Below are 72,089 nucleotides of genomic sequence, written 5' to 3'. Positions count from 1 at the left end.
ATTTGTTATGCAGTGTTGTAAAGGCAAAGTTTGACATACGTGTGCAGTGTCCCAGCTAAATTGGTTCATCATTGAAAATCAAGGCATTTGTCAAATATGAATAAAATGAACATTATTGAAAGCATATTTTTTATTATCGATCTCTGCACGGGCTTCCTTTAGCGTATGCGTGAATTACAAGCAGCAGTCGCAACACGTCGTTCGACCTTACGCTGCAAGTTCATATCTGCAATTGATGAGACGCCTGCAACGAGAAAGTGCAGGAAATAAATAAGCCTTTCTCCAAGAACACTGCAAGCATAATAGGGTACAACTAAAACGCGTTGCCGCTCGTCCAACTATTCATCGATAGCCGCATATCAACAGCGATGTTTATTTAATGGTTTGCATATGCAAACGTCGTAGTGGGAAGTGGAATATTACCGCTGTTGCTCTGCTGGCAGCATGTGAAGCAAAATACATTAAGACTTACAGCATTGCTTGGAATATATCTGTAGTAGAAAGAAGCCTATGCACTCTACTACGACGGAAAAAACAGCGAGTACATGAAATATGGGGATACCATGAGATGCGTGTGCTAATGATCGATACGTTAGAGTGACGGGTGGTATTTGCTATTCCTGGCAATAGAAAAAAGGTTCAGCAATTTTCAGTTCCATCGTCAAAGAATGACCGCACTTGAGAAAAAGGTACAGAGTGCAAAACTGCAAAATAGTGCCAGTACGCAATGAATATAGTCGTAGTAACCTTTCATCTCTCGTTGAATGTATCCTGCAAGCTGATTACTTTGTAAATGAAGTTTATACAGCTCTTTTCTGAATTTAAGAGCGTTTAATAAATACCATGCTTAAAAAGCAACAAAAAAGTGGTTAGAAAAGGGGGTTGAAATGCGTTAAAATCCTGGTTCCACCCGCGCGCGGATGATAAGTTTCTCGTTTTTTCTTTTTTTTTTAAATTTACCTACGTTATTTTATACAAGAGAAGAACGTTGTATGCTAGCCTCTACTCCCATTTTCTTCAGAACTAGGGCCATCCACCACATCCTACAATCTCTTTTCCCTACTACAACCGTTATCGACTAATTTATATGATTTCTTGTCCAATAATTCGGTTTGAATAGGTCCAATATATTCATTTTTCCAGTAGAAACGTTGCCTGTGGAAAAGTAGCAGTTAATCACCATAATGCCATTATGTTCGAAACCTGGTACTCATTCGCCTAATCGTAGCTCAATGGTAGTAACTTGATATCCTGGCTGTGCGTGCGAACTGACATTTTCATTTTTTTGAAGACAAATGGAGCCTACTGGCGATTCTAAAATGAAGGCAGAAAAGAAAGTTGCTGAACAAAACCGGGAATCTCGACTTCTATTAATTGTTGCCTAACATCGCGGATATTATTAAAGTCGGCGTGCAGAACCTGGGGCTCCAATGAAAAATCTAACACGCTCACTACAGGCGGAAATCGTCCCGACAATGCTGATATATTTTAAAACCTGCTTTTGCACACACACACTAGTATCGTTTTCCTCTGGCCTGATGTGAAAGGGCTGGCATAAAAATTTCAGCCTGTTAAGTTTCATTAATATATATTTTCATGCTGCCATAAAATTTATTTTAGGAAGACTCACAATAGTTCATGCAGTTTCATTGATTCCACCTGATTTGATCCCACTTACGGAATCCAAAGCGCGGACAGGGCTCAAATTTATTGAATCTTTTTTACATGTGCTACAGTTTGCTAACTAATATTGTAGTCACAAGCGACCTAGAACATGCTGAAGGTACATAGCAAAAGAAAGAGGACGAGTGAAGTAAAAGCACGACACTGATTCAAAAACAATTTTTTTTGCTCGCACAAAATGAGTGAGTAGGGCCAGATTGCAACCCATATACCTGAATATATCAAGGAATGTCGTTGTGACGAAATAAATGAAAGCATGTTGCGAAAGAGTCTATAGACCTTGCCTGCTTCATTGCTCCTATGGTCTATTTCTTTTTATCTCAGGTCAACAAATGGTTCGCTGACACAAGTGCACATTCTTGAAAGAGTAAGGAAAAATATTATATTTTAGCCATGCATTGAGCCTTCCTTTTTAGCATGGGAGTGGTGAAATTGTTGTCTAGAAAATATTTCGCGTTGTCGGTGCCGGGTTTGGCGATGTGAAGTAAAGTTACAGGCATGGCTATGGCTGCTGGCAGCTGACACGGCGCAGCTTCGATGAAGGAGCGGCCATGCAACACCTCACGAGCTCGATTTGGCTGAAGATGGCAACTTGAGCACTTTATTTAAGGTGGAAAGGTGAGAGAAATAAAATATCCTAGGACCCTTGAATGTCATATTAGATGTGCTGCCGCTTGTACAATATTCAAGCAGGAATGCGAGCGCGTTATGTCTAACGTGCATGATTTTTCGCATACCATAGTAGTGGGTTTACGTGAGTATGTAAAACATGTGTCAGATAATAGAGGGACAGGTTAAGAAATTAATGATAAAGAGAGTTCAGTTGCAAACCAAACTTACCAGGATTCTTAAGGGAAGCCGCGGACTCTGTCGCGTCTTACCTCTAATGGTGGAGTGTAAATGTTCTTGAATTTCGCCTAGAAATGTTTCGCGCTGTAAAAAGGCAGCACTTTCGCATAAAGAATGTTGACGCACATAGCTTTTGAGACGTGGGCATCTGGAACCCCTGTATTTTATCAAAGTTTTGGTGAGGAATGTCTGTGGCCTAATAAGAAGTGCCCGAAGGAGTCCTCAGTTTTGAAGATATTTTTATACTATATACATATTTGTTTCACTCGTCCAACACCGCAGCGCAGGTAATAGGTCGCGATTAACGCCTTTACAAAGGGGGGAAAATTTGTCCTCAGATGAAAATAAATGCGCTCTTTTGTACATACTGCTTTATAGAAGCTGTGAGCCACGTTGTGCACACGAAGTAATACCACGCAAATGAAGCTTTGCGAATTACGTTTAGACTGAGCTGATTTTTGTTCGAATAAACTGCGTGATACAATATATTCAAAACTGCTGGTATGATGTCGTTTGGAAAGCCATCATTTTCCATTCCATCCATCGTGCGCTTCGATCTGGCCTAAATTTGAAAGTGGTATGTAAGGAATAGGATATTTATCAAGTATTTGGTCGCACTGCCTTCTTTCACAATGTATTAGTGAGAGGAAGAGTAAAGTAAGTTCCCCACTCTGGCTTGTGATAGTAACCATGATAGTGTTTGGCGAAAACAGACAACAATGTAAATCTAATGTTGTAACTCTAGACGTGATGTGGAGCGCAGCTCAAATATGGTAGTTATTAAATATGTTGTAAGCAATGGCTTTCCAGTTGTGATGTATGGATGCGAGAGTTGGACTGTGAAGAAGGCTGACCGTCGAAAAATTGGCGCGTTTGAATTGTGGTGCTGGCGGAAACTCTTGAGAGTTCCTTGGACTGCCAGAAGATCAAATCAGTCGATATTGTCGATCATAAACCCTGACTGCTCAATGGAGGGTCAAATTCTAAAGTTAAAGCTCAGCTACTTTGGTCATCTTATAAAAAGAGAGTAGTCGCTGGAGAAAGATTTGATTTTAGGAAAGGTTGAGAGTCGCCGGTGAAGGCGTAGGCAGTGAACGCGATGGTTAGATGGCATCCTCGAGGCGCTGCAGATGAAGTTCTGTGATGTTAGGAAGATAGTGAGAGACCGGAAAACTTGGCGTGACATGGTCCATAGGGTCACGAACAGTCGGACACGACTGAACAACTGAACTGAAGCAATGGCTAGAAAATCTTGGGTGCGCGTTATCGTTTTCCTCAAATCAGAAGCATCAAATAAGAGGGAAGCTCAATAGGTACCGAAAGAAACAAATTACAAGAATTTGTAAAACTTATAACCTTCCATGTATTTAACCCTACTATAAACGTTTCGTCAGGCTATGCTATAATGAATAAAGAATATCTTATGAATGCCAAAAACACTGCCCACTTCATACAACGGACTCATATACGTGCTCTTGTCTTAATTTGGCTTTCTTGTAGGTTACCGGAGTAAACCGCCATTTTGTAAAACTAAAGCGCCACAGCTCCAGCTGTAGAATTAGCGAAATCCAGGCGTAATTGGGCGGCTGCCGACGAATGGTCGACCATCGGTAGTTGGTCTGCAGCCGACTGGGCCGACCGAGGATGCTCGATCGAAAGCCGGCTCGTGGCTGGCCCGTACAATGTTGCGCCAAGTCGGCCATCGCCCAAGCTCGGACACTCGACTGAACCATAGAGAAAGGGTTAGAGTAAAGAGCGGACATTTCCATAGGGCCCAGCGGCCCAAGTGACTGTAGCGCACCAAGCGGCTGATGCTTGACGCACATCCGGTTTCGGTTGAAGGCGCGCTGTTTGAATGCTGAAACGTGGCGCGCTTATGGCGCGCAGTTTGAATGCTTGCTACTGTCGTGCCCCGTTGGCACATTATTTCAATTCTGTACGGTGTGGTAATATTTTTCTACGTATTTTCAGCAACGAAATATAAAATTAGGTCACAATTACTCTTTACTGGCCATCAACACAGCTGCGTCAATGCTTTTGCCAAACAGCAGTATTGCAGAAAAGACGCCAAGAGTTCTGTGAAATGGACACTTATTTTGCTTGATACAAATACAAAAAAGATACAATTCTGACAGTTTGGTGCACGAAAGCAACCAGGAAGACAAACAAAACGTAGGATACATCAGCCCACGTGTATATTATAAAAAGTGAATACATAGGTAGACAAATGTAGCATTACATGCAGATATGCAAAGAAAGTATGGAAAATGATACACAGGAAAATAGACATACACTGTGCTCAAAATATATTCGCGGCATCCTCACAATACCCTGTATTTTATTTCAAAAACAGATTTCAAACAAATATACTTGAAGTAGTCGTGGGTATTATGCCACAGAGAACATTGCTTTCAGCTTAAACGCGTACCCTTCCCCATACAAGCATGTGTTTCTGGATACGACCTTGGCAGCAAAATTCCATCAGATGGTCACTTCTTTCATCCTCAGCATTACCGTTTTCAGAAGGTTTGAAGGGGTCCTATCACAAATATTCTGTAAACCCAAAATAAGCTGAAAAACACTGACTCATGCTACAAAGTGCCTTGTATTAATTTTACAATGGCAATGTACTAGCACTCGTTAAATTCATAGCCAGAATGCTCAGCAGTGTCAATATAAGAGTGGTTCGTCTATTGGGCGCGTCTTTATAGCCTGGGTCTCTTTGGGACAGTAAATAGAAAGCAATCAAGCTCAGCCTGCAATATTCTCAGATGGTCAAGTTTCTTGAAATGTGAAAATATACGCTGGTATAAATATTTGAGGAAACAATGTGGACATTTATTTTATTGCTATTAACACATTTTTCATGTTATAACTCTATTGTTTTATAAATGTTTTGTGTGCACATTAAATTCACGTGAAATGGCTAGCCGAAAGTGAAAGCTCAAATATATCGACTCGTGGAATTCGGGATATTGGTCCGGGCCTCTTGCACGTATGCTGGAATTGTCTCACCAGCGCACACAGCACAGACTGCCGAATCCTGGCATCCGCTGGAAAATTTACAGTAGAAATGTATGTCATCGTGATACACCTTTTACTGACATGTGTAAACAGATTAAACGGGAGAAATCTGTAAAGGAATAAAGTCAACGAAATGCAAGTGGTCGAATATTGGTCAATGATTTGTCAAACCTCGCGTACATATCCACGTAAAATACACAATCAAGCTACACGGCGATGATCCCTACCAATAATTTCCAAGCATTGCTCCATTTCCCGATGTTAGTCTTTGGTTTTAAAAACTTCATTGCCAGCCGACTACGCGTTTAATTCGATAAAATTAGTTGATACCCGGCGGCAACAACACAGGGGATACCACAGTGCGCGTTAGGAGCACTGAAAATAAATGCGCAGGTGGAATGCGTGTTTTCAGAAACTGAGAGGACGGAATTATCAGCGCGCCACTGCTTTAGTATCAAGCTGTTTACAAGCACCTCTGCGTTTCCTTTTCTACTGCCTTTCGTTTTAAAGTGCATTCCCCGTGGGTTTTGCGTTGCAGATGACGATCCTCGACACACAAGCTTCTGGTTCTCCAGATTTTGTGCGGTACCTTTTTTTCTTCTTTCCTCTTAACAATAACGGTCCCGGAGATACCACGCGAGAACGCTCGTAACATTAGGCTACTCTCAATGTTCAGATTTCACCCGGCCAACACATCACCTAAAAGAGATTGCGCACTGGTGAAGGCCATAAAAAACACCCCAACACGTAAAACTCAATGAGAAACCACGCAAAGGCAACCACTAGGCAAACAAAGCAAAAACGTCAGGCGTGGGTTCGCTCTTATCTAACTGCGCAGTAACCGGCGAGCCCTTGTTGCACCATTAACGACTACATACTGGCCTTCCCTTCACCACCGCGCCAGCCAGAGTGCTGAGCTAAACTGCTTGAAATGCAGCGTAGTTTGCAAACAGAAACAATTTCTCACGTTGTCTTTGCTGGAACCTGCCGGGGTGTCACGAACTGGCCGAACCATGACGTGCGCATCGGCGCCTGTTCACGATCTGCGCCAATAAAAAAACCGGCCGGTGTGGTCAGCATAAACTGCTCGAAATACAACGTTTTAAGCCTGAATACCGTTCCTCACCTTGCCGTCCGGACAAACTGCAGTAGTTCCGCTTCGAAGGCCAAGGAAGCCGAAGTCAGGCCTCACGAACACGCGCGTAGCCCGCTTAGACAGCCCTGCCCTTCCGCAGTCTGCTTCAATCTGCGCCGGCAGCACCCGCGCGCGTGGCGCGACAAATGCTGGTGGCGCCATCCAGTTCGTGGTGCGTGAAGCTAACACTAACGTTATCAGTCATGCGTCATTTCCTGGGGCCAGATTTCGCCGAGTGTCCGCTATTTACACAATCTCTTTCTCTATGACTGAACTCTGACCAAGTCGACGACTGTTGCCCTACCATTGGGTGGTCGCATGGTCGGCCACGTACTAGGCTGGGCAGAAGTTGACAGCGTCCATGGCCTGAACGTAACTCTGATAAAACCAACCTGTTTTTCTACGGTTCCTCGGGCATTTGGTGGCTCACGGTCGGCAAAGTACCATGTTGGCTAGCAGCCGGCCAGCGCCCACTGTTCCCGTATTCGTGTAGTGGATACCGACTACAGCCATCACGCAGCGCAGGAAAGCTTTATTCACGGCTTAGATCGACCATTATTTAAAAAACAATTAATTGAACTAAAACACAGAATAAATAATCAAATCATTCTGTGTTCAGTGTATTTTATTTCGATACACGCCGGCACGTCTTAAAACTGTATATTTGATATTTGGAGAAACCTGCGTAAAGAGAAATAAAGTTACTAGTATTTCGTAAAATTTGTCTCAGTATTCTAAATCAATATTTTTTTTTAAACTCACGTGGCAGGAAAAATTTGAGAGAGGTAATGAATCTCTATTGTCTATATCAATATATCAACAGAATTAAGCCGACGAATGGTTCTTTCCTCGATCCGAGAGCATTGCTGTGGTTGTTTTCAACATGAGCATGATTAAAAATGTCTAGCGGCATTTTTAGATCTTGTAGAGTCTTTGGAGAGATTATGAAAGAATATTAAAGAAAGCCATATGTGTAATACCAGTGGATGGGTGCCTATAGTGCAAGCTGCACGGGAACGTTGTGTAAAGTGAGTCGCAGATTTAAAACAAAATGCTTCTATGGTTGGCAGCTGTCAACAAGCGCTCGGAAAACGAAGATCCATCATCGCATTTTGACATCAGTGACACTCATACTGGGCCAAAAACAACAAACAAGCACATCTGTCTCGAGTGCCGTACAGCCGAGCGTCGAAGAAAACTTGAAACGCGAGCACACACAAAGCACGCAAGGAAAAGACACACAAGTCAGTGTTCGATAAACGCTCGCCGCAAATAAAGTTGTGCAGGCAGAGGCAAACGAGGCCTCGTTCAATGCAGCTAGCGAGCGTCCTGCTCATGAGGTCATCTCCAAATGAATGTATTGAAACAGTCCAGCCCGAGATCCATTGCGCGACGGAGTCGATGACTGCTCTGCAATGACCCCTTCCATCGTAGCGCCTTCGGCGCATTAAAAAAGTGGAATAAACGTGGTTTTAATCAATCAATCTCTGCAATGTCAATGAAAGGGAGTAGTCTGTTGTGCCGAAGTAGAAGCCTGACACCAACCAACATTTACATTCACCGAAACGCAGGGAGACGTATGTTAAAAATGAAATAATTATGGTTGTTTAGGCTTCACAAGAATGGAACACAATAGCAAATTTCCAAACTTTTTCTCGCTTTTCTTTTTTAGTGTTCAACAGAGTGAAATGCTCATGCACGTGGTGATACGTAGAGGACACCAAGCACCTTATGTGCTCACCTAACATGCTTTAACCAATGAGCCTTTGTTATGTGTGTAGCATGCTCATTTGGCATGCAGTAGGACTGGATAAAATCCAGCACCCATATTACTCTGCATAATCACGTGGCCTACTTCGAGAACCGTATGTCTTTATTGCAGCCTCCATAATTTGGTGGCTTCATGTTAGAAGTCTGAAATCATGGTTTTCGATGGACGCCGAATACTGCCAAAATTGTTGTGCCACGAGGTCCTCAAAGCTTTGGCTTCAATAAACAAAACATGTTGAGGCACATAACAGAAGCAAAACGTGTCTAAAATATAACACATCAAAGGTTAGCATTATTATTGCTTCATCGTTGATAGAATTCTTTAACCGATGAACTTTCAGCAGCAGGCAGCGTCGCGCGCACACGCTCGTATAACGTGTCTTCGCAGAAAACCCCTAGAACATCCATGTTACACAACGATTTTGGTGAGCTCAATTGTTACTGTGAGATAAATTCAATATTTGTTTCATAATATTTCTTTCTTATGTTTTTTATCCGGGGTATACAGATGTCCGAAAAAGATTTATGCCAAAATGAACAACGCCAGCTGTGTAATAAATGCGGTGGTCATGCCAAACAGCAGACAAAGTGGTCAGAAAAGAGCAAGATATTCCTCGTGGTGTGGAGGACGGCGTAGAAGAAGCAAGAAGCGGGCGTCTGCGGGCCTCTCTAGAGAGCGAAGAACACACGGCATCCAATAATGCGGCGACGCGTGACGGAATAAAAATTTCGAGATACAACGTGGAATCAGTGCTGCAGAAATACGAACACCGGAGCGTTAGTGCTAGACATTGTGCATCACGTTTACTCTCGTTATAATTTTAAAAATAAATGAACCGTCATTATATTTACCATTGTAATGATTGTCATTATCACAAATTGCACCGTCTGTGTCATCGCTACTATGGTCCTCACTTTTGACTAAGAGAATTATAATTTACCTTTCATGATCCCGGGAGTGAGACAGTTGCTTAAACCCTCGGCTGGGGATCCGAGGAATGGATGCTTGATTCCCAATGGAAAAAGGTTTTTATTTTTCTTATGACATCATCACGATGATTTACAAGTGACACATCAGCGCACAGATCCCGCGCAAATTTCGCGTTCAACTCTCCTGCGCGGGATTTTGTTACATGAGCCTAAAAAGGCTCTCGCCTTAAAAACATGCACCGAAGCGAGATAGAGAGAGTGGGGGGGGGGGGGGGGGGGGTAACCATTACTACGTTTCAGCGAGTCTGAATTAACACGCGTTTCCAGTGTTCGTTGTGTAGCCTTGATAGTTGTGGACTAAGGCGGTCGCAATTCAGTGTGACGCCCCGCTGCCAAGACGTTTTGGCATAGTGGCGGTATCCGCCAATCTCGGTCCCGTGCATAATTAAATGGCCTGACCGGATTCCTCGCTACCCTAAACCCATCTCCTTTTTCTTCGCTTCTCTTCAAGGAACTTACCTTCGTGCCGCCGCTAACGCGATGATTCCCCAACTAAGACTCTATTTCCCGCAAATATATCTCTCGTTCGGCGGCCTGCTCCTCTCCGCTTTCTGTGCCTCTTGTCCGTGTACAACTAATCCTGTACGCACACGATTTGCTGGCTTTGGACGTTCTGTGCAACAGCCTGGAGGAAAAATTCAAGGTGACACTGTGCTGGTCAGTTGTGAGCGCGTGTGGAGTGTCAGCGTGGAAGTGGAGGGCTCTTTACAGGGCCCAGCCAGCGATAACCCACTCCAGGGAGCCGACGGCGATGCTGAAGCTCATTTTGGATAGGATCTCGGCTGCCTTGCAAGGTTTCCCATGTCTCCAATAACTCGTACTGAATTTTGTAATTTTGTATTCTGGAATGTTTGCGTCTACTTGCTTTTTGTGTCATTTTGCCTTGTTAAGTTTGAACCTTAAACTTTTACATTATTCTGTGGCGCGTGCTGTGTTATGAATAAAGATACATGACCCTATTGTCGTTTATCTGAGTGGAGATATTCAGTTCTCAAACCACGAAACAGGTGACAGAGGGCGTCACATTATTATTAGTCTAATTGATATATAGAAGAATGACGAATCAGTCCATGGAAAATGTTCCAGGCCCCAAAAGTGGGATGTGTTGGCCATGGCGTGAAAAGCCTTTCATCAAGGTAATTTTTTCTTGCCTAATACCTGTTTCAAGTTTCCGGGAAGTAACACAATTGGCGCACAGAACAAAATTTCAAACTATGAGCTGAATATAATGCAGCGACGTATACAACATGAATATTTTTCATTTCCATTTTCTTTCACGCAAATTCATGGATGGAAGAATACAAGAATTGTTCGCATTGCTATAAGTAACTACAAAGGCCGAAAAATGTGGCATGTAATGAAATTTCTTTTTTGCTCTTTCACTGGTTGTTGTATTCAATGTTGAAAATAATTTCAGTTGATGACACGAAACATTATGAATGATGAATGTAGTGTAGTGCGAGCAACATTGCACAACACTGCATTCTTGAAATGACACTCGAAGAGCATGAAAAAAGTCCTGCTCAAAAATATTGTCGTTCCAAAGCCTCGTATTGCGCATTGTAAAATATATCTAACCTTTAGAAAATTCTCTAGAAGTTGGCAGCTTTACCACGGTTGCAGCGTCAGTCACACGCCATGTGCGTGGCATGGAACCAGGAGGAGTTGACGGAGGCTTTACACAAAACGTTAACAAATCCGGGCACTGCTGAGTGGGTTGCCGAAAAGCTCCTCTAGCGGAATGGCAGCGGAATCCAGATCGCAGCACAGAACCTGTTGTGCCAACCAGAAATCATTTCAACCAAATGATGGTCCAAATAAAGGATATTTATAAGAAGAATGACTTTCAACAAGACTGGATTGAGCAGTTGACACGTTGATAATTCTCCCCGCCAGGTTGTTATTTTTGCTTTGAAGATAGTGCAACTAAGTACTGGCCAAGCAATCTAAATATGTCTTGCTTCTATGTAAACACAGGACATAAATGCGATTTTTGACGAAAAACAAAACCGGCGCTATAGCGCTCTCACTCCTTGGCCAGCGAAGATGACCCGTTCGTTATTGAGCGAATTCGATTTCCAGTCGCGGCAATGTTTTTTTTTGTACTCACTGTTTGCGCGGACACATTCTTTCCATGGATCCTGTCAACAATTTCTTTCATCTGGCCGTCACAATCACAGTTTCTCTGCTCGAAACGATGTTTGAAGGTCAACACAAAAATGGAAAATTTAGAGTGTACAATCCTACGTTACGGCGATTTTCATCATTACAATACCGAAGAAATCCCCAGCAACAATCGCCCTGCAGCTACAGTCATTTCTTGTCTTCGCGGTATCATTTGGATGGTGTGATAAGTGGAGTGCCGAAAAAAGAAAGACTTGCTCTAGACGCCTCATAAAACTCGACCAGATTGCCATGCCTACAGAATCGTATGCAGTGAGCGTAGCGTAGCGGTTCCGATATCAAGTGCTGAAAGCTAAGTTAGCTGTTGAAAATTTGCAAAATTTTAAAATTGGAAAATGTTTAACAGTAAATGATCTCCCCCGTCGGGGTGGCGCAGTGGTTACGGCGCTCAACTACTGTACCCAAGGATGCGGGATCGAATCCGGCCTCGGCAGCAGCTTTTCAATGGAGGCGAAAAGCAAGACGCCCGTGTGCTGTGCTATGTCAGTGCACGGTAAAGAATCCCAGGTAGTCGAAATTTCCGGAGTCCTCTACTAGGCGTCTCTCATAGCCTGATTTGCTTTGGGACGTTAAACCCCACAAATCAACCAAGTGCTGAAAATGAATGTTGCATTGCGATAGGTTATTCCCTACTCATTTCGAGGCATCCATTCCCTCACACCGAGGCTACAGTACATGAGAGTTGAAATTTCGTCAACGCTGTAGTAAAGGGCCTACTCACAGAGGTGTCAATTATAAAGATTTTTGTATCATACTTAAGGATCAATATCTGCTGCACCCGGTTAACAGAGGACGTAACGTCCAAGGAGACAGCATGAGAAGGGGCACACCAGCATCAGGCGGCCCGCAAGGGCACCTTGTGTAAACTAGGTGTTGGTGCTTGGTGCCACCACGGACCCTGAGCCCCCATACCGAAGCTGTAATCCGTACCGTAGCGATAGGTTGAGAGGTGGAGGGAAGAAACCTTGAACGGTGGCGGTCGAGGCCATGGTCAAGCCTCGGCCGATGGGCTGGACAGGCGAGGGGCTCCGGGACCTTCCTCTGCGTATAAGGGTGAACCAGAGGCGACATATATTAGGACCCCTTAAACTATCCATACTGCATGAAAAAATTACCTTTAAAAAACCTGATCGACCCCCGAAAAGGAGTCACACCGAAGTCACGCAAAAAATCACGACACGAACTGAGAACTTTCCAAAATACCTTGTCTTGCGCTCTATAACCGAATCAAAACCAGTAAATGAACTGTCAGTCTTTCTGATTGCCAACTCTCTGAGGGCCATCATTGGGGCAAACTATAAAGCGAAAAAAACTAGGATCTGGTGACCTGCTAATAGAGGTATCAGACAAAAGTCAGTCTGACAACCTCCTCACAACAAAAACATTTGCTCACCTTGATGTTCAAGTATCACCTCACCGCAGTCTTAACAGCTGCCAGGGAGTGGTTTCTGAGCGAGACCTCCTAAACGAAACAGAATCAGATCTCCTTGAGGGCCTACAGATCCAAAATGTAAGAGCAGTACGAAGAATAACAATCAGGCGAAAGAATGAAGAAATAAAAACGAAACATATTGTTCTCACCTTCAATTGGAGCACACTTGCTGAATTTATCAATGTGGGATTCATCCGATGCAAAGTTAGCCCGTACATACCAAGACCGCGCAGGTGCTTAAAGTGTCAGCGGTACGGGCATGGTAGCCAGACATGTCGAGGACGCCTTACATGTGCAAAATGCAGCGCACATGACCATGCAACCGATAAATGCAGTGCAACTGACTACAAATGTGTGAACTGTGAGGACACCCACCCTGCATACTCACGATCCTGTGCAGCCTTTCAGGCCGAAAAGGAAGTAATCAATATAAAGGTAACTGAGAAGATAACAACGGAGAGGCGCGAAAAAAGCACAGAATGATTTCCTCCGCTCCCTATGCTGACGCAGCCCGCAGAGGGGCCAGGCCGCGTCTAGTAGCGGTGAGCACGCAGTGCAATGCTGCTGACGTGCTCCCACCACGGCTCCTCACTAAGCAGCTACCGGCTGCACCAATCTTTGCAGTCCCGGAGGTCACTTTCCACCAGACGTCCGGGACACCAAAGACCTCTGAGAGGGACTTGGTTCCTCTGGAAAAACCTCCTGCCTCCATGCCTTCGCCAGAGGCGATGGAGGTGAGCATGGATTCCGCAGCGTCAGCGGCGCCTAGGGAGTCCGCCAATGAGAGGCGGGCCTGCTAAACCACCTCAGATAAAAACAACACACACGAGTTAAGCCCCCTGATAAGGGTGGCGAATCTTAACCCTACTCTATATTCTTTTCACACCTACCAAAATGGCTACCAAGAGCATCATTTATTGGAACTGTCGAGGACTTCTAAAAAATCTGGATGACGTATATGAAATCCTAGCCGAAAACCAACCAAACATAGTTTGTCTGCAAGAACTGCATCTGAAACCAACAGACACAAGTTTTCTCAAGCAGTACCGCGTATTCAGGAAAGATAGGCAAGGTAGTACTCACCCCTCCGGTGGCATTGCCATTGTAACACAAAAGTCAATCGCTTGTCGAAACATCTCGCTTAACACAGACTTGGAGGCAGTGGCAATACAAGCCTTAATATTCGGTAAAATAATAACGGTATGTTCGCTGTATATTCCGCCAGATCATAGACTATGCAACAAAAATTTTGAAAAGCTGATTGACCAACTCCCAGAACCATCGCTGCTGGTCGGAGACTTTAATGCCCACCACCCATTATGGGGATGTACAAGAACGGACTTCCGAGGTGCACTAATTGAAAAGTTTTTATTGTCCTCAGGATCATGTTTACTCAACTCAAAACAGCCCACATACTACAGCTCTACTCATAATACGTACACAGCCATTGATTTAGCCACTGGCTCTCCGATGCTCTTGGCAGCTACAGAGTTGGTTGTTATTGACAATCTATATGGAAGTGACCATATTCCCATCTCTGTGAAGTACACAGGCAGTAAAAATGTAAATGCATCTAGTCCCAGAAAATTTAAAGAATATGCGGCCAACTGGGAGATGTTCAGGGAACACTCTGCTCTGCCCTGTTCATCAGTTACTGCCTTAGGCGTTGACGAATCTCAACCCTTGATCATGCTGCACATTATAGATGCTGCAGAAAAACACATCCCACAAACATCAAGTAAGCCACGAAACGAACGAAAGCCGTGGGAGAATGCAGAATTTAAGACTGCCCGTGAAACACAAAACAAGGCATGGTCAAAGTTACGCCGATACCCCACGGATGAAAACCTAATAGGATTTAAGCGTGCAAAGGCAAATGGCAAACGTGTTCGACGCATCTCCAAGCAAGAAAGCTGGTCATCATTCCTTTCTTCTGTGAACTCTTATTCTGATGCTCACAAAGTATACAACAAAATAACAGCACTCAAAGGATATAGAACAATCCCAACGCCCCTTGTCAGCACCAGTGGTGACTCTCTTGAACACCAAGCAAACACACTGGGCAACACTTCGAATATGTATTCAGCTCAGCGCACTACACAGATTCCTTTTTGCGGCACAAGGTAACTGAGGAGAGGAAGCCTATATGTGATAAAAGACCGTGCACAGGAGGGTACAATAGCCCTTTCACCATGCAGGAGCTGAATATTGCACTTGGCACATGTGGGAACACAGCACCAGGTCCTGACAGGTTCACATATGGAATGCTCAAACATCTGCATACGGACACGCTTGACACCCTACTCTGCCTGTATAATAAAATATGGGCCACAGGACGCTTTCCTAAAGCATGGAAGGAAGCGATCATTATCCCGATATTAAAACCTGGAAAAGAACCCACTCTTGCTGCCAGTTATCGGCCTATTGCTCTAACCAGCTGCTTATGCAAGCTTTTTGAAAAAATGGTAAATCGCGGCCTTCTACATTTCGTTGAATACAATGGTCTTCTTCATCAAAACCAAGCTGGTTTTAGAGCTGGGCGGTCAACAGCTGATCAGCTCATTGCATTTTAGTCATATGCAAGGGATGCTTTTGCACACAAACAGCATTGTTTATCTGTATTTTTCGATCTTGAAAAAGCATATGATACCACTTGGCGCTATGGTATCATCCGCGACCTCTCCTCTCTTGGTATCAAAGGGAACATGTTGAATACAATACGAAGTTACTTGTCTGAACGATCCTTCAAAGTTCGTGTTGGCAATGCATACTCAAAGCAGTACATACAGGAAAATGGTGTCCCTCAAGGTGGTGTTCTCAGTTGCACACTTTTCATAGTCAAAATGCACTCTTTAAAAAGTGTGTTTCCAAAAACCATTTCTTGCTCTGTATATGTTGATGACATCCAGATAAGCTTCAAATCTTGAAACTTGGCCATCTGTGAACAACAGATTCAGCTAGGTGGTAACAAATTGTCCAGGCGGGCTGATGACAATGGGTTTAAGTTTAACTCTGAAAAAAGTATTTGTGTACTTTTCTCTAAGCAGCTTGGCGTCAGACCCGACCCCAACATTACATTGAATGGTCCGAGCCTAGCCCTTAAAAAGGAACAAAAATTTCTAGGCGTAGTTGTTGATGAAAAAGTTTCCTTCATTGCCCACATAAAACTGTTGCGACTGAAGTGTCTCAAAGCAATGAATCTGCTAAAAATCCTCTCTCACCTTTCATGGGCACAGACCGCGACTGCCTTCTGAGCCTTCGGAATAGTGTAGTTCTATCACGCATTGACTATGGCTCGATGGTCTATGGGTCCGCATCAACCTCTGCTATGAAATTGCTTGATCCCGTGCACCACCTCGGCCTTCGCCTCGCCACGGGTGCTTTTCGAACTAGCCCAATTGCTAGCCTTTATGTCGAGGCGAACCGATGGTCACTGCAACGAAGAAGAGAATTTACTTCTGTAACTTATGCTATGAAGGTTCTATGCCAACTAGATCCTCCATGTCGCCGGCTCCTGCTTGACAAAAGTAACACTGCACTTTTCTCAAAACCATCTCTGACACCACCATACCCAATCAAAGTTGCCACTCATATTGAACATCTCGACGTTCCAGTTACCAGTCTTCATACAACTACCATAAAAAACTTAATTCCTCCTTGGGAAATGCACACTGTTAATTGTGACCTGTCGTTTCTTGAAGTGGGCAAACATGCATCCCCTTATTGCCATACAGCAGCACTTCATGTCACTTCAAAAGAAGTACACTTGTGACGAATATTACACTGATGCTTCGAAGTCTGCTCAAGTCTCCTGTGCAGCACATGGACCACAGATTTCACAGTCAAAAACCCTGAACAGACATACTGAAAGGGGGTGTTTCTGTCCTTTAACAGGGATAATAGCCCTCTCCAAGTTGCACAAAGAACCACACAAGAGCACAGCCAGTCTAGGCCTTCCACAAGCGAGCTCGAGCAGCGCAGCGGCACTTTGTCGTCCTTATCCTCGTCTTCGTGGTATTCTCGCCTACTTCATCCTTGTCTTCGTATATCCTCGTGTAGTTCACTACAATTTCCCCCGGGGCGAGGTGGAGCCATCCTGGCGACCTATGGTGAGGGCAAGAGGAGCGGATCGTAGTACGTTTTAAGGCGGCTCACGTGCACAGTTTCGCGGCCGCGATGACGCATGTCCGAAGAGGTAGTGAGTGGCTCCACGATGTAATTCACAGGGGAGGTTTGACGGATAATGCGGTAGGGGCCGTGATACTCGGTTCGAAATTTTGATGACAGTCCCGGTGGGGTGCCGGGAACCCAAAGCCAAACAAGGGATCCTGCAGGAAAAACGTGTGGCGTCTCATCTTTGTCGTGGTGATGCTTTTGGCGGCCTTGAGATTCCGATGTAAAACACCGGGCCAACTGGCGACAATCCTCCGCATGTTTGGCAACGTCTGAAAGGAGAGTACACTCGGAGGAGTCAGGATGATATGGTAAAATAGTGTCCATCGTGGACGACGCCTCACGCCCATAAAGGAGGAAAAAAGGGCTAAATCCAGTAGTTGACTGCGTGGCGGTGTTGTAAGCGTATGTCACGAAAGGAAGAACAGCGTCCCAGTTCGTCTGATCGGCGGCAACGTACATCGTCAGCATATTTCCGAGAGTACGATTGAAGCGCTCAGTCAGCCCGTTAGTTTGAGGGTGGTAGGCCGTTGTGGTCCGATGTATGACGCGACATTCGGCCAGTAGAGCTTCAACGACGTTGGATAGGAAGACGCGTCCTCGGTCACTTAGCAGCTCTCGCGGTGCGCCGTGGCGAAGAACAAAATGATGGAGTAAGAACAGGGCAACTTCACGGGCAGTAGCGGCGGGTAAAGCGGCGGTCTCGGCATACCGGGTGAGGTGGTCGATGCCGACGATAATCCACCGGTTCCCAGAAACCGTGCAGGGAAGTGGCCCGTAAAGGTCAACGCCAATGCGGTCAAAAGGCCGGGCCGGGCATGGAAGTGGTTGTAAGGGGCCAGAAGCACGAGGTGTGGATGACTTCCGGCGCTGACAGGCGATGCAGGAGCGGACGTATTTGCGAATATAACCGTACATGCCGCGCCAATAGTAGCGTTGAGAGATTCTTTGAAACGTCTTGACGACACCAGGATGGGCACACTGAGGGTCGGCATGGAAAGAGGCGCAAAGTTCATGTCGTAAATGGCGAGGAATGACGAGAAGCCATCGTCGACCATCAGTCATATAATTGCGGCGGTAGAGAAGACCATCTCGTAGGGCAAAGTGTGGTGCTTGAGGTGGTGGCGGCGCCTGAAGCGGCCCAGGCAGAGCTGGCACTCGAACGGCTTCTCGCCCTTGTGGATGAGCATGTGCGCCTTGAGCTGGTTCGAGTCGGAGAACTTGGAGTCGCAGAGCTCGCAGGCGTACGGCCTCTCGCCCGTGTGTACGCGCAGGTGTCGGCGCAGGTTGGCCACCTGGACGAACTGGCGGTCGCAGTGGGTGCAGTGGTACGGCTTCTCGCCCGTGTGCAGGCGCATGTGCGTCTTGAGGTGGTGGTCGCGCGTGAAGCGCTTGTGGCATTCGCGGCACTCGAACGGCTTCTCTCCCGTGTGCGTGCGCTCGTGGTTCTGGAGCACGTGCTTGTAGCCGAAGCATCGCCTACAGACAGTGCAGGTGAAGGCCTTGTCGCGCGGCGCCTCGCGTCGTCCCAGCAGGTTCGAGAGGAAGGCCAACTCGCCCGTCGTCGAAGAGGCGGCGCGCGACAAGGTCTTCACCTGCACTGTCTGTATATTTACCGCCTAATGCCATGGTATCCTTGTAGCTATGAGACACATTTTAGAAAATAAAATAGAGACGTCGATCATCTACACAGACTCCCTCAGTGTTTTAACGTCCCTATCCTTTTGGAAATGGTATAATAAGAACCCAGTCCAGAGCTCTCTTTATAACACCCTTATGTTTGACCATAAACTAGAAATTAAAATTACACTGTGTTGGGTGCCAGGCCACCGCTGTATACCGGGTAACGAGGCAGCTGATATGCTTGCTGTGTCAGCTGCCCTTCGAAATGACAGAGACATTGATAACTTATCATTACCTCAAGCCACACATAAAAAATATGATTCGGCAACAATGGCAAGAGGAATGGGACACAGCAACAGAAAATAAACTACACACAATAAAGCCAAGCATAGGCAGGTACACCACAAAAAAACAAGACAGATTTAAAGAAGTAGCCCTGTGCAGGCTGAGAATTGGTCAGACATACACAACACATACATATCTTTTAACCAACTCTCCTGCACCACACTGCTCGAGATGTGGTGATCGGCTTACTGTCATTCATGTTTTAACCATATGTGCACAACTGGAAGAAGAAACGAGACGTCATTTCCCCTCCTTGTTCACTCATCAAATACCTGCACACCCATCCATTTTTATTGGCGACAACCCAATGTTTCCTTTAAAAAAAGTGCTTAAATTTTTATCACAAGTAGGCTTTTTACATGAAATTTCTTATCGACGTGAGTCTCAGCCCGCTCCTCCTTGAGAGGACGGATGAGATTTTTTAAAACATCTACTTATACATTGCACATCCATTATATATTGCAAATTAATTTTAGGCCCTATACACCATTGTTTTTAGCGACATTACAGAGCGAATACATTTTTAGGCCCTATACACCACTGCTTTTTATCCCTTCATGAAACATCACAACTATTCCATTACATAAACTTCAGTACACCGTTAACCTTAAGTTTGGCGCTCTTTGGCTTGAGTCGCCCTTGCGTCATTAAAATCCATCATCACCATCATCATCACCAGCATTAGGCGGTACGATGCTGTCAACATGAGCTTAGTTTTGTTGCTGTCCTATCTCCGACCAGTATCTCGCTGAAGACGAACGATCCTCAAGAAAGATTAATTTTTAGCCTTCCTTTATCAAATATCGTATTCCCAAAGAGAAAAACAAATATTAGCATGCTTTAGTGGTGTTGGCGCAAGGGACCCAAGGTGGGCTAGCGGGATGCGCGGCCGGTATGCAAGTTGACGAACTGCTGTTCTCAGATAAAGCTTGATCGCTTATTACCGCGCGAGACGGACGACATTCCAGACACTGCAATATAAATAATGATGCTGTAAATTTAGCTTCTTCATGTGATTATACTGCGTAAGATATATCGTTTGCGGCACACAATTGGTAACCGTCGCCCTGTCTATGAACTGCGATAGGTTGTGTGACAAGTGGGTGGCAATCTCAGCTAGCCGCTTTTAAGTTTGGTAAACTCCTGTAAGGGTAATAATGGCGACTGCAGCCATGGAAGTATAGTTTTGACTTGATTAGGTACCATAAAAGTGAAGGAACGGCATCAGACTTCTTTTTTTGTCTGATTTGACTGGTATTTATTGCGCCTACATTGCTCCCAAGCTTCAATGATAGGCACCGGTGCGAAATTATCACAGAACAGTAAGCGGATTTAGAAGTCAAACTGTTTCTCGTTTCCACAGAAGAGGCCCGAAGTATTTAAAGTTTCTTCGTTTGCAAAACTTGGAAAAACATCTATGCTGAAAACTTTTGCAGCATCGAAAGCTGCACAGAGAAAAGAGATCCACCTTTCATGGAAATAGTTTAAACAAAAACGGCCGATATTCTTGTTTTACAATTGAGAATGAGAGGCGCGCTGACCGATAGCGTTGAAGAGCGAAGTGCCCCTTTGCGAAAGCACTGCCTGCCTACTTGTCGACCTGAAGAAATAATTTGTAAGGTAAAATCTCCAAATAGATTAATCAAACTCTCGGCAAACAGTGGCACGTGATTTATTTGGTTTTGCTGCCGTCCACCGAAACGCAGGATAAAGCGGACCAAGAGAGCATTAATCGCAACACCGCACCGCCAGCACTCCGCAAGCGACGTCTTTTACGCCAGTTCCCCAATTTTGCCTCTCCTTACTCGGCCCTACTGAAAGTGATCAGAGCCTGTCGGCGTCGCGTTTTTAATAAGCAATTTCGGCTTTTGTTACAGGGACAATTGAAAAAAATTACACACATGAATAAAAAGAGTTTTGCTTCCGAAACCTGTATTTACTGCCTTTTCTAATCCATCTTAGGTTGCCTTTAGTACTACAACCTACGAAATGAGTTCTACAAGTTTACGGAACTTTAGGTCCTGCCCATTCCTGCAGTACAGGTAACCCTAGCTTAACTTTCACAGGACGCCGGCGCCGCGCATTCCCTGGACACGAGCCGTCGAGGCTGCTATTTAGAAGCGCAGTGGTCGCTGCTGGTTAGACGGTGGCGGCAGCACCATGCAGTAGCACACACGTTTTCTTCAGCATGCGTGGGCAGCATGGTGTAGGAACGGGGATCACAAGACGCGGTCGTTCTCAGTGGATGTCTTGAGCTTGGAAAGTTAAAAAGATTTGATTCAGCAGGTTTCGGTTCATGAATGCTGGTGTTTAACTCTGTTATGAAGGATGTGATCAGAAGGAAAGAGGTTAATAATTCGTTCAAAAACTCGAAGCTGCTCTGTAAAATAAAAATGAACTGTTCCTCGCCGGCAAGCATTTCCCTAGGGTTCAGAGCTGATTGTTTTTTCCGAAACGCTAAGAGTACGCGGGTTTGCTACAAATCACCAGACTCACTTTGTCGAATGCGCGGAAGGTGTTTATTTCCTGCCGTTTAAATGCGGAAAAACGTACATAGGACGGACCGGCAGATCTACTAACGATAGACTGAAAGAACATAAAATTAGCGTCGATAAAGCACGCAGGCATATTGGAATACATGTGAGTGATTGCCCTTGCAAACCTTGTATGGCTGAGTATGCACAGTGTAAAATTGTCTATAAACACGCCGAGCAGCTGGTTCGGGAGATAATTGAATCAGCCGAGGTAGCTAAGCTTGGAGGTGACTATATCGGTAAACCATCTGTACTTTTGACCAAAAAAGAACTGGAGCTGTTGGATATTGTACAATGATTCATATGTGCGGCAGAAGTCACGTGTCTGTGTTTTGTACTGCGCGCAATAGTGTATAAAGCAATGTATGCCTCGGAATAAACCTGTTGAAAATCGGCGCTCGTGGTGTGTTCTTGCGCTTGTGTCCCATCCATGGTTTGCGCTGCCCCTGAAGAATGACCAACAAGCCCAAGCTGCTGTTCGGGCTATATTGGACAGGATTACTGGTTTTACATATCGAAGGGGAAGAGTTCGGAACATTGGTTATTGCCCCATTTTTCAATAAATTAACTTCGCGGTAATTCACATGAAGACCACTGCTGCTTCGTGCTTTATTTGATCGTAATTATGAGCTTAGCAAGTTCATCTTTTGTCTAAAATGAAATTTGTTTCACAATTCATGGCGTCATCATACCCGCCATGAAATAAACAACTTTGAGCTAGCCGAAACTTTTACCGCTGCGTTAAATGTGGTAACATTTCCTCAAATCTTTCTCAGAACATGCTAAGTTTGTTTGCTTGGCGCTCTTTAACGACATAGTACAGGCGACCGTAAATAAAAGGACAAAAGTTGACAATTGCACAGATGATGGCTAAATGCTATTTTTCGGTCACACAATAGGTAAATTCTGCTATAGTAAGGATGCGACTAGATTATGCGATGCGACTAAACTCTTAATATCCATATTCCCATTCCGTCAGAACAGCGCCCAGAACCACGCCGCTTGCATCAGTGTCTATTTTAGCGAGAGCTACATTGGCCACCGTCTCGCCATGTCTCCGTGCGGGTATGCGCATCTCCGAAGAGCGAAGAATGAAGATAATCAAGAAGGAGAAGAAAGAGAAGAACAAGAAGAACAAGAAGTAGAAGAAAAGAAAAGAAGAAGAATAAGAAGTAGTAGTAGTAGTAGTAATAGTAGTAGTCATGGGAGGCAGTAGCTAGCAGCTGACATGGCCGAAGACTGAACTGGACGCAGCGCTTTTGAAATACGTTTGGGAGGAGCTCCCAACTCGGGTTCTCCTCTGATACGACAGGGTGATATCACAGTCAGACGCCCAAAACCCTTGCATTCACCTTATCCCTATGCACCACGAAGGCACGTTCAAACGTCTAAGCTAAAGCAAGGATTTATATGTTAGCTGGTAGGTTACGCTGTCGCGTCATCACGAAGGTGGAAGTGAAACGAAAGCAGAGAGAAAGAGGTGCCGTAGTGGAGGGCTTCGGATCACCGCGCAATAGAGGTGCCCCCTATGACATAAATAAAGCTGGAACCATAGAGTAAACTACTATCTGCTAAAGCCATTTCTACTTCCAAGGCGAACCTAATGGTAGCCATGCAGATAGGTTACGCGTAACTCCAGATTTAGTCACAAGCGACATTATAGCTATATTTATTGGTCCAGCAGGAAGAGTGAAATGGCGGAGTACAGGGAGAGAGACCAGTAGGCGGCGTTATGTATTGAACGATATAACAGGCAGGCGACCAAGAGGAGAGGTTCGGGCTGCTGGTGAGAAGCCGCGTTAAAGGGGGGGTGGGGGATGAATTTATTTATTTATAAATAAATAAATAAATAGGAGCATTGACCAATAAACCTGCGAAGTTTTTTCAAAGTGTTCGACTTGAGGAAGTCTGCGACGACGGCGCAAAGTTTGCTAGGGTCGGGTAGAACGCCATCCTTGGTGATGACATCACCAAGTTTCGTTAGCTTAGTATCGCCAAGGTAACATTTTTTCAAGAGGGGTTCTAGGCCGGCTGATACAAGAAACGTGAGTATGCGGTGAAGGCGTAGGAGGTGAGAAGGGAAATCTTTGGAGAAAACGAAAATGTCATCACAACAAAGACACGCTTTCCATTTGAGCCCACTGAGTATATTCATCATTCTCTCGAAGATGGCTGGGGCATTGCACATGCCGAATGGCATCACAATAAATTCAGTCGTCGGTGGTAATGAAGTCTGTATTCGGGCGGTCAGCGGATGCCATCGCTACTTGCCAATAGCCGGAGCGTATATCGAGCGAGAAAAATTTGTAAACAGTCTAGCACATCGTCTATTATTGCTTGTGGTAAACATCCTTGTGGGAGTTCTTATTCAGACGGTGGTAGTCCACACAAAAACGGATTTTGACATCTTTGTTTTGACAACAAGACAATGGGGGAGGCCCAAGGGTTGTGCCATGAATGTTTCAACCCTGCCAAAATATGAACGTGATTCTCACGCTTGACACGGCGCAAAGAGGGCGAACCGTGGTATGGTCGCTCTGGCAAGGAAACGTGCGTCTCTTTGTCAATTTGTTGTGATACGGCTAAGACGAATCTAAGGAAGGCTGGGACACGTCAAAGGAAGCACTAAAGAGCTAAAGTTGGGCTACTATTTGGTCACGCTGAGCTAGCCGAAAGTAGGTAGTGATATATCTCGATGAAAGGCGTCGAGAGAAAGCGTATCGCTCGTGGCTGCACAGGATGTCAGGGCTGCGACGTGAGGAAAAACCAGAGGTTCGAAGAACATGTGAGACCATGTTCCAGGTCTTCAATGTAGCCTAGGCTCTCGCCCCGAAGAACAGCTATCGGGCAGGGAAACGGGTTGGAGTCATCATAAATCGTGATAAAGGCGAAAGGAAGAAGGAGGCGACGATGGTGGATGGAGGCGGCTGAGGGTAGAAAGAGGACAGGCTAGGGAGGGCAGAGACGGAATTTAAGGGTGACGAGAGCAGAAGAAAAGGGGCAGGGGATTTCAGTGTCTGCCGCTGCATCAAGTTTAAAGGACGCGCGCGCAGAGGGTTCACACAATGAAACATCATACATAGGGGAAAGCGTAACTTCAGTGCGGGCACAATCAATCACTGCACTGGGAGTCGAAAGAAGGTAGTAGCCGAGGATGACATCGTGAGAGCAGTCACAGAGCACCACTATCTCGACGACATACACAATGTCGTTTATAGAAACGCGTATGCCATGAGGATGATTCATTGTAAACTGCCTGTACGAAGAAAAAGACAGAACGCCGAGTCACGACTTTAGGAATTTGGTGGCTAAAGGCATCACTAATGACGGACACTGAAGCACTCTTATCCACCAGCCAAACAGTGGGAAAGCCTTCTACGAATAGTTCGCTCATGTTTGCGGGACAAGTAGGACGACTTAACGAGTTCGTCAAACGCGCAGTTCTTGCTTCTGGAACAGCGGTATTAGGCTTTACTCTTGCGTAGGGCCTTGTCGCCGGAGCATCGGTGAAATGGAAAGTCGTTGAGGCGAAGGGGAGCGTCTAGTGCTGTATGGAGCAGGAGATAGAGACAATACGAAAGAGACATTGGACTTAGGTGGATTGGTATCGTAGTGGTACTGGGGCACATAATTCCCAGTATGAGGTGGCTGCAGCGGCAGAGACGTGGTCCGCAAACCCGTAAGCGTAGCAGATGGGGCCATTGTTGGTAGTTCTCTATGGGTTCGTAATGCGTTTTCGCGGTCAAGAAATTGAAGACTGAGTTGGCATGAAAGGGGTGGACCATAACATTAGGGGCCACTCTGGTAGGACGGAATGGGAAAGCGGACCCCACGGTCTAGCGGTTACGTCAGCGTAAGTCAATGGTGCTTGCAGAGGAGCAATGGAGACTAGGTGATCGAACTTCGGTGAAATTCTCTTTAATGACGTGTTGGATAGCCGGCGCGATGGATGGCGATGGCACGATGGCCGACGCGAAGAGCGAAGGACAGACGGTCGGTTAAACTGGATGTATGAGTGGAAGCTGGCGCGCAACTCCTTTGCGGATGAAGTCATGGATGCTCTGCATAAATTGTGACTGCTCCGCGGATAATGGAGGAAGAACCAAGCCAGCAATTCCGTCGGCAGCTGCGGCAGACTGCCGAGTAGAAGGGTCTTGCTTCTGTAGCTCGTCAGACCTTGGCACAGGGCTATAACTCCGGATACGGAAGTAGGATTCCTGACAACGAGCACTTGTTTGAATACTTCGGTCTTGGGCATAGACAGACTGACACGTTTGGAGAGGTCAACCACGTCCTTGATGTACCTGGTAAACATTTCTGCCGGAAGCTGAGCCCGGCATAGAGACATTGTTTGACGCTGAGTTTACATACTGTGGGACGTCCGCGAAGCTCTTAGAGACATCTTGGAAAGCCAGCTTCATGAGAGGTCGGGATCTCGGCGTCTGTTTCTCGTCCGGGACTTATAAGCGGACGTTACTTAGTTTAACTGAATGGTCCAACCGATTGTAAGTGCTAACACGCTCGAAGGAGGCCAGCAAGTCGTCAACATCGTTCTTGTCGGTATCGCAGACGAAAGATGTTCCACACTGGCGTGGTGCCTCGGAAAAGAGGACGGTGGCAGGTATGTGCGCTGATTGCTGGCTACGAGATTCTTGCATTCTAGCCCAAGATGGTAACGTGCGGTACCGAGGTTTCAGGGTTAATATCTTTGCTACGACCGGGACGACGACTGAAACACCCCCACTAAGTGTAAGGTGTTTATTGTAACAACATGGCGGTGGGTGATGACTCTGTACCAGGCAACTGGGTGTTGCTCAAAGCAAATCTACAGTGTCAACGACGCATTGGCTTCACTTCGTCGACCTCTGCGATTTGTCGCGTGAGCTTCTGTCGGTCGGAACTACTGCACTATATATATATATATATATATATATATATATATATATATATATATATATATAGTGAGGCTAGTTTAGCATTGCAGTTGGAGAAACTAGAGGGTATGAATTGGGATGTTATGGGGCGTAGTAAGGTTAGGAGGCCGAATGAGGCATATGCTGAACTGAAGGACCGACGTGCACTGTGTTATCGAGGTTTACCAGAGCGGCGAGAACTAGGAGTAGGCTTTCTTGCTCGGAAGTATATATCTGCTGACATAGATGAATTCTATAGCAATAATGAAATGATGGCAGGCATTGTAATTACGCCTAATAGACGGTATAATCCGAAAGTTGAACTTGCGTCGACTAGATCATTCAGAGGATCAGTGTCGCCGCCCTAACCTTCTGTTTTTTGGCGTAAAGGATGCTGATCGTGAAACTTGGGCAGAGTCTGAAAAGTTGATTATTGACTTCTGCAATACTAACCTAAATGTCTCAGTTGAACCCCTGCACATAGAACTAGCGCATCGACTCGGGCATGTCGACAGCATGAAACAGAGACCGATAGTGGTAAGATTTGCTCACTGTAAATTCAAATAACAGGTCCTTGCAAATGAAAAAAAAATTAAAAGGAACCGATTTTAGCATCTCCGAAGACTATTGCCAAAACACTCGCCAAATCCGTAAAAACCTAGTGCAGTTTGCAAAGGGCCAACGTGGGAAATTCACCCTCCGGCATGATAAGTTAACCATAGGAAACACCACATACACTTTTGATCGAGCTTCACAGCAGGTAGTTCCCCGCTCCTCATAGCTATCCACAAGTCCCTCCCACGACTCGAATTTCAACACTGTATCTTTCCTTTATACTAACATAAGAAGCCTTCTTCCTAAACGCGATGCCCTCACAAGTCTCATAGACACCACCTAGTGCAATGTCGTCGTACTAACTGAAACCTGGCTAAATGAACTAATAGATTATAGAGAAGTGCAGACAATTTTCCCGAGCTTCGAGATTTTCCGCCGCGATCGATTAAGCAGGCGAGGCAAAGGCGTGCTGATAGCCACCCATCGTAACCTTCAATGCTTTAATCTACAGATTGACTCACCCCTTGAAATACTGTTCATTTGCTCTCGTGCCTCATTTCCGCCCATGATAATCTGCAGTACTTACCGCGCTCCAGACAGCGACGCCTCGTTCATTCCACTATTTCATGATGCTATTAATACCGTAACCACGAAGATTCCGCATGCTACTGTCTTTATATTAGGGGATTTTAACTTTCCCGCGATAAACTGGTCTTGCCCTTCTGAGATCGCATCAAATTCCGCCGAGTGCTATTTTGTGAACACATGTCAAACCTTTGCCTTAACTCAACTAATCTCTTCACCAACAAGACAAAGTGCACAGTCATCTAGCACACTTGATCTGATTTTAACGTCACATCCAGAGAATGTTATCCCTTTCATATCTTCCTGGACTTAGTGACCATTCAATAATTCACGCTACGTTTCTCAACCACCTGCCAAAACCTAAGACAGTAACTAAAACACTCACTCTTTATAACAAAGGCGATTATCTAAGCAATACCCGTGAACTAGCAAATTTCTGTACTTCGTTTCTTATTGATTTTGAGCGAAGGTCCACCGAGACTAACTGGCTTCTTTTTAACAATAAAATGAACAGTCTTGTAAAACAATACATCCTTACAATTACTGTAAGTGAGCGCGTTAATACCCTTTGGTTCAATAATACATTAAAGAGTCTTAATAACAAGAAGAAAAGATTGTTTCGAGCAGCCAGACGAAATAACAACCCTAGTACATGGCAGAAGTATTACGTAGCCGAAAAACAATTTAGCGCTCATGTTTTTAAAGCTAAGCAATCATTTTTTAATACCACGCTCCCTGAAATGCTACGCAAAAGCCCTCGTCAATTCTGGAGATGTATCAATCCTAACAATGGCAACCCAATAACACTTAATCATAATGATGATATTACTACAATTGCGGAACATGAAGTTGGTGAAGTATTAAATATGACCTTTAGTTCTGTATTTACTCGTGAACCAGATGTGGACCTACCGGATTTTCCATCCTTTTTGTTTTCCTTCTATGCCCGATATATCATTCGAACCCCACGGCATTGTTAAATTAATTGATTCTTTGAAAGTAACATCATCAGCAGGTATTGATGATATTAACGCAAAGGTACTAAAAAACACAAAACATATCACAAGTGTCCTGTTGTCTCATATATTTCAGCAATCGCTTTCATCGGGCATTGTACCGCATGACTGGAAAGTAGGTAAAGTCATTCCAGTACCAAAAAAAGGGCCTTCATCTTCCCGTCATAATTACCGTCCTATATCCATTACTAGCGTCTCGTCTAAACTAATGGAACATGTAATCTTTTCTCACGTTCTGAAATTTCTTTTATCTGTTAATTTCTTTCACGCCAGCCAACATGGTTTTATAAAGGGCTTTTCTTGCGTCACACAGTTAGCTCTATTTATTAATGACCTAAGCTCCAACCTTGATCACAACATTCTAGTGGACGCCCTCTTCTTAGATTTCGAAAAGGCGTTTGACAAAGTTCCCCACCGGCGGCTTTTTTGAAACTTTCCCTGCTTAATCTCAATTCCTTGGCACTTGACTGGCTTCGTAACTTTCTAACTAACCGGCAACAGTTTGTTCTCGCTAATAAATGCTCTTCTTCTCACTCTTCTGTTATATCTGGGGTACCCCAGGGCACAGTCCTGGGGCCCCTGTTTTTTCTTATCTATATAAACGACCTGCCAACTGACATATGCTCTAACATACGCCTATTTACTGACGATTGTGTTGTGTACCGTCCCATAATCACTCACAGTTATCGCCAACTTCTTCAATCTGACATTGATCGCATTTTAACTTGGTGCAGTAAGTGGCTCATGTCTCTTAACGTGGAAAAAAAAAACTTCTTTACTTTCTTTTCACAGGCGTCCCTCTGAACTACCTTTTAAGTACCTAATAGCTAATTCAGAAATTGCAGCAGTAACCACATATAAATACCTTGGCCTTCACTTAACACATGATCTTAAGTGGACATACCGCGTAACTCAAATTTGTAAAGAAGCAAATCGAGTTCTGGGGTATTTGCGGCGAACACTACGTCTAGCACCACCATCGTTAAAATCACTAGCCTATGTGACATTTGTACGGCCCAAACTAGAATATGCATGCGCTATTTGGGACAATAATCAACTTAATCTTTCTAACACGCTAGAAGCAATACAAAACCGTGCCGCTAGATTCATCTTCTCTGCATATTCTTATCATGAAAGCGTAACGAAACTAAAATGCAATGCTCATTTATCAAATTTAGCTAACCGGCGTAGCATCGCAAGACTATCTCTTTTTCATAAATTCTATTATCATCTTTCGCACGAATCTGTTAACATCCCTGCATACCGCATCTCCAGCCGCACGAACCACGAAAATACAACCCATCTTCCGCAAGCCCGCACATCTGCGCATCTATATTCGTTTTTCGTTCGCACAGCAAAAGGCTGGAATGACTTGCTTGCCGACGTCGTACTCCATACAGACCCATCAATGTTCAAAGCATCACTCGAAGCAATAATATGCCCTGTAACCCACTCGCTCATGTAATACCCCTTCAATGGGCCCTTTGAGGTTGAAATAAATAAAAAATAAATAATGATTAACATCTTGATGATGCTTATCGTAGGCTTGTACCGTTCCTGGGAGGAAAGAGTGCGAAGTCTAGAGAGTCGACGAGCTTCTTCAGCCAAAGAGAGAGTATGCGCGAGTGAAATTTAAGCAGAGAGTGAGAAAGGTAAAAACGTGTCCACAGTAGTTCGTGGAGTCCGTGCGTAAAAAGGAAAAAAACAGACTGTAGCCTGTCGTTACGTGCCAAGCAGTGTTAAATGCGTGCGTTATAAACGGAAGGACTTCATCCCAGATTTTGTGGCAGCAGTCGACATACAGTGCGAGCATATTGCTAAGCGTACGATTGGTGCGTTCGGTAAGACCGTTTGTTTGTAGTTGGTAAGGGGTTGAAAGGCGAAAATGGGATGAGCAGAGGCGAAGAAGTTCCTCTACAACTTCTGCCGTAAACTGTCGCCCAGGGTCGCTCATTAACACACGAGGAGGCCCACGTCGAAGAATGATGGACCGTAGAAGGAAAGCCGAGACATCAGAAGCAGTGGCTGACGGTATGTCATTAGTTTCTGGTACCGTGTACGGTAATCCACGCACACGATGACCCAGCGGTTTCTGTTGGAGGACCGGGGAAATGGTCCTAGAAGGTCAATTCCCGCATGTTTGAATGGGGTTCGTGTTGGCTTTATAGGCTGAAGATGGCCAGGTGGAGAGCAGGTTGGGTGCTGAAACGCTGGCACTGCAGGCAGCTGGCCACATAACGTTGAGTAGTTTGACGCATCTTCTGCCAATAAAAACGTTCCTTAGTCCTGTGCAATGTCCTGGCGAAACTCAGGTGTCCAGCTGTGGCATCGTCGTGCATTACCTGAAGAACCTGACACCAAAGACTTGTAGGAACTACCAGAAGAAACCGCGCACCTACTGACCAGTAGCTCTATCTGTATAGTAGACCATCACGAATGCAGAATGAGGGCGGAGGGTTCCGGAAACTTGCTGCATCAAAAAGCGGTGCCAACTCTCTGTCGTTTCGCTGCGCAATCTTGAATTCACAACATTGAGGAAGCTTGGAGAAATGGCAGCTATATATTCATTCAAGATCTCATTGTCGCAATCAGTAGTTTCAAGCGGCTACCGTGACAGGCAGTCAGCATCACCGTGCTTACGACCACTCTTAAAAGACCGTAAAATTGAATTCATGAAGGCGCAAAGCCCACCGCGCAAGGCGTCCACAGGGGTTACGAATGTTTACCAGCGCACGTAACGTATGATGGTCCGTCACAATTTTAAATACACATCCATGAAGATATGACCTAAACCGTTGAACATCGAAAACAACAGCTAAGTATTGCTGCACAGTTACTTAGTAATTACGCTCAGCTTTGCTCAAAGAACGGCTTGCATATGCAACGACATCTTCATTGCCATTGTGGCGCTGTATGAGCACAGCACCAACTCTAACTGCGCTGGTGTCGGTGTGAAGTTCTGCTGGAGCTGATGGGCAGAAGTGCCGTAGTACAGGCCCTGATGTCAAAATTATTTTAACTGAAGAAAGGCGGAGTCACAATCGGCAGTCCACTTGAAAGTTACATCTTTTTGCAGAAGACAAGTAAGGGGATATGCTAGGTCAGCAAACTTTGGAACAAAACACCGGAAATAGGAGCAAAGCCGCAAAAAACTCCTTCGTTGTTTTAACGATTTCGGCGGTTTAAAACAAGTGACAGCTTCGAACTTTTTCGGATCAGGCCTGATTCCATCCTTGTCTACGAGATGTCCAAGTACCACAGTCTGGCGTTCTCCAAAACGACCTTTCTTTGAATTGAGTATCAGACCAGCGTTTCTCAATACACTCCAAGACAGTTTCTAATCGACTGTTATGTTCACAAAAAGTAGTCCCGAATATCACTACATCATCCAAATAACACATAGAAATGTGCCACGTAAGTCCGCGCAAAACGGTATCCATCAATCTTTCTAACGAGGCAGGAGCTTAGATAATCCAAACGGCATCACATTAAATTCATACAGCCCGTCTGGGGTGATGAATGCCGTCTTTTCTTTATCTTCTGGGTGCATGGGGATCTGCCAATAGCCTGATCGCAGGTCAACTGAAGAAAATAGGAGGCAGAATGCAAACAATCAATGGCGTCATCAATACGTGGCAGGGGATACATGTCCTTCTTGGTAACAGTATTCAGCCATCGATAATCAACACAAAATCGCCATGTGCTATATTTCTTTTTGACTAGTATCACAGGGGCAGTCCACGCACTAGACGATTCCTGAATGATGTCCTTATACAGCATATCACGAACTTGTTCTTCCATTGTTTGGCGCTCTGATGAGGATACACGATAAGGCTTCTGACGAATTGGATCAGGCGTCCCAGTATTGAATCGGTGCTGAGTACGGGAAATAGAAATCCGTGGTGATGAGTCCCGAGAGAAATTGAAAGCCGCAGTATGTTTCAATAAAACTTACACTAAACTGTGACGGTCACTTGCTGGCAGAGACTTGTTAATCATGGCAAGGAATTTTGTCTTATCTAGTTCTGGGCATGCGGTAGGCTGGGAATTGTCTGTGCTGAGCACTGCCACTGATTTAAAAGCGTCTTCGTCAAAGTTGGCAAGTTTTAGACCACGTGGTAATACAACAGGTTCCTCAGAGCGGTTAGTCATCCACAAAGAAGAATGGCCATTCATGAATGAGATGACGCAGTGTGGAATAAGAATACTTTTCTTCGCGCAGTTAAGGAAGAGTGGTTCAACCACAGTGTCGAACTTATCACTGGTACAGCTTGAACTAACAACTTGTATAAACTCTGCTGACATTGCAGGAATGACTGTCTTCCAAAACCGAAAGCGTGCTGGGATTCGCCCGCGAATTTTCGCACAAAGCAGATTCAATTCGATTGCTCATAGAAATGTCTCCGTTGCTAAAGTCGAGAGTGGCCCCACATAGTTCCAGAAAATTGAATCCAATAATTACGTCATGCGTTGATCGAGCGAGTACTGCGAATTCAGTTCGGAATGTGTGGCCGGCGATAAGATTCACGGGACAGATTCCAAGTGGGTTAAGCGGTTCGTAACCAACACCACACAATGTCGCCGCACTATCCCAACCAAATATAATTTTACGACCAAGGCAGTTTTTAAAAGCGAGGCTTATAATAGAAATGGTTGCACCTGTGTGCAACAACGCCATAGTACGTAAACCGTCCACGAACACTTCAATCCGGTTCTTTAACATCGAAACGGGCAGAGGCATAGGTAAGCTAGAATCATTTGCGACCTCACTTCCATCGGCCGCACTCACTAGTTTCCCGGAGGTGGCGACCGTCGTCGGGGAGAAAGGGAGCGTCGTAGGCGCCAAGGTGGTGGTTTCAGGCTGCGGTCGGAGTCGGGGATTCGTTTCGGTTCAGCGTCATTCTTGCGTTCTTGTCGGCTCACTTTTGCTCTGTACTCATTCCGGCCAAGTATTCTTCTATATGAATCATAATTGTCTACAGGAAACCTTGTACGGGAGTTCACCCACTATCAGCGATACTGCTGGTACGGACGGCGATTGCGGCGAAAATGCGATATGTGGCCTCGTTCATTCGATGAATAAGGCTCGTCGTCGCTTGGATTAAACGCATCGTGTTCTGGATGTAGTCGACGAGGAGGTCGAGAGTGCTCGCTGTTGTAGGCATTGATGCTGACAGGTTGGATGTTCGGGCGATGAGCTGCAGAGCATCGGATGTCCGAAGGAGTTGTAACAGAGGGAGCATAACCGGTAGAAGATGGGCTATTTATTGTCTGCCGAAGAGGTGCCACTGTATACGGGTCTCACGTGGCCCCCAATATCTTGATTCCTCCGAAGCTCCACGCGGATGATCTGTCGAATTGTATCTGCCATGCTCGTCGCTTCAGACACATCCACACTGGCGACAGCTGTGACATTAGGCAACCGACCAAACGTTGGAAGGATACGGCGTCGCTCCAAACCTTCGAACGTGCGGCAGTGTCGTGGTACATCAGCGCTGGTATTCAAACCCTCCTTGCAGATGAGAAAGTTGTACACATCTTGCGCTATTCCTTTGAGGAGGTGGCCCACTATATTCCTCAGGCATACGAGCATCAATTATTCTGTATAGCTTGATGACTTCTATATAAGTCGTGCAGGTCTCTCCAGGTAATTGCGCTCGCTGAGCCAGAGTCTCTCTTTTTTCGAGCATCGGCATCGCCGAATCATGCGCTCATTTCTTCCATGAAGCGATCCCAGGGGGTTAGGGATGCTTAAAGATTCTCAACCCATGTTAGTGCAGTTTCTTCAAGGAAGAATACCGCATTCGCCAGCTTCGTATTCGCATCTCCACGGTTGTATTTGCTCACCCAATTGTAGTTGGTGAGCCAGTCATCCACGTCTTCCCCAGGCTTGCCATAAAGTGTCGGGATTCCCGATAAGGCTGTGGGGTGGTCGGTTATGCTGCTGGCTTGGGCTGCGTTGAAACATCTGCTTGCGCCATCTCCGTCAGTAGGGGGGGGGGGGTAGCCCAGCAATTCTGCTTCGGTGGTGTCGGAGAGGTTCCGTGGTGATCTATACCCCGCAAACTCCACCACATTTGTTACGAGGTTTATGTACACAGATGTTAGGATGCGCTGGAAGTTAGCACACCAGAGCAGACAGAACCAGCTTCCTTTCTTCTTCTGCTTATCCCGCCAAAACATCATCTTCCCCAGTACAGGACGGCAGGAAGCGCGTGGCACTATATATATATATATATATATATATATATATATATATAGGATGCGAGAACATATAACGTACTTGGCCGCTTAAAAATTATAAAGCGAAGTGTACACTTCATTTAAAGAAACATGTTATTGGACTCGACGTTTCGACCAGAAGCTGGCCTTCATCAGGAGTGCGAATGCAAACGATGCGGGTAGGTTCTGTGGGCGAAGAGTTGAAAAATAAACAGGTGGCGGAGAGGCATACAGTGGTATTGTAGTGGTGGATAGGGTAAAAAGCAGGTGAGGCATGGAGTGAAAAAAATGCAGGTGGGGAGTGCGAGGAAAAAAAAAACACGGCACGTAGAAGGAAGAACAGTAATAGGTATGACCACAGGCGACGAAACAAAGAAAAGCGTACACTTCGCTCTAGTATATATATATATTTATATATATATATATATATATATATATATATATATATATATATATATATATATATATATATATATATATATATATATATATATATATACATATATATATATTGTAAAACAGGTATTGGGCTCTGATATGTTCAGCGCCTGTTGCTGAAGAGAACGACGACAGGCATGTTCAACGCGCGTGACGGGCAGGAGAGAAAACGACAACGAAGCTCGCTTCGACGCACGTACGTGTGCTCACACGTCTCACGACTGATCGCAGAATGTTCCATTGACTATTGACGAGGTCTTCTACAACAAGTGGTGGAGGTGCTGGGTAATCCCCTCAACCTGGAGCTTCGCAGCCGAGCTTTGCCTACCACTTCCGCGATTCCTGAGACCGCTAGCCAACAGCTAACCCCAAAGCCTGTCATCTGTCCCGGTGCAGCGCGTCAGCGCGACCCAGCCATCTTCAGCGGCACCGATGACACGGATGTAGAAGACTGGTTGGCGTCGTATGAACACGTAAGTGCGTACAACAAGTGGGACGACAACGTGAAGCTCGCAAGCGTCATTTTTTATTTGAGCGACGTGGCCAATCTATGGTTTCGCAACGATGAGAGTGACATCCCTACCTGGGCGGCTCTCAAGACCAGCCTGACCGAAGTTTTTTACCGTCCCGCTATACGTAAGCTTCGCGCCCAGCAACGCTTGCAAAGTCGGGCACAACAAACCGGCGAGAACTTCACCAGTTTCATAGAAGATGTCGTCGACCTCTGCAAGCGCGTCAACCCTACAATGAGCGACGCCGAGAAGATCAGGCACATTATGCAAGGCATTGGCGATAACGCCTTCCACATGCTCGTCGTCAAAAATCCCCAAACTGTGCCCGACGTTATCAGCTTCTGCCAAAGCTTCGATGAGCTGCGCAAAAGGCGGCTTTCCACACGACGTGCTGGCCTTCAGCAGGCCACCCTTTCCACCTTGGCGCTCTCCGGGGACGTGTCTAGGACCAGCAGTCGCTAATTCAGCACATTCAACAGTTTGCTCGTGAGGAAGCCGCACGCCAGCTTTCCTTGTCCACCTTCACTTGCCCGCCAGCACCTGCGCCTGCGCCGCCGCTCACTCCCACTCTTCAGTGTGTTATACAAGAACAGGTCGCTGAGGTTCTGCCTTCACTTCCTCAGCAGCTGTTGGTGGCGGCTCCTCTCACGTACGCTGATGTTTTGGTGCAGCCACCACCCCCTGTCGCCCCTGTGTACAGCCGGTCTCCCCTCCTTTACGAGCCTCAGGGACGTCAGCAAACTGAGCAACCTACAATCCCCCCTTATCGTCCGGTTCTCCGCCGTCGACCAGAGCCACACCCTTCCAACCCCTGGCGCACACAAGACAACTGACCTATTTGCTACGCCTGTGGAGTCGCCGGCCATGTGGCTCGTTTGTGCCGCAATCGTGGCCCTCGTCCCTACGACTATACACGTGAGCCGATGTACAATCTTCCTCTGTCCCCCTCGCCTGTGTTCCCTGAGCCTCCTCCGCAGTCCTCTTCAAGTTACGATCGCCGCTCCCACCGCTCGCCTTCTCTTGGCCGTCGTTCCCGTTCCCCGATGCTCCGCCGACAATCAGCCGTTGACACGGAAAACTAACGGCCGCAGTTCCGGAGGCAAGAACTGCGCCATCAGGGACCAACTCAAGACCTGTTCACGTACCAGCCAACATTATTACCATATTCATCGAGAGAGCTCCTGTCGAAGCACTTGTAGACACTGGCGCAGCCGTTTCTGTTCTTAATTACGCCCTCTGTCGCAAATTCAAAAAGGTGATGACGCCGCTTCCTGCAATTTCTCTTCTCACAGCCAGCGCTCAGGACATTCGACCATTAGCCGCCTGCACCGCCCGCCTTGTCATCGACGACGTTCAATACACAATAGAATTCCTCGTCCTCGCCCGCTCATCACACCACGTTATCCTTGGTTGGGACTTCCTCTCCAATCATAACGCCATTATAGACTGCGCCCGTGCTCAACGTGAGTTATCACCCCTCAGTGACACTTTTTTCGACACACCGCTGCTGCTGCCGCTACCGTGCACGTCGCAGAGGACACCGACGTTCCGCCTTTCTCCTCAGTGCCTGTTCCTCTTTATTGTGCTGCTCTTTCCGACGCCACTGTTATCTACACACCTTCGTTACGATGCGCTGACCAAAAATCTGTGCTGCTACCCCATAATGTGCTGACAATTTTTCGCAACTGAAGTGCTATTTTTATTTGTAACCCGTGCCCCTGCCCTACCACTTTACTTCGTGGCCAGTCAGTAAGTAGTGTTGCTTTGCTCGATTCCACGCCCACCTATCCCTTCGGCGATACCATCGCCAGTCAGTAAGTAGTGTTGCTTTGCTCGATTCCACGCCCACCTATCCCTTCGGCGATACCATCGCCGGCCTTCACATCAGCGCCATAACACCTATTCGTGTCGCCACTCTATCATCCCTCGAAGTTTTCCACCGGTCCATCGACGCTGGCCTGACGCCCTTACAACGAGCCCAGCTTGTCGCCATCCTACAAAGTTTCGCGGCTTCGTTCGACTCCCAGCAACATTCGTTGGGGCGCACAACTACCGTTACTCACCGTATTGATACCGGCACCCATTCCCCTTTGCGCCAGCGTCCGTACCGTGTTTCAGCCGCCGAGCGCCGCATTATTGACGAACATGTGACGGACATGCTCCAGCGCAACGTGATCCAACCGTCGCACAGCTCTTGGGCGTCTCCGGTCGTCCTGGTCAAGAAAAAAGGCGGTTCCATCCGATTCTGTATAGATTACCGCCGACTGAACAAGATCATGCGCAAGGACGTTTATCCTCTCCCTCGTATCGACGACGCCCTTGACTGCCTGCAGGGAGCTGAGTTCTTTTCTTCAATAGACCTGCGTTCCGGCTACTGGCAGGTGCCGATGGCAGAGGCCGATCGCCCAAAAACCGGTTTCGTCAAACCCGATGGCTCTATGAGTTTAATGTCATGCCATTCGGACTGTGCAATGCCCCTGCCACATTTGAACGCATGATGGACAACCTACTCAGAGGGCTCAAATGGCACACTTGCCTTTGTTACCTTGACGACGTTGTCATCTTTTCACCAGATTTTCCATCTCACCTCCAGCGCCTTTAAACAGTTCTGCGATGCCTGACCGACGCTGGCCTCCAATTAAATTTAAAGAAGTGCCGTCTCGGAGCATGGCAGCTAACCATACTCGGACATGTCGTCCCCAAGGATGGCGTTCTTCCCGAACCGGCAAAATTACGCGCTGTGGCAGAATTTCCCAAGCCAATATGTGAAAGAACTCCGCAGCTTCGTCGGCCTCTGCTCGTACTTCCGCCGCATTGTTCGCAATTTCGCCACAATCATCAACCCTCTCACCAAGCTTCTGTCCAGCCACGATCTTTCAGCCTGGTCTCCGCACTGGGATGATGCCTTCGCGACACTTCGCCACCTTCTGACGACTCCGCCAATCCTGCGTCATTTCGACCCTTCTCCTCCCACGGAAATCCACACTGATGCCAGCGGCGTCGGCCTCGGCACAGTACTCGCTCAGCGGAAGTCTGGCTTTGATGATTATGTTGTCGCTTACGCAAGTTGGACCCTAACAAAAGCTGAAGCAAACTATTCCGTCACCGAGAAAGAGTGTCTCGCTATTCTCTGGGCAATAGTAAAATTTCGCCCCTACTTGTATGGCCGTTCTTTTGATGTCGTCACCGATCATCACTCCCTCTGCTGGCTGTCTTCTTTGAAAGATCCTTCTGGTCGACTGGCTCGTTGGGCTCTGAGGCTCCAAGAATACGACATTAACGTCATCTATCGCTCTGGCCGTAAACATGCCGATGCTGATGCTCTCTCACGTTCTCTCTTGCCGTCTGAAGCCACTCCTGCTATATCCGTGCTACATCCCACCAACATGCCCACCGATATGACTTCCGAGCAATGCAAAAACGCATGGATCGCTTCACTCCTGTATTTTTTATCTGGCCGCGCTTCACGACCTCCTTGCAGCGCTCTCCGTCGCCAGTCTCACCATTTCGCCATCAGAGACGAGCTCCTCTACCGTAGGAATTACCTTCCGGATGGTAGAAAGTGGCTGCTTGTAATTCCGACCCATCTACGCTCCGTGATTTGCTCCCATTACCACGACGATCCCTAGTTTGCCCACGCCGGCTTATTGAAAACCTTCACTCGCCTGCGACAGCGGTACTACTGGCGTAGGATGTACCGTTATGTTCGTCGGTTCGTCCAGTCCTGCCAAGAGTGTCAGCGCCGAAAACACCCACCTCGCCAACCCGCCGCTCCTCTGCAGCCGCTGACCTGCCCAGCTCAGCCCTTTGAGCGTTTTGGAATAGACCTATACGGCCCGCTTCCTAGCACATCAACAGGCAATCGCTGGATCATCGTTGCAGTCGATCATCTCACACGCTACGCCGAAACGGCGTCTTTAACATCTGCTACAGCCCAAGAGATTGCCGCCTTCATCCTCCATCACATAATTATTCGCCACGGGGCTCCCAAAGAATTGCTGAGTGACAGAGGTCCCGCTTTTCTTTCTGAAGTTGTCGAAGCTGTTCTTAGAGAATGCAAACTCGTTCACCGCGCCACCTCCGCGTACCATCCGCAAACAAATGGAATGGTTGAGCGTTTTAACCGCCCCATGGGCGACATGCTAGCAATATATGTCGCTTCCGACCATTCCAACTGGGACCGCGTTCTTCCATTCATCACATTCGCTTATAACTGCCATACAAGCAACCACCGGTTTCTCGCCATACTTCCTCCTGTACGGTCGTGAGCCCTCTTGTACCATGGACACCATTCTCCCTTACCGACCGGATTCTTCTGAATTCACGACTGTCTCACAAGCTGCAACTTATGCCGAAGCATGCCGCCAGCGTTCCCGGTCCTTCACTTCTCACGCCCAGCAACAGCAGAAAACCACCCGAGATAATTCTGCACTTCTTCCTACTTACCGTACAGACTCTTTGGTCTGGCTATGGGTGCCTTCTTCCAGTCTCGGCCTTTCATCCAAACTTCTGAGCAAGTATCAGGGCCCCTACCGTTTTGTCAAGCAAACATACTCCGTCAACTACCTCATCGAACCCCTTACGCCATCCACTGACCACCGTTGCCGAAATCGTGAAATTGTACATAGTAACCGCCTGAAACCTTACTACGATCCGGCCATCGTCACATCGCCATAAGCCGCCAGGATGGCGTCTTTTCGCCCGGGGGAGTTGTAAAGCAGGTATTGAGCTCTGATATGTTCAGCGCCTGTTGCTGAAGAGAACGACGACAAGCAGGTTCAACGCGCGTGACGGGCAGAAAAGGAAACGACAACGAAGCTCGCTTCGACGCTCGTACGCATGCTGACACGTCTCACGACTGGTCGCAGAACATTAAATTGACTATTGACGACGTACTGCCCTGTTCAAGGTCTTCTACAACAATATATATATATATATATATATATATATATATATATATATATATATATATATATATATATATATTTAGAATATATATATATATATATATATATGAAGGAAAGAAGCCAACAGTCGGTGAGGCCAAGGAAAGCACTGGGGATTGTACTTTGTCTTTTTTTATTTTTACTTCGGTAATCATATAAATTAGTAATGTAATCTGTTTGAGGGAAAGATAAACACAAAGTAGAAGAAAAAAAAACAACGTGCCCATGGTGGGGACCGAACCCACGACCTCCGAATACCGCGTCCGGTGCTCTTCCAACTGAGCTACAATGGCTTTTTTTTCTTTATTTCCTGACCGAGGACGTACAGAAAAAAGACACATGTGACATCACTAACATGACAAAATAAAAGATCAAGCATTGACTTGAAGCTTCAGCCTTCCTTAGCTGAAGTTGTCGGATTAAAAATCCCTCATATGTGAGAACCCTTCAAAACTAACCATTCTGGCTCTAGTTTTAAAGCTTTCTGTTCGTCCACATATGCCCGTATGCTCTCTCTAAAGAGCTGTCTCGCGGAACGTGCATCGACGTCACCGTGCTCTACAGCCATTCTGCTTTTCCATATGCTGTGGAGAGCCAGTAGCATCAAAAGATCCAACTGTGTATCATTGTTCGCTTCTACTGGCAAGAATCGGATACCATGATGTAGCTCAGACGCTTAAAAAGGAACTGAGCTACATCGGCCGCTGTCCCATCTGCTAATTTCTTGGGTATTAATGTTGTCTATATACGAATCTTGAGAGTGTTCACCAGCGCCGCCCTCAACCATAGCGGTGGACGTGGAACGTACTATGTCCACGGAAATAGTTTGGTCCGCTATCACCCTTAATCACCAGCGTGTAGTGACAGGGGTTTGCTACCGTCCACCTTCCTCGTTGCCTACGTTTAGTGAAGAACTTTATGATGCTATTAATATGGTCACTACACGTTTTCCTTCATGTCCACTTTTCTTATTTGGTGATTTTAATTTTCCGAACATAACATGGATATCGGACCCCCCTTCAATGTCCCCGTTCTCTTCTCAAGGTCGCGAGTTCATAGATGTATGCACAACATTCTCTTTAGTACAATTGTGCACACAAGCAACTAGAATACCAGCAAACGCAGCGAATATACTATATTTAGTCTTAACAAATCGATCTGACAGTATCACCTATAACATACCTTCCGGGCATCAGCAACCACTTGCTGCTGCAATTTGACATTAACCTATCTCCTACGAATAACCTTAAAAAGAAAAAAAGTTATACGTGACTACAACAGAGCAAACTTTGAGGCGATAAATAACGAGCTATCTTCTTTTATCGATGTTTCCCTCGATAACTTTGACAACCGTAGTGTGCAAACTAACTGGACCATGTTCACCAATATAGAGACCCACCTAACTGAACAGTTCACTCCCCTTCGCACGGTAACCGATCACTCAAACGCTCCTTGGTATAACAATCACATCAAGCGTCTATCTAACAAAAAGAAACGCCTCTACCGTGTTGCGAAGCTTTCCCCAACTAGCGAGCGATGGGCTTCATATACAGTTACGTCCCATATGTACATGCATGCGCTCAAAGAAGCTAAAACGAAATTTTACTCTCGTGCAGTGCCCTCTATGCTAACCCCAAATGTGAAAAAATTCTGGCGTGTCATTAATCCTTCCACTGATGATAGCATCGCCCTAACTTACCCATCAGGTGAACCCGTTCCTTCCGACGTTTGTGCTACAATTCTGAACCGCGCATTTACTGACAACTTTACAACCATATCTGATGTACCTATGCCAACAATACACTATTCAAACTATTTTATCATGCCCCCAATAACCATTGATATGCCAGGTGCCAACAAGCTTATTGATGGTCTCAGTTTTCACTCTGCTCCGGGATATGACTGTATCAATTCAAAGTTCTTAAAAAACACTTCGGCTTATTCTTCTATAATGTTATCAAAACTTTTCCAGCAATCACTTGATCATTCAACACTTTCTAATGAGTGGAGGTTCCAGTCTACAAATCCGGCAGTAAAGCATCCCCTAGTAATTATCGTCCAATATCCCTTACTAGTACCTGTTGCAAAATGCTCGAATATATAATATTCACTAACCTTGTTAATTTCCTCGAATCGAAATCGTTCTTTACATCAGCGCAACATGGTTTTCGGAAATCTTACTCGTGTGAAACACAGTTAATATCATTTACACATGCTCTGCATCACATTCTAGACATCTCATCACTAGCTGACTGCAGATTCTTAGATTTTTCTAAAGCGTTCGACAAGGTCTGTCGCAAACTACTACTTCACAAACTATCAAATCTTAACATTGACTGTAACTTATTCAAATGGATTGAATGTTTTTTGCTTAATCGCTCACAATTTGTCTCTGCTAATGGTTATAATTCTAGCTTTACAGAGATGTGTTCTGGAGTTCCACAAGGTTCTGTTCTTGGTCCTCTTTTGTTTCTGATTTACATTAACGATCTTGCCTCTCTTGTAAATTCTCATATTCACCTTTTCGCCGATAATTGTGTCATTTATAGAGAAATAACCAATGCTAACGACATTACCTTACTTCAGTCAGACCTTTCTGCTATTGGTAAATGGTACAAGGATCGGCTAATGCAGCTAAATATTAACAAATGCAAAGTCATGCGCGTATCTAGAAAATCTTCCTCCCCACCCCACTACTACCTCGATAACATTTCCTTGGAATCAGTCCCGTCATACAAATACCTCGGCGTCCACATTACTAGTAACCTCGACTGGTCCCTCCATACCAAGAACATAATTAAAAATGCTAATCGCATGCTAGGCTACTTACGTCGCAACTTTTATAATGTTCCTTCTCACTTGAAACTGTTACTATACAAAACATTAATAAGATCGAAACTCGAGTATGCTACACCGGTATGGGACCCTACTCAAGTAACCTAATTACTGATCTCAAGATGGTCCAAAATAACTCTGTACGTTTTATTCTTGCTAACTACAACCGAACAGCCAGTATAACAGCCATGAAGACTAATTTGTGCCTCCCTCTACTGACATCGCGCAGAAAATTTTTCCGCATAACCATGTTCCACAAGTTGTACCATCATCCCGCTCTTCGTGATCGCCTCATTCCCCGTCCAAGTTATGTATCCCATCGCATTGACCATCAACACAAAGTTGGAATTTTATCATGTAACACGAAATGCTTCTCGCAATCTTTCCTGCCGCGAACCTCACGAGACTGGAACCACCTTCCCGCAGAAATTGTTGGCATTACTAACTATGAGCAGTTCCGCGTAGCTCTAGCTAACATTGTATACTCAGGTGCAATTTGACATTCATGTACATACTGTACTCTCTTCATTTTTGTGAATCTACCACTCCCCCCTGTGTGATGCCTCTGGCCCTGAGGGGTAATGTAAATAAAAATCAATAAAATAGCCAAGAAAGTAGCAGATGGGAACGCGGCCGATGTAGCTCAGTTGGAAGAGCACCGGACGCGGTATTCGGAGGTCGTGGGCTCGGTCCCCACCATCGGCACGTTGTTTTTTCTTCTACTTTGTGTTTATCTTTCCCTCAAACAGATTACATTACTAATTTATATGATTACCGAAGTAAAAATAAAAAAAGACATAAAGTACAATCCCCAGTGGTTTCCTTGGCCTCACCGACTGTTGGCTGCTTTCCTTCATGTATTATAACGAGTACCCTCATTTCCCCTTCATTTATCTCTCTCTCTCTCTCTCTCTCTCTCTCTCTCTCTATATATATATATATATATATATATATATATATATATATATATATATTGTGAGCACTGTGAAGCGCTTCTTCTTCCACACGGCTGAACATGCTGCTTCATCTTCATCCTGCTCCCTCTTGTAGATACCCATCGTCATCGCGGAGTGTGTTTGGCTGCAGTGCGTGACAAAGGCTTCAGGTCTGCAATAAAGCCTGATCACCCAAGTCCGACCTTCGCGTTCCCTTACACGTGGTGGAGGTGCGCCTTGATTTCCCCGCTGCTTCGTCACCTGCATCCACCTGGAGCTTCGTTCTGGCCGCCGTTTGACCCCGACCATGATCGTCATGACTGAAGAGGGCCACTCCGCTATTCCGGCTTCTACCAACTCGACTCTAGCTCCCCTTGCCACTTGGAGTGTCAGTAGCCTTCAGCGCGACCCGCAGATGTTCGCCGGTCTCCGCGGCGACGACGCTGATGACTGGCTCGACAGCTACGACCGGGTCAGAGCTTTCAACCGGTGGGACGATTCTCTTAAACTAACTAATGTGTCCTTTTATTTGACAGATGTGGCCAAAACGTGGTTCCTAAATCATGAATCGACTATTCTGGACTGGGCTACCTTTAAACAAAAGTTACGCCAGATTTTCTGCGCTCCTACTGTTCACACGGAGTCCGCCAAGAAGAAGCTAGATCGACTTCAGCGGCCCAATGAGACCTATACCTCTTATATAGAAGATGTCCTTGCACTTTGTCGGCGCATAAATGACACCATGCCTGAGGCCGAGCGGGTTCGGCACGTCCTTAAGGGTATTGGGCCACTCGCCTATAACGCCCTGGCCGTGCAGAACCCTGCCACAATCGACGCCATCATAACGACTTGTCAACGCCTTGACGAACTACAGTCAATACGCCTGCAGCCTGATCCCACTTCATTTGGTTTCACTGCCGACGCGGACCTCCGTGCGCTTATTCGCGGATTAATTCGATAAGAGCTCTCGGCTCAAGGTAATTTGTGCCGCCCTGCATCTGAGCCACATCCTTCAAGTGCCGGCCTGCGTAGCATTACCAAAGAAGAGCTGGCCTCAATGACCTATTCCCCCCAACATCGGTCGCTCCTACCATCTGTCAGGTACCAACGTACGCCCAGGTCACGTCCTTGCCTCCTGCAGTAGGAGCGCCTACGCCACCGGCGCCTACCACTGCTCATGCCGCTGCATTAGCACCACCTGCCGCGGCGCCGACATACTACCTCAACTGGCGCCCAGCCCGCACTGTTTGTTATTACTGCGGGTACCGAGGCCATATTTCCCGCTTCTGTCGTCGCAGGCTCCAGAATGAACGCCGCGGCTACGACTCATTTGAAGCAGACTACCCTCCTCGCTTTTCAGGCTCTTACCACCGTTCATTCCCTGATTACCCCGACGTTCAATACCCCCGCCAGAAAGCCCCGCTCCGCCTGCTGGTTACAGGTCTTCAAGACGCCGTTCTCCTTCGCTTTTTCGCCGCTCAACCTCGCCTCTCCGTCAAGCTTCACTAACGACCCCCCGCCAATCGGAAAACTGACCACTGCAGTTTTAGGAGCGAAAACTGCACTCTTCGGCCATCCCAAAAATTCTCCGGCACGTCCCTGGACTATTATTTTAGTGTGAGTTGAAGGCGTATCTGTTGAGGCTTTGGTTGACACGGGCGCCGCTGTTTCTGTGATACACACTGACTTGTTCTCCCGCTTGCGAAAAATGAAAACGCCTTATAATGGACCTGAACTCCGTGGAGCTAATGGTGCAATAATTCGGCCTTTTGCTAAGTGTACTGTGCGAGTTTTTGTTGATGGTGTCCGCCACCATGTACAATTTGCCGTGATGTCACCGTGCGCTCACCCAATTATTTTAGGCTGGGATTTTCTGTCTGCCGCATCAGCCAGCATTACGTGCCGCGACAGGGTCATTTACATGAACGAGAGCGATCCGTCTTCTGAACTTCCCGAGCCCCGTCATCGCCTGCTTGCCGGGACTAACTCAGTGTTGCCCCCTGGATGCGAACAACTTGTCGCGCTTACTTCTGCTGACATTGATAACGGAGATGTGCTAATCGTGCCTTCTGATCGCCATCTGACCAGTGGAATCGCGCTACCACCAAATCTTGTTCGGTTTGAGCATGGCACAGCGCTTGTCGCTGCTTCGAACACTTCCCCAGAGCCCATTGTGCTGACTAAAGGGACATATTTTCCTTGTGCCCTGGACATTCACCCGGTGTCCCTCACCACCCTTACCGCCCCCTCTTCCTCACCAGCAGCTTCTTCCGATGCGTCTCTCTGTGTTCTCTTTGACACCATCAATCCTGACCTTCCTGCGACTCACCGCCAAGTTTTGCAGGAATTACTTCGAAAACACCAAGCCTCCTTTGATATCACTTCTCTGACCTTGGGCCGAACGTCTTCTGCACAGCACCGCATTATTACAGAAGGTACTTCTATTGTTAGCCGCCGCCCTTACCGTGTTTCCTTATCAGAACGTAAAATCATAGAAGATAATGTGAATGATATGCTCCGGCGAGACATTATTCGGCCCTCAGCTAGCCCCTGGTCATCTCCGGTCGTCTTGGTGAAAAAAAAGGATGGGTCCGTGGGTTTTGCGTTGATTACCGCGCACTTAACAAAGTCACTCGAAAAGATGTTTGCACTATGCCACGAATTGACGACTCCCTCGACTGTCTTCAGGGCGCCGAATATTTCTCCAGTTTTGATTTGCGTTCCGGTTACTGGCAGATACCGATGCACGAAGCCGACAAAGAAAAAACCCCATTCGCTACTCCCGATGGGCTTTACGAATTCAATGTCATGCCTTTTGGACTTTGTAATTCCCCCGCTACGTTTGAGCGCATGATTGGCACTGTTCTTAGAGGACTTAAGTGGAAAACATACTTGTGCTACCTAGACGACATAGTTATTTTCTCTGCGACGTTTTCTGATCATTTATGCCGCCTTGATCAAGCACTAACGTGCCTGGCATCCGCCGGTCTCCAGCTGAACAGAAAAAAGTGTAATTTCTCCAAGAAAGAGATCAATATCCTGGGCCACCTCGTCAGCCGCGATGGCATTCGACCCGACCCTGACAAGCTAGCTGCAGTTTTGAACTTTGCACGCCCTCAGCGGACTAAGGAACTACGCAGTTTCTTTGGCCTGTCTTCGTACTTTCGCCGTTTCATTCGCAATTTCGCTACCATTGCTGCACCGCTCCACCGCCTCCTTACCGACAGTACTACTTTCAGTTTGGTCTGAAGAATGCGAAAACGCCTTCCAAACCCTAAAGAATGCCCTCACTTCGGACCCTGTTCTCGCTCACTTCGACGACACTGCTGCCACCATTCTCCACACCAATGCCAGCAGCCTCGGTATCGGCGCCGTACTTCTGCAACGCGATACCACTTCTCTTGAAAAGGTAATTGTGTTTGCCAGTCGAACTCTAACACCAGCGGAACGCAACTACACCATGACTGAGCAAGAGTGCCTCGCCGTCGTTTGGGCAGTTCAGAAATTCCGCCCCTCCCTCTACGGCCACCTTTTCACGATCGTTACAGATCACCACGCTCTGTGCTGGTTATCCACCCTCAAATATTTGACTGGACACCTGGGCCGTTGGATTCTGCGTTTGCAGGAATACCACTTCGATGTCATATTCAAATCGGGTCGCAAACATCGAGATGCCGATGCTCATTCCCGCTGCCCGCTCCCAGAATCACCACCTAGTGCTTCTTCGCACCTTCCTGCGTGCACCCTCGACGTCCCAATGTCGTCCAGAGCTCCAAACACCACCTATGCTACTCCTGCCGCTGCTCCAGATCGCTACGCCATTATTTCAAACCAGCGAGCAGATCCCTACTGCCTTTCCTTAATCAACCTTCTCACCCTCCTACCGCTAGGATGCGCAGGCAACTCCAAAAGTTCAAACTTGAAAACGGCGTGCTCTCCCGTTCTATTTATTGCTCTGAAGGCACCCGTTGGGTCCCCGTTATTCCGAGAGCGCTTCGCACTCGTATCCTGGCGGCTTTCCACGATGATGCCACAGCCGGTCACTTAGGCTTTCATAAAACTTACCACCGCGTGAAAACCCATTTCTTCTGGCCAGGCCTCGCCTCAAGTGTGGCAAAATACGTCGCCTTTTGTCTGCGATGTCAGCGCCGCAAACGGCCCACTTCTCCTCCGGCTGGCCTACTACAACCGCTACCTTGCCCTGCTAATCCTTTTGCCGTTGTTGGCATAGACTTATAGCGGCCACTCCCATTGTCCGCACGAGGTAATCGCTGGATCGTCACCGCCGTCGACCACCTAACACGCTATGCTGAGACCGCTGCCCTGCCTAATGGCTCAGCACATGAAGTCGCGACCTTCTTTTTGGAATCACTCGTACTGCGCTATGGGGCTGCTTCTCAGCGATCGTGGTCGGACATTTCTGTCGACGATTGTAGCCGAAGTTATTGAGGCCTCAACCACACATCACAAAAGGACCTCCAGCTATCACCCGCAGACCAATGGGTTGACTGAGCGGTTCCACCGCACGCTTTCTGACATGCTGTCTATGTACGTCGACCAAGACCACCGAAACTGGGACGTAATGCTTCCTTTTGTTACGTTCGCCGACAATACGGCTGTAAAGCGTACCGCAGGTTACACCCCGTCTTTCCTCGTTTACGGCCGTTCTCCCGCAACCATTTTTAATGCCTCTTTCATTTCTACACATGCCAGTTCCTCATCCTCTCTTCCTGACCAGTTCCTTTCCCGAGTGGCCAAACCTCGCCGGCTTGCTCGCGTCAACACGGAAGCTAGCCAGGAAGACCGCAAGTGCCGCTATGATGCAACCCATCGCCAAGTTTCGTTCCGTCCCGGCGACGAGGTGTTACTTTGGACCCCATTACGCACTCCTGGCCTTTGTGACAAGTTACAGCACCGTTACATTGGTCTTTACACAGTTCTTGAAAAAACCTCCCCGGTTAACTATCGCGTCTCCCCTGTTTACCCTCCTCCGGACTGTCGTTACCGTGGCGCTGAAGTTGTCCACGTTTCACGTATGAAACCTTTTATTCGGCGCAATCCTGCGGACTAATTGCGGCCAGGCTGGCCGCTTCAACTGCGCGGGCGAAATAGTGTGAGCACTGTGTGGCGCTTCATCTTCCACACGGCTGAACGTGCTGCTTCATCTTCATCCTGCTCCCTCTTGTAGATACCCATCGTCATCGCGGAGTGTGTTTGGCTGCAGTGCGCGACCAAGGCTTCAGGTCTGCAATAAAGCCTGATCCCCCAAGTCCGACTTTCGCGTTGAATTAAAATATATATATATATATATATATATATATATATATATATATATATATATATATATATATATATATATATATATATATATATATATTGTAAGGAAGAAGATTATACAGCAGACGACCCCGGATCGTAAAAGTACGATCGTAAGGTTGGCGACGAAGGGCTTGCGGGAATGAAGACGTTGAGGACGAGGTGAGGACGTCTAGGAGCGAAGATATCCAGGGATCCCGGCCTTGTTCAAAAGGCATGCCGTCGGAAGTGAAGGCTGCAACGGATGGTTTGGATATGAGTCCGAGTGTGCAGCAGAAGGCAGCGGCGAGCGCGACAAGGCGTCAGCGCCAGAGTGGTTGCGTCGCGATCGATATATTGTCACGGGTTCTATCACTACCCGGACGGCAGTCCAGAAGGACAGGGTCAAAGGACGGGGTTGAGGCACAGGAGGCAGAGAGCAGGCGCTTCACCAGGCAAAAGCAGCGGCGTCCCAGAACCACGCGCACTCCGCAGAACTTCGTCTTCTTCTCCCTCCAGAACTGACACGGTTAGCGCGGGTTACACTACTCCTCCCCCTGAAAGGCGCATCGTCCCGATGCGCGCTCCAGCGTTACTGAAACGTTAAATCCAGCAGAGCTCAGAGTCAGAATACGTGGTTCTAGCGTTCACAGTAAGTTTTGAGGCGAACCACATGCACCACTTCAGGATGAGGGGGCCGACGAGATGTGCTCGGAACAATCGGAATCACCTCGTAATTCACGTCGCTAATACGGCGAACGACCTCGTATGGGCCAAAGTAACGTTTTAGCAGCTTCTCGCTGAGACCGCGACGGCGAACGGGAGTCCACACCCACACTTTATCACCAGGTGCAAAATTAACTTCACGATGCCGGAGGTTGTACCTGCGTGCATCGACGTGCTGGCGGTCTTGGATGCGTAGTTGTGCCAACTGTCGGGCTTCTTCTGCGTGCTGGGTTACCAGTTGGACATCGTCGTAAGAGTAGGCCTCCGGCTCATGGGGAAGCATGGCGTCAAGCATGGTAATCACCTCTCGGCCATGCACCAGGCGGAACGGCGAAAACCCGGTTGTTTCCTGAGTTGCGGTGTGCGAAAGTTACGTAGGGAAGAATATCGTCCCATGTACGGTGCTCGACATCCACATACATAGATATCATGTCGGCCATAGTCTTATTAAGGCGCTCTGTGAGCCCATTCGTTTGGGGGTGGTATGCGGTAGTTTTGCGGTGGTGCGTGTTGCTTAAACGCAAGATCTCTGCCATTAGCTGGGACACGAACGCGGCACCGCGATCTGTGATCAAGACTTCGGGAGCACCGTGACGGAGGACGATGGACTCGACGAAAAACTTCGCTACATCAGCCGCTGTTGCAGAAGGTAAAGCTCGCGATTCGGCATACCGTGTGAGGTAATCCGTAGCAACAGCAATCCAGCGGTGTCCCGAGTTGGACGTAGGAAAAGGTCCGAGCAGGTCCATGCCTACCTGCTGGAACGGAGTCATAGGCGGCGGAATGGGGTGAAGATGTCCTGCGGGTTGTAAGTGCGGAGTCTTACGTCTTTGACATTCGCGGCAGGTCCTGGTATAGTGACGAACAGTCTTAGCAAGTTGAGGCCAGTAATACTTGGAACGAATTCGTGCGAGTGTTCGGCTGTATCCCAAATGCCCGGAAGTTGGGTCGTCATGACAGGCGTCCATAATTTCATTACGCAGGTCAGCCGGAATAACCAGTAGCCAAGACCTCGCACTCGCTGCGAAGCTCTTTTTGTATAGCACATTGTTGCGAAGACGTAATGCGGGCAGAACGCGCAAGAAGACGCGTGGAATGGTGCCTTCTTGACCTTCCAGATGGGCGATTACTTCACGGAGTTCAGTGTCGTGTCGCTGCCGCGCTGCCATATCGACCGTGCTTATGGTACGTATAAAAGCATCTTCATACTCGTCGTCTTGACCGTCAGATACTGATTCTATAGGGGCTCTGGAGAGGCAGTCAGCATCTGTGTGCCTGCGACCGGACTTATAAACTATTGTAGCATCGAATTCTTGCAACCGAAGTGCCCACCGTGCAAGTCGCCCTGAAGGGTCTCTCAGAGTGCTGAGCCAACACAGAGAGTGATGGTCGGTAACCACCTGAAATGGGCGTCCATACAAGTAGGGTCTGAACTTATTAATCGCCCAAACTACCGCGAGGCATTCTTTTTCAGTGGTCGAGTAGTTAGTCTCCGCCTTCGATAATGTTCGACTTGCGTAAGTGATTACACGCTCGGTCCCGTTCTGTTTTTGAATGAGCACGGCTCCGAGGCCCTTGTTGCTGGCGTCTGTATGAACTTCAGTCTCGGCGTCCTGGTCAAAATGCCCGAGTACAGGGGAGGTCTGTAAGCTTTGTTTAAGGCGGTCGAATGCACGCTGCTGTTCATCCGACCACTGGAAGGCGACGTTCTCTTTCGTGAGATGAGTAAGCGGTGCAGCGACATGAGAAAAATTGGGAACAAAGCGCCTATAGTAAGCACAGAGGCCCAGAAACCTCCGTACGGCGTTCTTGTCTGATGGTGTAGGAAAGGAGGCGACGGCGGCTGTTTTATCGGGATCTGGACGAACACCCGCGCTACTGACGACGTGGCCAAGAAATTTTAATTCATCGTAGGCAAACTTGCACTTTGTTGGCTTCAGAGTGAGGCCTGCGCTTCTTATAGCTTGCAGTACTGCTCTCAGGCGAAGAAGATGATTGGGGAACGTGCTTGAGAAGATTACAACATCGTCAAGGTAGACCAGACAAGTTTGCCACTTCAGTCCGGCCAAGACGGTGTCCATAACGCGCTGAAAGGTTGCTGGGGCGGTACAGAGGCCGAACGGCATCACTTTAAACTCATATAGACCATCCGGGGTGATAAAAGCAGTCTTCTCTCGGTCGCGCTCATCCACTTCGATTTGCCAGTAACCACTTTTCAGATCTATGGATGAAAAGTAACGGGCATGTCGTAGATGATCAAGTGCGTCATCAATGCGAGGAAGGGGATAAACATCCTTCTTGGTGACGTTGTTGAGACGGCGATAGTCAACACAGAATCGAAGAGTGCCATCCTTTTTCTTCACTAGTACCACTGGAGCTGCCCATGGGCTGTGCGAGGGTTGGATTATATCGTCGGCCAGCATTTCTTGCACTTGGTTCTGAATAACTTCACGTTCTTTGAAAGAAACTCGGTAAGGCGACTGACGAACAGGGTGAGCAGCGTCATCGGTAATTATTCTGTGTTTGGCAATGGTCGTCTGGCGAACTCCGGATGACGTAGAGAAGCAATCTTGGAATTCTGCAAGCAGCGCTATCAATTTGGCCCTCTCGCTCACAGAGAGATTAGGTGCAATGCTTACACCCAAAGGTGCATCGTTCTGCTGCGAAGAGGAGGAGAAAGCACCTTCGGACAGGGCAACAACTTGTATAGGGGCGGTAATGCTCTCCATGGTACCGAGAGCCGCGCCTTTCGTAAGGCGCTGTGGAGTGCCACAAAAGTTGGTGACTAGGACGTGTACGCAGCCAGTATCCAGCTGCGCGATAACTCGAGCAACACCAAGACCCCGTTCAAGAAGCAGCTGAGCACTTCCTTCCAGCAGAACTTCGCCAGAAGCAACGTGGTCGGACGTGACAGGGAGAAATACGCTAGACTGGGGCGGTACGGTTACGTGCTCCGCCAAGACGCGTGCCGTGCAAACTTGGGGCTTTGTTTGCGCCGAGGTATATCGAGGTTGACGAAGCGTGAGGCGGCGGTCGGTAAAGTCGATTACAGCGCTGCAATCACTCAAAAAATCCATTCCGAGAATAATGTCTCTGGAACATTTCGATAGTACAACAAAGGTAACCGGGCACCTGAGACCGTTAATCTCAATACGAGCAGTGCATCTGCCGATTGGTCTCACGAGGTGGCCTCCAGCGGTTCTGATATCGGGGCCATCCCACTGCGTCGTTACCTTGTGAAGTCGGCGGCATAGCTCCCCACTCATAACAGAATAGTCTGCACCAGTGTCAACGAGTGCCGTCACGTCGTATCCGTCGATCACATCATCGAGGTTATTGTACACTGTGGCGCGACGGTCGTCGGAAGCTCCGTCCGGGAGTTCGTCGTGAAGTTCGTCAGAAAGCTCGTCGGAAAGCTCGGCGGGAAGCTCGGCGGGAAGTTCGGCGAGAAGTTCGGCGCGAAGTTCGTCGGGAAGGTCGTCGGGTTGATCGTCGGGTCGCGTGGGGGAGCGGGGCGAAAAACGTGGAGGCTCTTTAACAGGAACGGGTTCGGCAACGTCACCTCCAGACGTCGCCGGGCTTAGTTTTCCCGATGAGGGGACAGGCTTTGCCGTCGATTGCTGCGAAGGGGAGAATCGTATCGGCGGGACGGTGTCGAGCGAAGGTCGCGACGTGAAGACCGGTCGGGTGGTGGTGAACGGCGCAGATAATCCGCGATGTCGCGGGGTTGCTCGCCGAACTCCGGGCGGGGAGCATTCCGCTGGAAACCGCGAAGACCAAGCTCGCGGTAAGGGCAGCGACGGTAGACGTGGCCTGCTTCTCCGCAGTGGAAGCATAGTGGGCGTTGGTCGGTTGTCCTCCACACGTCAGCCTTGCTCATCCATTGCTGCTGCGGACGAAGATCGTACACAGGGGTACGGGGTTGTGCAGGCAAGTACTGTCGACGAACAGGCGGCGGTGGTGGCTGCTGCGGCGGCGGGCGACTAGCAACGGACGCGTAAGTCTCAATGGGCTGAGTAGTGGGCTGAGTAGATGAAGAAGCAACGGAGCACTGTGGATAAAGGGCACGCTGTACTTCTTCGCGGACAGCATCCGTGAGGGTGCAGGATGCCGTACCATCAGCAGGTGGAAGCAGCTGCCGTATTTCCTCGCGTACAACTTCGCGGATGATCTCGCGTAGGCTTGCGGTGTCGAGGGAACCAACAGGAAAAACGAGCAGCTGAAAGGTTCGAAACGCTGGGACCTCCAGCAAGGCGACGATAATGGTCCGCTCGCGTAACCAAGGCTCGCTCGATGTTCGTCGCCTCATTTACAAATTGTGCCACTGTAGTCGGCGGATCACGAATAAGCCCGCCGAAAATGTCACTCTTGACGCCCCGCATGAGTGCACGCACCTTTTTTTCCTCGGTGGCACGGGGGTCGGCACGGGAGCTAAGTCGTAGGACGTCTTGAACAAAACTCGTTACAGTTTCGTCGGGTCGTTGTACTCGTGTTTGCAGAAGATCTTCTGCTCGCTGTCGCCGATACTGATTGGCGAACGTCCGTCGCAGCTCTTCCTTACAGGTGTCCCAGGATGTAAGGGAGGCCTCGTGGTTTTCGAACCAGTGCCGAGCCGTACTGTCCAGGCAGAAATACAAATTCTGAAGACAGTTTTCGGCATTCCAGCCATTGTGGCGGGCCACACGTTCGTACTGCTCCAGCCAATCCTCCACATCTTCGGAGGCATCGCCATGGAACGTGGTAGCCGCTCGAGGAGCCATCGGTAGGTACACCACGGACGGTGCGAGAAACGAGTCCGTCTGTTGACATTGGGTCGTGGTACTCCGGGCCATTGTAAGTTGTGGTGAGCCGGAGTTCGGCAACAGACCAAATTCAGGAGCAAGTCCTTGAAGTCGCCGGCTGGCACGTATCTCGGCCTCCTCGTCGAAGGGGCGGCGGCTGAGACTTGGGGGCGAACTCAGAGTAGCGGGTTTTGAGGGGCTGTGCTGCATTTACCCCGCGTCTCCACCAGAATGTCACGGGTTCTATCACTACCCGGACGGCAGTCCAGAAGGACAGGGTCAAAGGACGGGGTTGAGGCACAGGAGGCAGAGAGCAGGCGCTTCACCAGGCAAAAGCAGCGGCGTCCTAGAACCACGCGCACTCCGCAGAACTTCGTCTTCTTCTCCCTCCAGAACTGACACGGTTAGCGCGGGTTACAATATCATGTCAAAGTCAAACTCTTGAAGGCGAAGAGCCCAGTGGCCGAGGAGTCCAGAAGGGTCTTTCAGTGAAGCCAACCAGCAGAGGGCATGGTGGTCGGTGATGACGTTGAAGCGGTGGCCATATACGTAGGGGCGAAACTTCGTTAAGGTCCACACGATTGCAAGACACTCCTTTTCCATGACAGTGTAGTTAGATTCAGCTTTCGTTAGCGCTCAGCTAGCGTAAGCAACCACATCTTCGGAAAAGCCGGGTTTGCGTTGAGCGAGGACAGAACAGTGGCCGATGCCGCTGGCGGCAGTGTGCTCCTCTGTAAGGGCGGATGGGTCATAATGGCGGAGAATGGGCGGTGAAGTTATTAGACGTCGGAGCGTAGGAAAGCATCGTCGCAGAGGGGGGTCAATGTAGACAAGTCGGCGGGACCATTCAGCAATGTTGTAAGCGGTGGAATGATGGTAGCGAAATTGCGGTCAAAACAGCGAAAATATGAGCATAGGCCGACGAAGCTGCGCATCTCTTAAGAGAAGTCGGTTTCGGGAACTCAGTGACCGCACGTAGCTTGTCCAGATCGGGCAGTATGCCATCGTTGGATACATGACCCAGTATTGTCAGCTTGTGGGCTCCAAAACGACATTTCTTCAGGATAAGTTGGAGACCGCTACCATAAAAACAGCTCAGGATTTGGTGCAAGCGCACGAGGTGCGCCGGCAAATAGAAGAGAAAAGAACGATATCATCCAAATAACAGACAAGTGTTCCTTTTGAGGGCGCTTAAGATGTAGTCGATCATTCGCTGAAACGTAGCAGGAACGTTGCAGAGACCAAACCGCATCACAGTGAACTCATATAGTCCATCAGGGGTAACAAAGGCTGTCTTGGGTCGATCAAACTCAGCCATATTGACTTGCCAATAGCAAGAACGCAGGTCCAGGAATGAAATGAACTCGGCGTCTTGTAAACAATCGATGGCGTCGTCAATGCGGGGTAGTGGGTATACGTCTTTACATGCAATTTTGTTAAGACGGCGGTAGTAAACGCGAACACTTATGTAGCCACCCATCTTTTTCACAAGTACCACGGGAGACGACCAGTAACTAGATGAAGGCTGAATTACACCACGTTGTAGCATGTCGTCGACCTGCTCAGCAATAACACGGCGCTCCGTAGACGAAACACGGTACAGGCGCTGGCGAAGAGGGGCATGACTACCGGTGTCGATATGGTGAACAACCTCGGTGGCACGGCCGAAGGAAGTCGTCTGAGCATCAAACGAAGACCGGAACTGGTTGAGGAGAGCAAGCAGTTGCTCACAATGAGTCGGGTCCAGGTCACTGGCCACACACGATTGAAAGAGGTGCCAACTCGGTAAATTGGAAGACGCAGTAATCGGCGTTAGGGAGGCAACGCGGGCACTCTGTGGTAATTACCCATCAACCTCAAACGGCGAGATGAGGTCAGCAATTTCAATATGACCAAGGCATTCGGGACAACATTGGTTGAGGCATTTGTAACAATGTCAGCGGCACCGCAGTTAATATCGATGATAGCAAAGGAAAGAAGGAGATAACGGCGAGAGGCGAACATGGGAAAAGGCGCAAAAAGAACAGTCGCGTCGAACGAAAAAGGTGCATTCACGAGAGCAATCACAGCACAGTTGGGCGGACTGTTGGTGTCGTCGGACAACAACAAGTTTGGCGCAAGAAAAAGACAGCGCATATGGTCAAGACCGCATTACAGAACGCAGAGAAGGCGACGCGGGCGCGGGCGCAGTCAATAACAGCATTGTGGCGAGAAAGGAAATCCCAGCCAAGAATTAGGTGATGCCAGAATGATGCAAGTACTGAAACTGAATGTGTAAGAAGTCCGCAATAACGACACGCGCGCTGTGCAAGCAGCAGACGGACGAACGGAATCGGCGCTGGCGGTGCGAAGAGAGAGTCCAGAAGGCGGGGTGGTGAATTTATGAAGCGAACGGCAAAAACTTGCGCTAATGACGGAGAGAGTGGCCCCTGTATCGACGAGTGCAAGTACAGCAACACCGTCAACAAAAAATTAGAGAACGTTCGGCGGAGACAGACTTGTGGTAGGCGAAATGTGCGCAGTTCGTGCCCCTTGGAATTGCGGCTGCTAGTTTTCCGAGTCTTGTGTCACGCTGCGACGCCGCATTGGCTACTAGGACCGACGGCGAGGGGTTGGCGAGCGGTGCAATGGAATGTGCTGGCGGCCCGACGAGTTGTGCGCCTGCCGTGGAAATGTCACCGAAGGTGGTCGCAAGATGTCGTACTGATAATTGCAGTCAGCCATAGTGCGTGCAGGGGCAGAACGCAGAGCACGACGGCACAGGCGGGCGACGTGACCCGGAATACCGCAGGCATATCAGACAGGACGTTGTCATTCGTGCGCCAAGGATTGTAGGAAGGCGTCGTTGATCGGAACCGTGGAGCGAAAGTGGAGCGAAGGGCGGGCGTTAACTTCTACATATGTGGGAGGCATTTGTACTGGTACAGGTAGAGGCGGCATGACAACAGGGGGTTGTAACTCAACGGTGCAGCAAGAAGTGTGGGCTGCAATGGAACAGAGTCGACATGAGGTGTTACAGGCGCTGGCTGGCCAAAACTGGGAAGTGCATCGCAACCTCCTGCGTGATGGTGCGTCGGATCGCAGGGGTAAGTAGCTGGACAGTAGACGACTGGCGTGGGCCAGACAAAAGTCCAAGCTGTCGGGAGACCTCATCTCGAACGAAATATTTGATGTGAGCCAAAAGGTCGCTGCTCACAGCCAGGCCAGAGATGGACGCAGCAGGTGCGGGAGAGCGATGAGTGCAGAGGTGTTGCTTGAGCAGCTCGCTGAAACTTTGACAAACGTTGTATACTGAGGCCGCCGTGGTTGGGCTCTTTGCCCACAGCATATGCAATGCATCAACATCAATGCCTTTGATGATGTACTTTATCTTGGCAGCCTCATCCATAGATGGGTCGACACGCTTGCATAAATCCAAGACGTCTTGAACGTAGCTTGTGAAGGATTCCCCTTCATGCTGAACTCGTACGCGCAAGGCTTCTTCAGCGCGTAGTTTCCGCACTGTGGGACGACCGAAAACGTCCGTGAACGTTGCTTTGAAGTAAGCCCAAATTGGCAGCTCGGCCTCATGATTTCGGTACCATAGGTTAACAACGTCACTCAGGTAGAAGATCACGTTGTTGATCTTCATGCGGTCATCCCAGTTGTTATGACGACTCACCCGCTCGTACGAGGCTAACCAATCTTCAACGTCCTGGTCGCCCTGACCACTCAAAACTTCGGGGTCGCGCCGCCGAATGGCAAAGGAGGATTAGATGGACTGCGAAGGGACTGCCACTGGCTGTAGCCTACCTCGTTGGTCGCCATAGGTATCGTACTGCTGCGGAGCTCCACGGTGATTGTGTAAGAGTCGTACCCTGGCACGTTCACCAAATGAAGAGAGGTTTATTTGGGGTTATTCGGATTACTGGAGACGGCAACCTGTGACACAAGATGATTGTAAAGCGAAGCACATTCTCGCCCAAACACGCAGTCCGAGCATTAAGTGCGCCCGCCAGCTGATCGGCGTCTTCATCGTCGTTAGTGCCGGCGCTGTATTATCTTCTTCCTTACAATATATATATATATATATATATATATATATATATATATATATATATATATATAAATATATATATATATATATATATATATATATATATATATATATATATATATATATATATATATATATATTGTCGCGGACAACACAGCTAGATGCGACTAAACTACAGAGCGAAGCTGTACCAGCAGCCAGAGTTCCGCCCACAGCGCGCAAGCCGACTTGAGCGTGCTTTTTTCCACGCGCCACCTGAAAACCTCAGGGATAGCAGGTGGTATTACTCCTCTTCTTAAAAAATCAGGTACTGAGTGCGAGTGATGGGCGAAGCAAGCGAAAACAAAAGGATAAGAACAGGAACAAAATAGATAAAGGATGCGGGGTAAGGTGTCATACACGACAAAGAAACAAGTGCATTGCACACTGCACATTACCGCGTGAATTACGGCTTCATGCGGACAACGTGCACTACCTCGAAGCCTAGTTGCCGACGCGAGGGCTGCATTTTACCCGCTGGAAGGACTTTATATGTCACTTCCGTGGCACGGCGCAAAGCGTTTCAAGGTCGTAGTAAAGCGACATCAGTTTTTCAGACAAGCCGGGCCGGCGCACCATTATCCACACCAAAACGTGTTCTCCAGGTTGGTATGTGATGTGTCGATGACGGAGGTTGTAGCGACGAGTATCCTTGCCCTGCAGTTGCTAAATGTGAATGAGTGCAAGCTGATGTTCTTCATCGGCGCACTGAGCACTCTTCGGCGTCTGGCGTGAGCGGATTATCAGTGCAGCAGGGAAGCATGGGGTATATCCTACTGAAAAACCTGTACGTGAGCTGTACAAGAAAGTGTGAGAGTGAATGAGAATGTATAAGAATAGGTGACTTCTTGGCAGATTAAACGTGGATTTATGTGAGCACGTAGAGCCACTGTGCAGGAATGCATGAGATTGTACAAGTTCTTGTGAGATTGAATGTGCACATGAGCATGCTCACAGAAGCATGAACAGCCACTGTGCAAAATTGAATGAGAATGAGCTGATCACGTATTTGTGCGAGCTTGTAGAAGTACATGGAGCCAGTGCGTGAACAGATGCTCTGCGAGAGCATGCAAACTATGTGGCCATGTACATGCTTGCGTGCTAAACAATTAGTCGTTGAGACTGTGCAGGTCCTTCCAATATGAAAGAGGTCCAAGTTATAGCTTTCATCTAATGATTACTTCATGATTATTTGCGACAGGTACACTTTTTCATATTTCACAATTTCGGTCTTGGCTTGGAGAATATTTTCAACATTAGTAGAAAAGTGCGTGCTACCTTTCATTATGCAGGAATTTTTATATGACAACATGCACGCTGACCAACAACTACTCGACATATCGAGCTCACTGCAAAACAATGTCAAAAGCGAGCTACTTCAACTAGATCTAATAGCATCATTTGCTTCCATTTCAACCATTCGTTTCTGGAAGTTGCACACAGCCATAGATGCACGACAAAGGCTGTGTGCACAACGTTGATGTGTTGCCTGCCAAGTAGATGACAGTCAAACTGGCGATCAAAATCACCCTTACATTGTGTTTTGCATATGAATGGAGGCGACGCCCTATAACTACACACTATTACCACCATCAGGCATCACAAGTTTGTATGAAGAACTGGCTTGGATTTTAATCTGTAGCAGGAAAAATAAATGTTATAGCATAAATGGGAAAGCCAACTCCAGTACTGAACTTCACGAGCTCATATTCACTTGTAAAGACCACAGAAAGACAATTCTCAAATGACTGAACAGCACTAACAGATAGGATGGGAGAGAAAATGACAACAATTCTGCTTATTTATCTCCCTTACTATCTTAGAGCACTGTTCACTAAATTTACTCATTATAACAAACCAGCCTGACTCTTTTTATCAGCACAAGGATAGGCTGAGCAAAACAGCTGCTACAGCCTTTTGAGTTTTGACTTGCACATCTACATCTATATACACCATTTTTACGTTTCCTGAGACTATAACAAACATTTGCTGTATTGCACTACTCTGAATTGAAGCTTTCTGCTGCGTAATGACACTTGCAAATGTTGTCCGTCTCATCGTCAAATAAAAAGAAAAGATTGAATTGGTGATCTTAGACTAATATAAAGAGATACACAAATCCTGGTACTTTATGAGAGGTGATACCAACAGTTTGTGTTGCATCTTGAAGCTATGCATACTATACACATATAAGCTGAATCATCATAGTGCGAGGAAATGTATTTTAGTTGGCATATTTTTCAGTGTCACTGTAGGCTGCGTCACGCGAGATGCATTGAGGAAAGCTGCACGTGCAACTCCACGAATATATATTGTACAGGTTCCACCAGCACTGCATAATTATTATGCTGCATGGAAAGAGCAGCTTGGTTGATTTAGCTTCTTTTCTGCATGCTAGGTAGGCCACAGAGACAAGTTGAAATATTTGTATGGTTAGTACGCTTCTTAATTGAAGTAAAGAGCGTACAAACATCCCACACTGCCTTCACTTGAAGCTTGACCGGTAAGCTATTTTTTCATATCGTATATCTTTCCTGAGTGAGAGTTCAGGCTTTCACTCAACTGTAATTGCCTTTGCTATAAGCTACATGCATTAAAAATTTCGTCACCATTCAAGAGTTAAACGCTGAAGTAGTGAGGCACATATCACACAAGAAATGATCGCTCTCAGGTGACCAGTTTGAGCTGACAGCCATAGATGTTGCGCCTATAAAGGAATAGTGGGCGAGCCGAATTGAGCTCGCCCACTGTTCTTTATGGACGAGCACAATTCAGCATCTTGTTTCCAAACAAATCCCTTGATCTGTAAAAGGCCATATAGTCTTCCAATATTAGCAAACAAACAACTGCCTCTGTAGCTGTTTATGCTCAGGAGTTTTCGGAAGGAACTTGGCAATGAATTTGGACCAAATCTCCGATTCGCCGAACCACAGCACCGAATTTCTGACGTTAAACGCGGTCAACTTGACGTCCATAACAAGCACGCAGTTAGTTTGTCCAGCATCGCGAGAAAAGACGCGAAACTCACGGTGGCCTTTCGCTAGTGCTGCTACATTTCTGAATGTGCAAACTACAGGCGCGCTACACGACAAACATGCAGCGCAAGCGCGTAGACGTACGACATCGTGCTTGCCACTGTTCGGCGAGTAGAAAAGCCGTTAAGTTAGCGACTTCCGAAACCGAAACAATTCGAAATCAGACGAAGCAGCCGAAGCGGATCGAAGTGCTAGCCATAGCCATTATGAGATGGTGGCGTCGCGCCTTTTTCGCTTATGTGCTGCTAGCGTTCTTGCTGCTGGCGGCTTCATTCTTTCGAGATATAGGAGGCACAGAGCGCAACAAAATAGCTCGTGCGATGTGCAGAAGCGTGGTCAGGTTGTGTGTATACCTGTGAAAAAAGTGTGCTGGCGTGCCCGACAGGTAGTGCGTTTACTTTGTGCGCTTTGACTGCAAACACTACGCTGACGGCGGGACTATTGGAGGGTGGCCACCATCCAGCATGCATTTGACATATCGGAGGTAAGTCAATTTCCATCTTTCCTGTACAGGGTGGTCCAGTCTAAGTGCGAACACGGCTCCGTGTGGCCATGCTCCGCGGAGCGCCAGCGGGTCCGGCGCGTTCGCGCACCGAAGCAAAGCCGCGCAGGCGCACAGGGGCCCGGGGGAGGAGCTTCTTGTCGTCTGCTACCGCACTGGCGCGCACATCGCTTGCATTGCTGGAAAGCAGACGACACGAAGACGACGAAGATCCAGCGCTTGTGCAGTTGCAACTACACGGATGAATAAGCGGTCAAGCTACCTGCGTTACAACAGGGCTAGTTCATTATTCTTATTTTCCATAAATACTGCGAATTATGAGATAGGGAGACGGCGAACACGCGACGGCACTATGATTCAGCAGCAACCGTACTTAAACTCCATTGTCGAGCCTTGGGAAGTAGAAGGGGAAAAAAGTTTAGAGCTATTTTGAATTTTTTAACCTGTATTGGCTTGACATTTTCTTTTTTATACTTTGTCGTTACTGAAGTAATCCCCAAAAACTACTAAGCGCATATAAATGACAGACACCAAACTCAGACCTTCGGTCCAGAAATTTCAGTGAGGTGTAAAGGATATTATGTATTCAACAGTACCAATAGTATTGATTTTCTTGTCTAATTATTTACAAATAAAGCGAAAAAAAAATCTGACAGTGCTGAGATGCCCTATTGGCATCTTCTCTGATAGGAAATGTGAATCAAAATGTGTGCAGTTTTTCCGTACCCAGTATACCATGGATTCGTTATAGATGTGGGAATATGAAATTCATGCAGGTTTCAAATTAGGAGTGCATGCAGAATTCTAAGCAAAACAAGCCTTTGCTTCTTAAAGTATCATTCAGTTGTGGTGTTTTTGTTTAAATTAATGAATGTTTTGTAGAAGCACCTGTAGATGTTGACATGGAATTAGTGTTGTGTCTGGACCTAGATTATGAATGACTACCATATTTATGAATTGCTTGATTGCCACATGCACTTCCACACATTGTTTGAACAGTCACATTACATTCTGCATTTGGCTTTTTTTTACTTTTTTGCATGCATGTGTTTCCACTTTAGAGTGCGTAGCCTTTCACAATTCATAATTGATCGGGTGAGCATGTTTTGGCATGATAAAAGGTTTGGAAGTTCGAGAGCATTGGCCCTTTATGATGCACAAGGGGCAGACTGCTTACTGCACTGGTGCCACTATCTTCCTAGATTCCTAGATGTCACTCATATTTCTATACAGAATACATATTTTCAGAAATACCAGAAATACATATTTCTGGCCCGACTCTGCACATTCTTCAGTTGACATAATGGGATCTAGAGACGGCTTTTGCCTTTCTTTGTGGGCTGCTCATATTTCGTTTAAAGAGCCGCCATATTTTGTGGAGACCGAGTTGGGGTGCAGACACTGCATGTTGACATGGCACTGAGGGAGCAAACTTGGTGGCACTGTGAAGGTTATGAACAATATGCTGATGATAGGCTGCCTTTGGAGTGACTGGCTTGCATTTCTCGGTGTGTTTTGTATGTGCGAGGGTTCCATTAGCTGCCACATATATTGCTTTGATTTGATGTTGAGGTGACTGGCATGATTAAAAAGTCAATGTGATTATCGAAGTTTTCCGAACATTCAGAACATGCTGCGATTGTACTCATGGCTTATGTTTCAGACATTGTTGGCTGGTTATACCTTTGAGAGAAAATCTAGTAGATGAAGTTACGGACAGAGTGCTTGCTTGGTATTCCAGCCTAACCAACCAAACGTCACTGTTTACTGGAAACACATTGTTCAAGCTGCCAGCCTTCCGCTTGTTCACTCGTGCGTTGTAGTGAAGCTCATTTACGCCTTGGCACATGGCAGGCTCAAAGGCTCGTTCATCGCCACTGTACAAGGTTAGACCTCCAGTTGACTCGAAATGCCTTTTGCTATTGCCGTGAAATAGTTTTTAAAAGAAGGTTCGATGACAGAAATGCTGTTTGCTCTGTTAGTAGGTAAAGAAGAGTTAGCATAACATTTCTTAGGAGTTACATTACCTGGCACCTCTAGATGAGTGTTGCGCCAGCTAGGGGCACTGAAATCTTGGTGTGAGATCAGAGGTTCCTGCAGAATCGCAGACTTTTATAATGCTACTTAAATTATGAGCAGATCGAGGTGGTAGATGATAAGACGTTACTAATGGTCAATTCCAATTACAGGGCTAGGTGACTTACAGAACATTGTTTTCTGCTCTTTTTGGACTACCTGTATTCCAAATGCAGATCCGGAACACAGGTCCTATCTTCCCAATGCAGATGGGGAGCGATTGCTGAGCCAAGAGTGGTCTATAGAGCAGTCTGGATTGCTCTGCCGAAATCAACAGAACCGGCTAGAAGATTGCTTGAGTATTTGTTCAGCTGCACCTTGCATTTCCAGTAGCATGTACTGCTGTGCTGACTGTGCCCTCTGTGCTCCATAGTAGATGATCATTACTTGCCGCTGCTATGAATGCAAATTGCTGTCATGAACTAGTGCTTACTCTTGAGGACAGCAAGTCTAAGAGCAGCAGTATAATGCAATAATCTTTTTAAAGACCTCACTTTGGAGTGTGACTAGAAGCTGTGCGGAAACCATCTATTATGTGCTATTTATGAACTTAAAGCCATTCCTGAACTCTGAAACAGTGAAAATTGTGAACTGTGACTTCCTTTTATTTGAGAATAGTGCGAAAGAAATTTTGCCCTGCTTGCCTGCACTCGGCTATGCAAGAGAATGGCATAAACTGTTGATGTCAATACCATTCCAAGAAGCAGCGGGAGAAATGCAGACCTATTACCGGTTTAAAAACAGCTGGTACGTGTAGACGAAGCACGGGCTAGCACACAGAATAAGAGGCAATTCTTCTGTCAGTCTGTGGGCACCACCTACGTGCGCTGGCATGAGTTCCAAACGCAGAGTCGGGACACAATCTGTACTGGATGCAGGTGCGCTTTTGCTGCAGACCACTTCACTTCTGCAATAGTAATTCACTGTATGTGCAGAGGAAAAGCAGGGAACGTGTCTCAGCTGGCATATGTCGCATTGCCTGCTGTCATCCATTTTACTTTCTTTATGTGCTAGTGACAGGAATGCTCATAGCACAAGTAGGAGTGAAGATACTGATCTGCACCATTATGGAAATGCCGAGATGTTAGCATGGGCAAACATCTCTTCGCATCACCGCGAAGGTTGCTAAGGCTCAGTTTCATGTACGAGAAACCTAGTACAATGCGGGCATTTGTCATACAGCTCTTTAGCTATGGGCCTACAGTAACTGCTGCCATACCTTTAATGAGAACTCTTGAATAAAAAGGCAACATTTTACAAAGAGCATCCCAGGTAGCACAAAGGGGGCTATGAAGGGTGGGCCGCGGTGGGCCCGATGTAGGCAATGCAGGACAGCCCCGGTGGGCAAAATGTGGGTGCTGCAAGAGGGGCCGACGTAGGCCTGAAAGGGGCTGTCGACAAAGCCCCGATGGGCCCTGCTAGGGACCGATGCAGGCAACCCTTGCGGGGCTGCCCACATTTTTCAAGCATTTCCAAAAGGGCACATCTCGCCAACTCCCCCCGATGGTCCTACTTTGGACAGATTCGGGCAGCCGCTTTGGATGAACATTTTTTTATTTCGGTTAGCCACTAAGATAATGATATAAGACCGATGCGGGTTCTATAACGCAAGCCGCACTTGGGCTTGCCCACATTATTCTCATAGGGGTCCGATGCAGGAAATTGATGGGAAGCCTTAGCCCAAGTTTTCCCAATCAATATTTATGCACATAAGTAAATATTTACACCTGTATGTACTTTCCAAACAGCCACAATATTAAATTTTACAATAATTCCTAACATTAATCTAGCCTAAATGACATCATGTATACATCTTGTCCAGGCTTTGGAGATGTGTGTTCTGAAGAGCAATATTGTGCTGAGAGTTGCAGGCTGTCCACAGCAACTACATAAGGAGCAAAAGTTATCAATCAGTATGTTTTAGTATTTTTAGCGCAATTTGCATGAGCGCGAGAACTGAAGCCACTACTAACCTACTACTAAACATGGCAACAACTGTTATACAAATCATCTATAATAGTAATTTAGGGCAACATCTAATAAAAATTGAGGTTGGAAAGAATGATTACACAATTGCACGGACGCCTTCTAGCCCCACTACGGCCGATGTGGGACCTACAGCGGTTTTGTGTGGCCAGCCAGAATTGGGCTGGGTGTTGTTTTCGAACCTAAAGCCCACTTGTTGTTGCACGTGCCTTTAAATTCCCCACAAGGGACCAATGTTGGTATTAGTCGGGCCCTCCCGCCTTCCGGCGCCATTACAGCCCATGTGGGATATAAAGCAGTTTTGTGTGGGCAACCCCAATTGGGCTGGGTGTTGTTTTTGAACCTAAAGCCCACCTGCTGTTGCACGTGCCTTCAAAGTCCCCACCAGGGACCGATTTTGGTACCATGCGGGCACGCCCGCCGTCCAGCCACATTACAGCCTATGTAGAAACTAAAGCGGTTTTGCTAAGGCTGCCTCATTTGGGCATCACGAGGGCTTGCCCAAATTGAGCTCTTATTCATTTTTCACCTGACCTCAAGTAACCTACAAGGGGCCGATTGGGGCAGCATGTGGGTATGTCCTTTTTTTGCCCCACTACGGCCGATGTTGGTCCCATAAAGATTTAATGGGGGCGGCCTCATTTCGGATCTATGAGGGCTTTCCCATAAAGAGCCCACATTTAGGTTGGATTGCCCTCAAATATCCTACAAGGGACACTTGTGGTCTGGATGCTGGAATGTGCTCTGCATTAGCCCGAGTACCGCCGCTATGGGACCGATGCAGAAGGAACAGGGGCAAGCCCAAATGGGGCTTGCCCACATTTGCCCCATCGGGGACCGGTGCAGGCTCTATGATGGTTGCCCCAGCCCTACTTGCCTACATCGGACCTACTGGGGCCCCACATTTTGTACTACCTGGGAAAGTAAATGATAAGAATGACTTTTTTGTTTTCATTTAACAAAGCTGGTGGTCACAGTGAAGAACTCATGCCACGACTGTTAATATGCCTCTACTGCCTCATTTGTAAAGCGAACAGATTGAAATTCTCGAATTAGCATGGATACAGTCGTGAGCAGCTCTGTTAGATGTGTGGCCATAAGGGTGGCACATTGTTTCATTGTTCAAAAAAATTCTAAGCAATAGGTGGCTTGGAACTTAAAGGGGAAAGAACAGAGAAGCTGGCTGTAGAGGCAGAAATACTGCAAATGGTGAGTGGTGGACAGGTGCCAAGCTGTCGTGATCTGCACCTAGACTAGCAAGGAGCCTCGTGCTACTCATTAGCCGAGCTTGGCTATACCCAGCTTATATCAGCTTGGCTTGTACAAAACATGCCTGAAAATGTAACCCTGTTCAAGGCTGCCTACACCCTACTGTGGTGGCTTCAGTGTTTAGGGCATTTGACTAGTTAGCTGGGTGACGCGGGCTCGGTCTGAGCCGGGGTGGTTACATTTCGGTGGTACCAACCCTCTAAGTCCCCATGTGCTGTACAGTGTCAGTGCACAATAAAGAAGTGTAGAAAATAAAAATTATCCAGAGCTACCTACTATTGGTGACATTCATTGTCTAAGTTTCTTTGGCATGTTGGACCCTATCATCAAATCAAGGCTACTTACTGTTATCTTTAGTAGATGACCTTCGTAATGGCACAAGGTCTGCCCCTCATTACTCCCCGAAAGTTCGTTGTTTGCAACTCATTTCAGGTTACTTACAGTTTGATGACCCCTTTCTCTGAAACACTAGCAGTTGACGAACTCACCTCCATGCAGCGAACTGTGAGCAAAGTGATATTTGGTCATAAACGTTTTTTTTCTTCATGAAAATTTGGCCAGTCATTTGACCTTTGAAAAGTCATCTGCTGAAATGTTCATGTGACAAGCTAGGTAGCTTTATAGATAGCTTGGATATGATTTCAGAAGTGCTATGATGGTGAACTATGCTTAGTGTTTGCAATACCTTCATGATGAATGTGGTGAACGCAGATTGGACCGATTTTTGCTCCACTTTTATTTCACCAGTGGGTGCCTGGTGAGTTGTCAGTGGAAGCTATTCATAGTTTCACTTTCTTCATGCAGTTTACATAGCTGTGGAATCCTCATAATAGAAGTATTATATTTATGGTTCACTAACTACTGTTTGTTTTAATATAAAATAAGTAAATACGCCGTCAGCAACCCTGGAGTGCAGCGTGCTATTAACCTGGACGCCATAGATATTTTAATCATGCCATACCCCTGTGTTACTTTGTTTTCAATTCTACAAGTTTTGGTCGCGGTAGCACATCACTATATTAGGGGATAACTGTGGCTATGCAGCTGAAGTTAGGCAGAAAGGGGGAGGCAACATACCGCTTCCCCTTTGTCATGTAGAGTGGGCTACTTCAGCCCTAGTGACCTTGCATTAACTCTCCAACTTCCTCCGTTCACTTCAACCCTGTACACTCCTAGCCCAAATAGTGAGCAAGCCACTCTTCATGACAAAGAGACAGAAACTTTTCTCCTTTCCTTTCGTACCTAGACTCGGCTGCATAGCCCCAAAACATTGTCCCCATGTACAGCAACATTTAATGCCACATTTCTTCTCAGTGTCAGAGCACCCTCTGCTTGCTCTGTACCACCCTTGCAGCAGCCTAGTGTTTTGTTTACCACAGAAAATCATGTCTGTGCAAGCTGTGTTGGCATGGAGAGCTGCATTTCTGAGCCAACTTTCATGCTTTATGATGATGCTCTCATTGATTGGCTTTAAGTTTCATCAAACCTGTTCATGTGTGCTGATTAGTGTCACATGAAGTAAAATTTCACTGACTAAAATACAATCATAAGGATGGCAATTTGGCTGAGTTGGTAAGGTGTCATCTTGAAAGCGGCAGCACGAGAAAACAAGGACATGAAAAGAAGCAAGCAGATCATAACTTGCAACGTGATGCAAACAAGAAATATATAATGCCAAGCAACACCTCAAAGCACTCGATCACCAATAAGCAGACAGCAAAACATGAATAACTAAAACTTCCGAACGGTTCCATTTGAGTAGATATTGCCACGAAACCTTCAAAACTGTATTTGTTGTTTTTTTTTAACAGCCGCCGGCATTCGGCCTTATCACTGTGATTCTGGCACGCGTATCAATTCTGCATCCCGTGTTTGTTCATGCTCGTTGTCGCGATACGACGCGTTATCATTTTCTTTGTCGCGAAAGATGCGCCGAGATCTGTCTCGAAGATTCCGATCACTTGCGTAGGTATCCGCAATGTTCCAGGGTGCAGCAGTAGCAGTTTGCGACGTCAACTAGATTGTTCTGAGCAGCCTTTAAATTCAGCGTTGACGAGTGTGACGGGCATACTTTGTTCGACGATCGACCAGCACGTTCGTTGCTATTGCCGCCGCCGAGTTGCTTAGTTATTTTGCGGGCGCAAGTAAGCCCAATAAGGAGTTTCTTTCGTGCAATCACCGACCCTTCATTTGTGTCATCGACCTTGTCATCCCTACGTGACATCTGGTGGAGGTGCCGCCTTTGATACTTCAAGCGAATAACCACAGCCTTGTTCCTGTTACCCTGGAGGAACAGCCAACAGGCCACCGAATCAGTCGCCGGCTTCAAGGGCTCCAACCTGAACCTACTGCCGGACCCCATTGGATCACGGAAGGCATCGACGCTGACAATGGCCCAGCCTACAGCACCGGTTGTTTTCGTTAAACCCTGTGAGCCCCCCTGCTTCCATGGACGACCGGACGAAGATGCAGAAGACTGGATGGACCTTTCCGACCGTGCGGCAGAATTGAATGGCTGGAACGACGCCAGGTAACTTGGGCAAGTTTATTTTGTTCTTCAAGGACATGCCCGAATTTGGTTCGAAAATCATGAGGCAGCTATGAAGGATTGGGAGATTTTCAAGGAACCGTTCTTGACTGCCTTTTCAAGCGTCGTCCGAAAGAGCCCAGATCCTCCTTCAGTGAAGACTTCAACTTCCTAACGAGCCTGTCCTGGCGTACGTTGAGGAGATGAAGCGCCTCTTTCGTCGCGCCGACCCTAACATGACTGAAGGTGAGAGAGTCAAATTTTTATTGCGAGACGTTTAAGAATCGCTTTTTCGAGCCTTGTAAGAAATCCGCCAAAACCGTGGCGGAATTTGAAACGGAAGCGTCTGCCATCGAGAAGACGTTGGACACCCGGATGCGCCACTACGAACGACCACTTCAGCCGGAATACTCAAGCCACTACCCCAACGCATCTGCAAGCTGAGAGAACCTTCAGGACCTCATTCGGGATATCGTGCGAGAGGAGCTCCGCCGATTGATGCCATCCTCGCAACAACCCCAGGTGGCGACGCTTGCGGTCGTCGTCCGTGAAGAAGTCCAGCAGACGCTGGGCGTTCCTCCAGCGACGGCTGCGACTGTTACAGCGCAAGAGGCAACAGCGATGAACTACGCTACTGTATTACATCACCCTGCACCCCGACGTGATGACTTTCCGAGCCCTCGCCGCTACAGCCCTGTTTCTGAAAACCGCCTCTTGGCCCCCGCCCGCCAAGCCTACCAACGACCCCCAAGCCCCAGAAAGTGCGATGCCTGGAGGACAGCAAAAAACCGACCACTCTGCTTCCATTGTGGTGAGGCAGGACACATTCTCCGTCACTGCCCGTATAAGCGGATCGGCCTCCGCGGTTCCGCTGTCGACGCCCCACGACCTCGTCCTGGCGTGCGACTACAGGAAATCAACGACTTCCTGCGCAGCGGAGAGCACTCGTCGCCAAGGCGTCTGTCACGCTCCCCATCGCCGTACAATGCTCGATTTGCGTGGCCGGGCCGCAGTTACATGCAAGGACGGTCTCCTAGCTCCCGTAGGGCAAACTAAATGCAGCACCCTTTGGAAGTGCGGTTGCTCAACGGCGAAAAGACGAAAATCCTCCGCCGACG

At 47.3% G+C, this 72,089-nt stretch overlaps 2 protein-coding genes and 1 non-coding gene across 3 annotated transcripts; 2 read left to right on the top strand and 1 right to left on the bottom strand.

The window, feature by feature from the left end:
• Positions 1–18,301: 18,301 nt before the first annotated feature.
• Positions 18,302–26,400, bottom strand: LOC146174989 (uncharacterized). The gene is made up of 2 exons (XM_084585497.1): positions 26,260–26,400; positions 18,302–18,859 (listed from the first exon to the last, which is right to left on the bottom strand). Exons 1-2 carry the CDS (start codon positions 26,398–26,400, stop codon positions 18,302–18,304), a joined length of 699 nt encoding a protein of 232 aa, XP_084441623.1.
• Positions 26,401–26,513: 113 nt separating this feature from the next.
• On the top strand, positions 26,514–36,445 carry LOC146174988 (uncharacterized). Its single transcript, XM_084585496.1, has 2 exons — positions 26,514–26,541; positions 35,868–36,445. The coding sequence occupies exons 1-2, from the start codon at positions 26,514–26,516 to the stop codon at positions 36,443–36,445; spliced, it is 606 nt and encodes a 201-aa protein (XP_084441622.1).
• A 7,951-nt stretch (positions 36,446–44,396) lies between these two features.
• Positions 44,397–44,469, top strand: TRNAP-CGG (transfer RNA proline (anticodon CGG)). Its single transcript has one exon. It is a non-coding gene; the product is annotated as a tRNA-Pro (tRNA).
• Positions 44,470–72,089: the final 27,620 nt, after the last annotated feature.

Source organism: Amblyomma maculatum, chromosome 11, assembly GCF_055883805.1.
Source record: "Amblyomma maculatum isolate TAMU_Amacu chromosome 11, ASM5588380v1, whole genome shotgun sequence".
NCBI classification, from domain to species: domain Eukaryota; kingdom Metazoa; phylum Arthropoda; class Arachnida; order Ixodida; family Ixodidae; genus Amblyomma; species Amblyomma maculatum.
This window is presented reverse-complemented; position numbering and strand designations above follow the sequence as displayed.

Excerpts from the sequence above, each read along its gene's own strand:
- LOC146174989 (XM_084585497.1), bottom strand. The coding sequence starts at position 26,400 with ATGCAAGAATCTCGTAGCCAGCAATCAGCGCACATACCTGCCACCGTC. Across the intron at positions 18,860-26,259 it reads TGCTGGCCTCCTTCGAGCGT|GCGGTAAATATACAGACAGT; the intron begins GTTAGCACTTAC and ends CCATGGCATTAG.
- LOC146174988 (XM_084585496.1), top strand. The coding sequence starts at position 26,514 with ATGGCGGTGGGTGATGACTCTGTACCAG. Across the intron at positions 26,542-35,867 it reads GGGTGATGACTCTGTACCAG|CGCGTCAGCGCGACCCAGCC; the intron begins GCAACTGGGTGT and ends GTCCCGGTGCAG.